The sequence below is a fragment of the Phaseolus vulgaris genome, chromosome 9 (genome assembly GCF_051622355.1).
Source record: "Phaseolus vulgaris cultivar YP4 chromosome 9, ASM5162235v1, whole genome shotgun sequence".
NCBI classification, from domain to species: Eukaryota; Viridiplantae; Streptophyta; class Magnoliopsida; order Fabales; family Fabaceae; genus Phaseolus; species Phaseolus vulgaris.
The window spans coordinates 9,376,156-9,448,244 of NC_143506.1; the positions used below are offsets into that span (position 1 = coordinate 9,376,156).

The 72,089-nt window shown below is 29.4% G+C and overlaps 6 protein-coding genes across 12 annotated transcripts in view; 4 read left to right on the forward strand and 2 right to left on the reverse strand.

Moving 5' to 3' along the window:
• LOC137821701 (phospho-2-dehydro-3-deoxyheptonate aldolase 1, chloroplastic) overlaps positions 1-1,952 on the forward strand; it is a 4,280-nt gene extending 2,328 nt beyond the window's left edge. Inside the window, exons 3-5 of the mRNA XM_068626416.2 lie at positions 1-73; positions 242-487; positions 1,482-1,952. The exon at positions 1-73 is cut by the window's left edge and continues 204 nt beyond it. Of these exons, the coding sequence (XP_068482517.2) occupies positions 1-73; positions 242-487; positions 1,482-1,745 (583 nt within the window). The 3' untranslated portion in view covers positions 1,746-1,952. The remainder of the gene's footprint in view (positions 74-241; positions 488-1,481) is intronic.
• A 5,016-nt stretch (positions 1,953-6,968) lies between these two features.
• LOC137820468 (putative glycosyltransferase) lies at positions 6,969-17,379 on the forward strand. Of its 2 annotated transcripts, XR_016515795.1 has the most exons (17): positions 6,971-7,225; positions 7,529-7,639; positions 7,761-7,816; positions 7,942-8,084; positions 8,730-8,927; positions 9,061-9,260; positions 11,031-11,130; positions 11,520-12,095; positions 12,185-12,307; positions 13,252-13,530; positions 13,792-13,872; positions 13,949-14,280; positions 14,383-14,640; positions 14,943-15,009; positions 15,112-15,319; positions 15,986-16,154; positions 16,929-17,379. XR_016515795.1 is itself a non-coding variant. In XM_068624580.2 (16 exons), exons 1-16 carry the CDS (start codon positions 7,098-7,100, stop codon positions 17,065-17,067), a joined length of 2,889 nt encoding a protein of 962 aa, XP_068480681.1. In that variant the 5' UTR covers positions 6,969-7,097; the 3' UTR covers positions 17,068-17,379. The 2 variants fall into 2 exon arrangements, 1 of the variants encoding a protein (XP_068480681.1); XM_068624580.2 differs by lacking the exon at positions 13,252-13,530 and having other exon boundaries at positions 6,969-7,225.
• Positions 17,380-21,482: 4,103 nt separating this feature from the next.
• On the forward strand, positions 21,483-23,930 carry LOC137820469 (14-3-3-like protein). The gene is made up of 4 exons (XM_068624581.1): positions 21,483-22,467; positions 22,779-22,901; positions 23,435-23,551; positions 23,645-23,930. Exons 1-4 carry the CDS (start codon positions 21,982-21,984, stop codon positions 23,696-23,698), a joined length of 780 nt encoding a protein of 259 aa, XP_068480682.1. The 5' UTR covers positions 21,483-21,981; the 3' UTR covers positions 23,699-23,930.
• Positions 23,931-36,079: 12,149 nt separating this feature from the next.
• Positions 36,080-37,788, reverse strand: LOC137820471 (VQ motif-containing protein). Its single transcript, XM_068624583.2, has one exon. The coding sequence runs from the start codon at positions 37,340-37,342 to the stop codon at positions 36,410-36,412; it is 933 nt and encodes a 310-aa protein (XP_068480684.1). The 5' UTR covers positions 37,343-37,788; the 3' UTR covers positions 36,080-36,409.
• A 20,172-nt stretch (positions 37,789-57,960) lies between these two features.
• On the forward strand, positions 57,961-62,739 carry SRS (Seryl-tRNA synthetase). Of its 3 annotated transcripts, none has more exons than XM_068624584.2 (10): positions 57,961-58,336; positions 58,409-58,557; positions 59,522-59,615; positions 59,690-59,838; positions 59,964-60,056; positions 60,514-60,693; positions 61,073-61,239; positions 61,496-61,630; positions 61,731-61,824; positions 62,207-62,739. In XM_068624584.2, the coding sequence occupies exons 1-10, from the start codon at positions 58,138-58,140 to the stop codon at positions 62,483-62,485; spliced, it is 1,539 nt and encodes a 512-aa protein (XP_068480685.2). In that variant the 5' UTR covers positions 57,961-58,137; the 3' UTR covers positions 62,486-62,739. The 3 variants fall into 3 exon arrangements, with proteins under 3 accessions (XP_068480685.2, XP_068480686.1, XP_090151506.1); XM_068624585.2 differs by having other exon boundaries at positions 58,053-58,336; positions 59,515-59,615; XM_090295380.1 differs by lacking the exons at positions 57,961-58,336; positions 58,409-58,557; positions 59,522-59,615; positions 59,690-59,838; positions 59,964-60,056 and adding an exon at positions 60,244-60,302.
• Positions 62,740-63,495: 756 nt separating this feature from the next.
• LOC137820474 (O-fucosyltransferase 7) lies at positions 63,496-68,544 on the reverse strand. 4 transcript variants are annotated; one of them, XM_068624587.2, is made up of 13 exons: positions 68,410-68,544; positions 68,125-68,291; positions 67,676-67,750; positions 67,102-67,201; positions 66,952-67,019; positions 66,563-66,651; positions 66,284-66,464; positions 66,044-66,172; positions 65,808-65,941; positions 65,499-65,712; positions 64,732-64,916; positions 64,565-64,660; positions 63,496-64,020 (listed from the first exon to the last, which is right to left on the reverse strand). In XM_068624587.2, the coding sequence occupies exons 1-13, from the start codon at positions 68,438-68,440 to the stop codon at positions 63,861-63,863; spliced, it is 1,629 nt and encodes a 542-aa protein (XP_068480688.2). In that variant the 5' UTR covers positions 68,441-68,544; the 3' UTR covers positions 63,496-63,860. The 4 variants fall into 4 exon arrangements, with proteins under 4 accessions (XP_068480688.2, XP_090152040.1, XP_068480689.2 ...); XM_090295914.1 differs by having other exon boundaries at positions 66,284-66,483; positions 68,410-68,532; XM_090295913.1 differs by lacking the exon at positions 63,496-64,020 and adding an exon at positions 64,131-64,273.
• Between the last annotated feature and the right edge of the window lie 3,545 nt (positions 68,545-72,089).

The following is a 72,089-nucleotide window of genomic DNA, read 5'->3' on the forward strand; positions in this document are numbered from 1 at the left end:
GGAACGGACCAGGCAGCTGGATGGTGCTCATGTCGAGTTTCTAAGAGGAGTTGCCAATCCTCTTGGAATCAAGGTTTGGACACGTTTCTTCTAAAACCAAGTACCCTTTCATCTTATGAACTTGTACATGCATGCAAACCTATTTCATTCTATTGGTATTTTGAAGTATATTTAGTCTTAATTTGCTTCGTTGAAGTTGGATAATTGATGATTGATGAAATAAAATGGCATCGTATGGCAGGTAAGTGATAAGATGGATCCAAATGAGCTTGTTAGACTGATCAACATCTTGAACCCCCAAAACAAACCAGGGAGAATATCTGTGATCACGAGGATGGGAGCTGAAAATATGAGGGTCAAGCTTCCACATCTGATCAGGGCAGTACGCAGAGCTGGACATACTGTAACTTGGGTCAGTGATCCTATGCATGGAAACACCATAAAGGCTCCGTGTGGACTCAAAACTCGTCCATTTGATGCCATCAGGGTAATCTTCTTGCCACTATAATTTGATTGGTTATCTTGCACAAGAAAGCTTTCGGGTGCTATTAGAAACGTAGATATGCTTGGTTTAGAAATCATGTTAGTTATTGCCGTTTTAGTTAGCATAAAATTATCACTTTGTAAAGTCATCATGTTTTTCTTTAAACTTAAATCTGATCATCTGAAAGGCTTTATAAAGAAGATTGGGAAACAATTAACATCAGTGTCTGTAATTGATGAAGTAGGCGTATTTTCAGTGGCTTTAATGCATGGTAGTGGCAATAGTAGAAGATTTGATGTCTGAACTAGTTCAGAGGTTGGCTACCAAACCTGAAGGTTACATAATATTTCGAAGCTGGATTGATAGGTCTGAAAAGATTTGCTAGTAGCGGTCCCGAAGTAAAGTATAATGAAAGCTGATATTTGGTTATTTGATCAACTAAAGTAATCATATTGCAGAGTTGGGTTGCATTTCTTAATCAATCTCTAGAATCCATGTGGAGAGAGGCCTCCATACAAAATATATAGTTAGCTATTTTTTAAATGTCTTTATAATCTCCAATTAAATTTCTATAACTTAAATTAATTTAGTATTCAATCAAGTCATTTGAGATACAATTATACTTTTAATCTATATAATTTCAAGTTTAAACACACTATTGTCTATATTTTTTTTGGAGGGAGGAGTGGGGGAGTATAAAAAGCACAAGAGAGTAAAAGAGATGAAAACTCTCATAGTAGTACAGCGAATTCCTATAGCTGGTTACAGAAATTACAAGTAAGGTTTTGTTTTTTCAATAGGTAATTGAACCAACCTTGACTGGTTTTGAATTTGAAGTCTTACCAACTTCAGAGAAAGCAACATAAGACTGCCAACCTTGATGTCTGATTATGGATGCCTCTATTTTGGTCTCTAACCATTCAAAACCAAGTTAGAGAAAGCAACAACCTTGATAGTTGGTACCTGATTATGTGTATATTTTCACCTAATTGAACAGGCGGAGGTGAAAGCATTCTTCGACGTGCATGAACAGGAAGGAAGCCACCCAGGTGGGGTTCATCTAGAGATGACGGGCCAGAATGTGACTGAGTGCATTGGTGGATCAAGAACTGTCACCTTTGATGATCTGGGTTCACGTTACCACACACACTGTGATCCCAGGCTTAATGCTTCACAATCTCTTGAGCTTGCTTTCATCATTTCTGAACGCCTCCGGAAGCGTAGGATCGGATCGGATGGCGCCAGTATCTTTTCTCTCTAGGATTATTCCATGCCTACAAACTGGTTTTGCTCCCTTTTCCTTAAATTCTATTATATGGACCAACAAAACTTGTCAGAACAGAATATATTTAGGAGAGTAAAGGAGATATATAATAGCCACTCTCTCAAGGACTGAGAAATAAGAAATATCAGTAAGTGTATATCAAGTAAGTATCCTTGAATAATGCTATTAAACTTCGACGTGCAACATTTAGATTATTCTGCACTTTCTTTTTTCAGTTATGATATGTTAATTATTCTGAACCAGATTAGAATTGAAGAGAAAAATAACTTTTAATTGAAATGAAACAACTCTAAAATTGCATTGGCCAAACTAAAATTATAAACCAATGTCTTTGTTAAAGTAATATTTTACTTTATTTATTATGTGAGTATTCATAGATATGTGTCTTTTAATATTCATTTTCGAATTAAGTTTATTTAAACTTCAGTAATAATATTTACGTAAATTTATTTATTTATCAATTTATTCCTTATTATTATTATCATTTTAATATTACAACACATATAATACACTTTTAATATTTTACTAGTAAATATATACTAATATTAAAAAAACATATAGAATTATTGATCACGTGAATTTAATTGGTAGAATTCTTTTGAAGATTGAGCATGTGGAGGGTGAAAGGTTAAAGCCATGCTATATTGATCTTTTTGTGTGTGTGTGTGGTGAAAGATCAACAAAAGTCTATTCGGAGACGTTATGAGGTATTGACGTAGGACACGTGAGAAGTGATTTTTTCTTGGTGAAATTAATTTGGCTTGGCTAAGAAAAAAAATAGTGGATAGTCAAGGATGATGACTATATTCGTTTATGAATCTCTTATATTATTTAATCTAATGTTAGATTGTATAAATTTTGATTTTTGATTCATTTTTAAGTATATGGAATAAAAATGTCCTTTTAATATTCTTCTCGATAATTTGGAAAACTAATCAATGTGGATATGTCTGACATATATGGAAGGAAATACCTGACAAATTAGTTAACTTTAGATTTGGATAGACACTTCATCGGATTGTAATCATAGAAAGTTTTAACAGAAACAAAATTGGTTTGCCTAATTTTGGTTTACTAACTATAAAATGATTTTTATAATTTTTTTATTTTATTTTCCAGGGTAGAACATGTTTAGCATGTCACTATTTTTTTTTATAAAAAAATATAGCGTGAGTGAAAATCACCTTGATTAGTTCAGAACAGAAATATTATGGTTCAGTGATCACTACTTTAATGTGGAATTTAAAAGTTTGCGTGTGCTATAAAAGATATATGGCTATTATGTTCATGTGATGAAGTTTTATGAAAGTAAGAAGGAGCTGATACAATTGATGAAATTGCTGGACTTAACCAATGATAAAAGAAGACACTCGGAAAATAAATCAACCATGCGGACCTTAATGCAAAATTAGTAACAATGTGATTAATGGAGTTTGATTCCAACAAATAGGTGGTCGTACCTAAAGAAAAACAATAAATCTAACAAAGAAAAATAATAATGGAGGTAATAAAAGAAGAAAGACATGTAATTTTCATGGTATGAGAAACTATGATACAACATAATCATTAATTGTGGTTGGACCAACCTTACAAAAATAATGATATCATTGTAGGAAATTTGGAATTTAATGGAGGCTATTCATACAACCACCAGTCATGAATATATTTAAGAAGGGTTTCACTGTTGATTAAGTTTGTAGAGTTTTTTTTTTTTAATTTCAGGTAAATTTGTAATGTTTGAGCCAAATCCTAGAAAATAGATGGGATAAGAATATTTTTTATTTTGTTTTGTACAAGTAATTTTAAAATGAATTTATTTTATCATTCATTTCATGTTTATTCATCGTATTAATTACATCTTACATCCTACTTTCTCTTTGTTTTCAGTTCATACTTTGTAGCCGATTGTTCACTATTTCTTGTTTACAAAACATTATCAGAGGTTTTTTTTATAGCTTTAGGGTTTAGGGTTTAGGGCTTATGAGAGGTTTTTTTTTATAGCTGATTGTTCACTATTTCTGGTTTACAAAGCATTATCAAAGGTTTTCTAATCATTACCTTTTGAAAACTACCTTGAGTTACTCTTCCATTCCAAAAGAGGTGTTTTCCCTAACCATTTCCTCTCCCTTTTATTCATCTTTAACTTATCTAATTTATGTATTTTTTTTATCAAGACCTATATTCATATGTTCTTGTATAGGTTAGAAAGATATTGTCTTGATAATGGTCAATACTCCTCAATGTCTGTGTCTAATAGGTCCCACTCTGCGACTTCGATCAAGGAGAGGAGAGTATTTTGGAAAGGTTATCCAATGCTTAAGTTAGATCTCAATTCCGTTAATTGAAAATAATAAATGTATACATTTGCATTGTCTTGGAGTGTATATTTATAGCTTCAACGTGGGTATGTTATTGGACTTAGTTTAGTATGAGTTAATATTGATATTAGACAGTTATTCCATACAGTAATTACGTTAATAATTACATAATTACTTAGGAGAGTGCTTCTCGATTATGTATATATATAGTTTTAATTATATTGTGAGAGTATTCGGTAATGAAAACGAATGGTACATCTACTTATTTATATTCTTTTTGTTTATGAACCTTATCGATTTTCGTTGTTGACTCTCATCTTTCTTTTATTTTACTTAAATGAGTTTTGTGCTTTCATTATAATTAAGATTTAAGGTTACAAATAGAAAATGCTTTGTTCAACTAAAATTGCATTAGTTTATTTTATGATTTATCTTATACTATTCATGTTTTGCCTTGAAAGAAAGAAAAAAGGTATTGTCTACCTAGTTTTTACTTTTTAAATTGTTTGGTATTTGCCTCAATAAGAATAGATGATCAAAAGTTTCTTTTATTAAAAGTATTATTTTCTCAGTTTTACTTAAATCTTATCATATTGTTAACCCACTGTGTCTTTGTTAAATCTTAGATTACCATTCATATAATAATAATATTAAATAATTTTGGAAGAAAAAGGTAGATGACAATTATGATCTTCTTCAATGAATTTGCAACGATAATTCTTAACAACTCAATAGATCCAAGTGCTTTGTTACTAGAAAGACAGTTCAAGGTATGCAATTTTTTTTCACTTGGACTTTTCTTCGTAATTGAAATTTTAAAGTAGATAAACCTTGTGATCGTGTGTGTATACATGGAAGGTTTTAATTATTTATGGAGATAAAACTGTCACAGAATAAATTTATCATCAAAGGTTTTCCTTACATGACTATATATACGGTGCATTAATGTACTATGCGTGTATGTAAACAAAAGTAATTATAAGTGACAACATTAAATTAATAACTAAATTTAGAAGTGCAAGTTCCACTGTGTATAGACATATATAAAAAGAAAAACGATTATAAGTGACAAAATTAAATTAATAAATAATTTTGGAATTGCAAGATATTGAGGTGATGAAAAGGAGGATTGAAGAAGAATTTAAGAAAAAATTAAACATTGTATACAAAATAAATATGAAAAGAATATAGAGATATAAATACTGTGAAGGCTTTTGACTAGGGCATCCCTTCATCTTTTGAGATATCAATAACAAGAACAATTGGTTCAAGTTAGCTATGTTTCATTCTTTCCCCAGTAATATTGAAAATTTTAACGAACTACTTTTATATTTCATAATATAATTTTCACATTTCTAATATAGTATATTCACATTGTAGGTTTTTAACAATGAAATGTATAAAAACTAATTGAACAAATTCATAACATATGAAAAATAAACATCAACCCGTTCAAGAGGGATTTTAATTACTCCAAAAATGTAAAAAATAACATCAACCACAGGTAATAGTTTAAGAGAGATTTTAACCGAAGAGAATAAAAAATAACTAATGAATACACTAATGCTTTGTTTGGATCAGAGAGTGGAAAAGAGAAAGTGAATTTGAGATGATATCAGAGGAAAGTGTAAAGAAAGTTAGGGTGTTTGGATTAAGGTAAATAAAGTGAAAAGTGTGAGAAAAATTTATAAAAATTTGTGAATGATGTAATGGATGTGACAGAAATCATATATTTTTTAATTGATAAAAATATAAGTTTACATATTTATCCTTATATTTAAAAATGGTTAAAAATTAATGTGAAATATTTATTTATAAATTATAATTATTTTAATTAAAATATCATTTAAATATTTATAATTATAAATATTTAATAAAAATTTATTTTTATATTAAATAATGTTATTATTTTTATCTTTCCTTTTCTTAATTAATATAATTATTATATAAATTTATTTTTTAATTATTAAAAAATTATTTATTTTTATTATTATTATTTATATTTATAATTTATTATATATAATATGATTAATTATGTTTTTATAATAATTATTTTTTATATTTAAATTTGAATTATATATTAAATAAAATAATAATAATTTAAATTTAAAATTAAAAGGGTAAAAAAGTAAATTAAGGTTAATTAATTAAAATATATATAAATATAAACTTTCTTCGCACATTTGCAAAGAAAGTTTTGGTAGGAATTTTTTTTTTCAATTTGTGTGTATCTTTTGTTTTTATTACGTGGATTCATTATTTTACTTTAAACAGTGTTTTTGCGCCTTTCTGTCCTTTCTGCATAACGAATGCACCTTAAAAAAAATATAAACCGTCTAGGCATAATAAATAAATAAAATAATAATCAACAATGTAATTAATTATAGAAATAATTTGTTAGCCATGCAAATCCTAGTACAAAACTAGTGGTCAACAAATATTGATTTATATAAAGATTAGTTGTTGCTAAAGGAAACTAACAGATCAATAATAATAATAATATATTTTGATATTATGAATCTAAGTGTATTATGCAAGTAAAATTTTGGACCAGTATAATTCATTAATTGCACATTCAATTTATTTTTTAATTTTGTTTCTTGAGATTCTTTAAATTTTCTTACTTTCATATACTAATTTACGGTAACAAAATCACTTTTTTTGCCCTTTTTTTTTTCCGACCCAGTGGCTTAGAAACAACGGAAAGTGCACAAATAGCACCCAAGTTTCTTAAAAGTTAAGTTCTAATATATTCTCATTAAATGAAATTTTATTAAAACGTGTTGTGTATATAAATAAAAAATGGTTAAAAATTAAGGTATGAATTTTAAAATTAATTTTTTTTAATTATAATACTTAAATCAATCTTATAACCCGCTTTAGCCTCTTTCTCGTCTTCTTCCTACCGTGTATTTGTTTGTTTTAGAAGACGCGGTTCAGCGCAGGAATGAATCAATTGTGAAGAGAAAAGATAGTCATCGGTTTGTTGTGAAGTTGAATTTGACATTGGATGGAGTCTCAGAGAGATCGCAGGACAGAAGCTCTTGGAGACCTTCGAGTCCTTTCCGATGAAATCCTCTGCGCTATTCTGGAACGTTTCACTCCGCGAGATGTTGCTCGCGTTGCTTGTGTTAGCAGGTAATGCTATCTACCACTACTCCCTTTCTCTGTTTTCTAGTTCTATATTTTTCTCGTTTCATTTTCCCACAACTTTTGATTCTTATTTATTTGAAGTTTCAACGATAAGTCTCCTTTATCATTCGCTTTTTATATGAATCTGGATGGAAATGGATTGTGCTTCGTCATTCATTTGTACTTTTGATGTTTTGTTTTTCGTGTGACAGTGATTCATTGACCAACACTATTATTGTAAATAAACCGTATAGTTCATGAGTCATGTGGTATAATGTTTTCTAAGCGTGGTAAATTAAATTTTGGCAGTGTGATGTACACACTGTGCAACGAAGAACCTCTGTGGATGAGTCTATGCCTAAAAGGAACGTCTGGTTCGCTTCAATACAAAGGCTCTTGGAAGAAAACTGTTCTGCATAAGTATGCCTCTCCTCATATGCAATTGCTCGTTCTGAAATCGAATTACTATTCTTTTCGGGCACTTAATTTTAGTTTCTGTTTAGCGTTTTTAACTTGTTTCGAATTGGGCATTTTAATGCAGTTTGAATCTGCCCGACAAATACAAAGAATACCATCGAGGACCTTTATATTTTGATGGTGAGAGTTCTAACACTACTAGTCTCTTATGTATCTTCTATTTTCTGGTGAAATTTAGGATATATGCTCTTAGAAAATCATATGGAAGACTTTTCTATAGACCACTAATACTCACCTTTCTGCAGGGTTCAACTCTTTATTTTTGTACAGGAGATTATACCGCTGTCATACCACATTGGGTGCATTTCATGCAGATACTGGAAATGTGCAAAGAATAAAAGACATCTCATTGAAGGAATTCTATAATGAGTATGATGCAAAGAAACCGGTACTGGGATAAAATAATTTTAATAGTGAACCCTATTATTTTTTATTCTTTGAGAATTAAGATGGTTCTATTTTAATTTACAACTTCTTATCTTTGGACTCACTTGCAGTCTTACCAATGAAAAGGCTATCTTGGAGCTCTATCACTCCGGTCTTTCCTTATTTTTTTTTTTATATTTTTTGGAAGAATAGGAATGAGCTTCTTTTTCTGACATCATATGTACATATGTATTTGATTGGTCTTGGGTTTTAATATTAACAGACTCTTTGCATATGCAAGCGTGAGTTTTGTGTACAATAACCTTCTCCCATACCTTTGCATAGGAGCCTTCTAGCACCGCTGTACATTAGTTAGTTAGTTAGTTAGTTTATATCTATCTATGCATGTATTCACATTTGCTATTAATATCTGAACTATTTGAGTAGTGATGTTGTTTTACTCCTGTTTTTTTGTTCTTGTAAGATGGAAAGTGAGAGATGAGAACCCGTTATCTTTTTAAATAAGGGTCCTTTGCAGATAATAGTATTTTGGCTGTAGGTCATGCTATGTGTTCTAGATATATTGAAATTCATCAATCTTGAATTTCCAATTATTTTTAGTTTTTTTTTTTTACTAAAGTTTAATTTTAATGAATTACGCGTCCAGGTTATGCTCAGTGGATTGGCTGATACATGGCCCGCCAGGCATAAATGGACAACTGATCAGCTGTTGCTAAACTATGGAGATGTAGCATTTAAAATTTCTCAACGGGGTGCCCGAAAGGTCTCCATGAAGTTCAAGGATTATGTCTCTTACATGAAAGTTCAGCATGATGAAGATCCCTTGTATATTTTTGATGAAAAGGTACTTCTTTTGAGATATTTATGTTTCATTATGCGCCGTTCCACCTCCCTGCACTATTTCCTTTCCTATTTCTTGTTCTGCAGTATTTGAGAGTTTGCAAGTTCTTTTAACATTTTTTTTACCTCTCATTCAGTTTGGTGAAACTGCACCTAGCTTATTGAAGGATTATTGTGTGCCTCATCTTTTTGAAGAAGACTTCTTTGATATCTTAGATACAGATAAAAGACCATCCTATAGGTGGTTCATAATTGGACCAGAGAGATCTGGTGCCTCTTGGCATGTTGATCCAGCTCTTACCAGCGCATGGAATACTCTTCTTTGTGGGCGTAAAAGGTAAAGATCTAAGCCTCTAGACATGTAAATTTTGCCTCCATTTTGGCTGTGTAGCTTGTAGCATAGTCTGTGACTGTTTACATGGCGTTTGAGGAAGCTATATATGCATGGTCCGTTTCTGAGTTTAATCCGGAAAATAATAAATTGGTCCTCCAGCTTATTAGAATTCTTTCTTTTTTGTTTTTTGAAGTTACATAGGAGGCTAGGAATGAGGAAAAATGGATTAAATGAGAGTGGTCAGACTTGTTAGGGGTTAAACTTGGCATCTGTTTTTTTCTTCAGGAAACTAGGTGCTATTAAGCTGATGAGCCATTGTTCTAGCTTATTAATATTACTTTTTTATTAGCTACTAATGCATCCCTACCCAATGGTTGTGAGCGAAGATATTGTTTAGTTTACAAGTTCCACATTTGGTTTTCAATCATAGTAGTCAACAGCATGCTATAGTGGAGGGGAGGGTTCCCTAGCTGATATGGGAATGAAATAGCAAAGTGGTTTTCAATAGCCGCCTGTTGAGCTGCAACAGCAGAGATTTTTTCATGCTACAGCTAGCACTTCATACCTGCTTTAAACACTACATCACGGAAAAATGTTGTTTAGAGGTTGTTTGGGTAAAATTATTACTTCTCTCCCTTTTTTAAGTTTTTTTTTTTATATTTATTTCGGAAATATAATTGGATATAGTTCTTCTCTGACCATTCCACAAAAAGTTACTCCCATTTTGATCTTGTTTCTACACACTTTACAGGACATCTTTTCCCTCGTGTCTCCAATTCACGTTCTACTAATTTTTATTTAATTTGTCAGGTTCTTTTTGTATTAATTTCACCATCATTTTTATTTTTTTGGACTTTGTTACTTTGTTCTTACTGCTCTTAAATTGATAGTGATTGTGTGTGTAAACTAACCTATTATTGGTCATGAACTTATTTATATTTTTTAGTATTATGTGGTGTATAAATTATTTAGTTTGTATTATAATATTTAAAATAATAGTTACTCCATTTCCTGCATTATAAATTATAGTTCAATGTTTTTTAACTAAGGCTACATGGCAGAATTTTCTGGCTAGAATTTACAAGATAGTGTACTGAGATAGCATGTAAGAATCAAGATTGGTCATTTTTAGATGTAGAGTACTATTCCTGTTATGTAATCTAATATTTTACTAGTACTAGGTTCTTAAAATTTTATATAGACCAAGGTTGAACAAGAATCCTAGAAACGGGAAACCTACATCCTCTAAACACACTTCAGTTTTATCAATCTCCTGGGTCTTAGATGTAGTAGATAGATGTTGTATAAACCAAAATTAAGCTTTGCGTCTTTTCTCTCTCTCTAATTCTCTCTGCCTATCTCCCCCTCTCCACCCATATGTGCGTGTGTTTGTTGGGAAAAGGGGCTGTTGGTAGATATCCTTCTTACATGGGAGTCAGTGGATTACTATTAGCATGTTTGGTACAACTTAAATCTAGAAAAATAATTTCTTATTTTTCAAAACTTTTTGTGCAAGCTGGCAAAATTAAGCAGTTGTTTTTCTAAATAAACTGAACCAAGCATGCAGCAAGTAAATGTCATCGCAATGCATAAGCAAAATGTCGATTTGGTATGGGCTTGATTATTTAACTTAAATTAGAATTCTTGTTCTTTATTGATTCATTAACTGATAACACAAATTTTATGTGAGGTACTTAGATTTTCTGTGTTACTTCTTGATTATGTTCTAGATAAATAATGCTAAAGTGGTAATGTTTCCCGTACATTTGATAGGTGGGCATTATATCCTCCAGGAAAAGTGCCTTTGGGTGTGACAGTTCATGTTAATGAAGAAGACGGTGATGTCAATGTTGAGACTCCATCATCACTGCAGGTACTACAATGTTGTAATTGTAGTGATATATACCCTCTTTTTGGTGGTGAACCATAGTAACTTTTATTCTTATCTATTGATGTGTGTTTTAATTATTCAAGTGAAAAGAAAATCAGAGTATTCTCAAGAGAACAAAACGTATATTTATGAAGACTGAACTCAATTTTTTTATTCTAGAAGGGTTACAATTTATAAAAGCTTAAAGAATAGCTACCCACTAAAACATGGTCTTACGAATAAACCATGAACTCACACGGGAATAACAAAACACATTAAAATGAAAACAGCAATAAATAGAAGCAACATAAGCTGAATGTGGACATGTTTCAATGAAGCATTTTCCTAACAACGTGGTTATTATTGTTAGTGACGTATGTGTTTGTTTGCAGTGGTGGCTAGATTTTTATCCTCTTCTTGCTGAAGAAGACAAGCCAATTGAGTGTACACAGCTACCTGGAGAAACAATTTATGTTCCGAGTGGATGGTGGCACTGCGTACTAAATTTGGAAACAACTATTGCTGTCACGCAGAATTTTGTGAATTCCAACAATTTTGAATTTGTATGCTTGGATATGGCACCTGGTTATCATCATAAAGGAGTTTGCCGTGTTGGGTTGCTTGCTCTTGATGAAGATGGTTATGAAAATGTCAGACAGAACATGCCATGTAATGAAAAGAACTCAAGTTACAATGATTTGTTAAGGAAAGAAAAAAGAGCCAAAATTCAGAAAGATGCAGATGGTCTAAATGATGAAAGAGCCATAAATGGTGTATCTAGAAGTTACAATTTATGGAAAGATGGATTTTCGTATGATATAAACTTCTTATCCATGTTTTTGGATAAAGACAGAGACCACTACAGTGCCCTGTGGAGCTCAGGGAACAGCATTGGTCAACGAGAACTAAGAGAATGGCTATCCAAGCTCTGGATTCAAAAACCAAAATTAAGAGAGCTAATATGGAAGGTTATTTTCTTCCTACACTTGTGCATTCTTTAAGCTCACATTGTTACATTATCAGATTTTATGACCTTTTTCTATTTATACATGTCTAGGGAGCATGTATTGCACTAAACGCCAACAAGTGGTTAGAATGCCTATCAAAAATTTGTGTCTTCCATAATTTGCCCCCTCCCACTGACGATGAAAGGCTTCCAGTTGGTACGGGTAGCAATCCTGTGAGTTTTTTTGTTTTCTGTTAATGATTTTAACTTGTATTTTCTTGAAGATTGAAATACAATGACTTTTCTTGGGTTTCAATAAAAACATTTACTCCGTAGTGTAACAATAAAATTGATAAATTGAAAATAACCCACCATGGCCTTGGAACTATTGTAGATTTTAGTGGAGTCATTAAAGGTTTTATTGGTTCTATCGAAATGTTTGGGCTTTGTTGAAATATTAACCATATCATTTCATTTCTTTGTTACCCTTGTCCAAATCTTTGAAGTTAATACTCATTTGAAACATATGGAACAAAATCACATTTCAATATGCCTCTTCCACTATTGACTTGTCTTTCACTGCCTATGAACCAGAAAAATCTTTGATGAACTACTGCATTGATCTCATGTTCTGCTCTAGGCGTTTTGGGTTCTTTTATTTATTCTGCCTTAAAGTACTTAGTTTGGGTCCTTTTTCTCTCCCATGATTGCTATCTGAGGAAAAAACACAAAAACAGATTTTTAATCATCTTTTGGCACCTCCTGAAGTGCTCCGCTAGGCACTGGAGAAGGTATCTTCAATAGGCAAGGACCAGCACCTAGCCTCAGCAATTTGTGAATAGCTTGTCACTTTGACTGCAGTAAGAAAACCAGTAAACAACCAGATCAAGTGATATTTTAGTGGCTGATCTTTTCACGATGTTTTTAAGTTTGTGTCATAGTTTTCCCTCTTGTAATCATGAATATCGTCCTATGGTTGTTGAACTGCTATAAATTACAATATATTATTTAGCGTGTTATTAAGGCTCTATTTGGTATGGTTGTCATTGAATTTTGAAAATTTTAAATTTTTTAAAACACTCATGTTTTTTGTGTTTAGTTTCTAACTTTTGTGTTTTGTTTTCAAATTTTAATAGAAAATCATTCTCTAATTCCTAATTCAGGTTCTTTGGGTTTAGGGTTTAGGTGTGGGGTCAGTAGTGGGGTGGTGTTGTAGCAGTGGACTTTTGGTGATGAACTGGTGGTGGTTAGCAACCACAACAAGATAATGGTGGTGGTGACAATACAATGATTTTGCTGGCTAGTAGTGACAATGATCATGATGGCCACAACAAGTGAAGGTAGTAGTGGCAGTGGCTGTGATGGTCATTGTCTGGTGTTGTGGTGGATGGTGGTAGTGATGTATATTGGTTCTTTTGGGAGAAATGGAAGAGTTAAATTTATTTTAATGGCTAAAGGTACCTTTATTGTTTTAAAAATTGATATCAAAGTGTTCCGAAATTGAATTAAAAACCAATTCAACTTCGTTTTAGCCAAGCACATTTTGTTTTGTTTAAAAACTAAAAAACGAAAACTCACGAGCATCCTAAATAGGTCCTAAGTTTCTGTACTTGAGTTATGGCATGAGAATGATTTCTGGTGTGATCATTAATTTTGTAACATTAATTTTGGACTATACAATAGCTCTCTGACTGGGAATATTTCCGCTATCTAACCAGGTTTATTTAGTGGGAAACTCTGTTGTTAAGATTTTTGTTGAAGGAGGACTGGAAGCTTCACTTTATGGTTTAGGCACAGAGGTACTTTATTGGCATTCTGTTTCCATTGCTTCTGTCGTACATATCTAATTTTAATAATTTTTTGTATATTTTACAGCTAGAGTTTCAGAGTCGGTTGCGTGAAGCCAACTCCCCACTTAGTAAACATATACCTGATGTTTTGGCCAGTGGAATTATTTATCTTGAAAATGGATCTTGTACCAATTTAAGTTGGGATGGAAAAGGAGTACCTGATGTCATTGTGAAAAGCAATATCATCAGTAGGAAATGCAGTGTTGATGATTTCTCATTTGGGGTGTGGGGCAGGAAACAATTAGAGTATAGGAATGCTGGGATACCTGTGGATGGATCAGGTAGCTTAGCTGGTAACTCAAACATATGGCCGTATGTGATAACAAAACGATGTGAAGGGAATATATTTGCAGAATTGTAAGTCATATCATTGGTGTTTAGTATTAACTAGTAGCAATTCAAGTTTCTTATTTCTATAAGTAACATAATTACCGTATATTATGGATTTTGTTTTTGCAGAAGAGATAAACTGACATGGGAAGATACGACAAACTTGGCCTCATTCTTGGGCGAGCAACTGAATTATCTTCATCTTTTGTCATATCCACCTCCAAATATCTCATCTTTCTCTGATATTGATCATGAATTAAGCTTGGTTGGGGCTAATGGTTGCATTGCAACTGTTAACAGTAAATCAAATGTTACAGCAGAATGGTGGCTCTTCACCAGAACCTTAACAAAGATGAGGAAAGACCTGTCAAGCCGTTTGACCAAGTGGTACAATTTGTCCCTATGACTTCCTGTTAAACAGTATAGTTGGAATTAGTTTATATATAAGAAAGGCACCGAGGGGATTTTTTATGCATAGGAATGAAAATTTAATAACCTTCCAAACACTTTGAAGTTCAAAAGGAGTTCTTATAGATAGGAAAACTGCCAATTTCAGTAGCGGTGTTTAACAACTATCTAAAGATTTCTTTTGACTCAATCCTTCTTACTTTGAACTTTATTCATGATTATGTTTTTTTTTTTTTTGCCTACCTATGTTCTCCTGTAACATACTAGTCTCTATTTTGTAGGGGAGATCCAATTCCTTGCAAACTGATAGAGAAGATTGATGAATATATCCCACCTGATTTTGCGGAGGTTTTTTCTAAACTAAAATTCACATTTTGATATCAACTTTTTTGTGTGGATATGCTAGACTGATTTGTTTCTATAGTCTAAATAACTTTTATTTGACTTCAGAATTTTGGAAACTATGCTTGTAAACACTGCTCCTGGATACACACGGACGTTATGGATGATAATATTTGCATGAAACCATCAATGGTTTGCTCTACCACTGCTGGGAATAATGAAGATATCACCATTGTGGACAATGGTTTGTTGAGTAATTATGAAGTAAAATCATGGTGTCCTAGTCACATTCTTGACTTTAGTGATCTTTCCATAGGTCAGTACTTCTGCTTTCCTACTTCCAAGAAATTTGTATCCTACTTATATTGGAATGTTGTGATCGTATGGCATCATAATTGTTCATGTACTTTCATAATCTACAAGAAACTCTTTTTTACTCTGTACAGTTGAACTGATGTGATTTCTATGATACATGAACAAGGACATGTTATTAACACCCCCTTAGAATTTATTTTTCATTTATTTATGACTTCATTTATACATGCACTATTTTTACGGTTTTCAGGTTAATGCATGTTCTTCTGCAAGAAGTAATCATTATGATTTTAGCTTTGTCCATAAGAATTATTGTTCTAATGTTGTTATTGTTGTAGCAATTTCCCGAAATAATTTTTTGTGTTTTCATACTTCATTCTTCATTAAACTTTCAGTGGAATGCCTCTTCCTTTTTGTCTGTTTTCACAATTTTCTGCCATTACCCACCCAGTTAGGATGATGGTGTTTAGTTCTTATTTTACCTTCCTCTGATTTGTCTGTCTAGTATATTTATAATTAAGTCTAAAATTATTTATGATTGACTCATCATTTTCTACATCAACTCTTTAACTCCAGGAAGATGTGTTTGTTCAAAAGTAACACTGTGGTAGATATATTCTGATGTTATTTCTATTGGTAATTATTTCAGTTTTTTTTTCATTTGCAGGTGATCCTCTTGTTGACTTGATACCAATTTATTTAGATGTGTTTAGAGGTGATTCACGTCTCCTCAAGAAATTTTTAGAAAGTTATAAACTTCCCTTTGTTAGTGAGGTATCAAGGTGGGAGTCAACAGAGGGTGATCAAAAGTTTGGCCGACTTTCATACCTTGCCATGTAAGTAACGGTCTCCATAATTCTCTTACATAATTAATTTCTTATCAACTTGTATTTCAATTTGAATGTACAAATTTATCTAGAAATATGAAATAGTCTACCTATAGTCAATGAAATCAGCCACGCTCCCTTACGGATAGCCTTACTCAGTCAAGATGGATTTTTTTAGTACTTATTATACTGTTACTAATTTTTGACATTGCATAATTTCATAAGAATATTTATATATTTAATTCTTTTGAAAGGCGTAACAGCGGTTTAAAACAAAAACACTTGTTGATAAATTGGTAATTGTAAATTTGACAGTCGAAAATAGAGTTGTGGAAGCAATAGATTAATGGAATGGAAATGAAATGACTTTAGTTTTCGGTTTGGATTGTTTAATAGTGTAAACTGAAACATATCATGGCAGAATCTCTTCTGTCCCATTCAATCCCATGTCTATAGGGGATGGAACTACACTAGTAAAGCTATTACTCATAGTTTCGTTTTCTTTGAAACAATGACGTAGAAACTTTACTCTGCGTCTTAAAATTCAAACAATGATACGATTGTTTTAAGGAATTTTGTTAACAATTAATCTAGGGGCATTGAATTTTCTTAATTTTATTGAATTGTTATCCCGTATTTTATCTTTTAACCATTTTATTCTACCTATTGATTAAGGATTATGTTTTTGACAAATAAAGATGTTTTGCTTTGTGTGTGGATTTAATACATTTAGCAATTGTTGAAGTAGGTGGTTGGGATTTATTGATTTCCTTGGAATTGCAGGTGTTATTGTATCTTGCATCATGACAATGTATTGGGAGCTCTTTTTAGCTTATGGGAAGAACTGAGGTCAGCAAAGTCATGGGAAGAAGTGGAACTGGCAGTGTGGGGGGAACTGAACAATTACAAAGGCTTTCCGTGATCATTGGCTGCTTTAGATATTTTTGGAACCGGAATGTACGTCGGAGCGTCGGTGATAATAAATATTCAACTTCTCCTGTACTATAGTCTGTAGCCGTAAATGAGCAAGAGACTTCAGCACATCAATTACCTGTCATTAGCTTTTTTATTGATTCCAATTTGTTTTATAATTTATAGTAAAGTTCCCCTTCATTCTTACTCTTTTGTATTCTGAAAAGCATATTAATATTGTATCCTTTGATTGATATTGATGCCCATATAAAAGTCATTTATCCTTGGGCTAAGTGACTAAAAAATTTATTGATATCTAAAATTGTTTTTATTATTAATGAAAGTTACAAAAGTTTTAGTTGATCACTATTTTAGATTCTAAAATTAGTAGTTAAAACATTGATAACTAATTAGATACCAATTAATTAATTAGATAACAATTTAGAAACTAATTTATATACCAATAATATTTTAATTTATAAAATAGTATTTATTTTAATTAATATAGTAATTAATTATTTTGTCTTTAAAATTAATTTGGTTTAATTACCTTTTTCTTCTCTATATTTATAGCCAATAGTCTATTTGGTACAGTGGTTTTTAAAAAATTCAATTTGGTCCCTAAATTTTTTAAAATGTATTTAAAATGATCATTCCTGTTAAATATCAACAAACGACGTTAAGTGGTGCTTATGTGGCAGACATGTGTTTACATTACTTTGGTGAATATTGAATTATGGTTTAGGTTATTCAAATTAGGGATTTTGAATTTCTGATTTAGGGTTTCTGATACGAGGATTGCTCCCCTGGTTGGATTCTGTGGTGCACTTCCATGTTTCGATTCCATTCGGAGGTGTGCTCCTCTCATTCGATTTTGTGGTGCGATCGTGAGTTACGATGGTGAGCTGCGTTCCCATGGTCGATTTGGAGGAGCGATTATGTGATGCGGTCCAGATGTGGTGAAGGGGCAGCGATTGCGAATGAGGGGAGCACACCTCCGAATGGAATCGAAGCAGGGAAGCGCATGATAAATGTCTAATTTCAGTAATATTTCATATTAAAATATAAGCACTTAATTTACATATAAAATAATCCCTAATTTATGAATAAGAGTATTTTATTCCCAAATTTGGTGTTAACTGCAGATTTCTAAGGAAGATTGGAGATTTGGATTAAAGATAAATGATTTGAACTAAAAAAATAAAGATAGAAGGTCTCATAATGGAAAAAGATGCAAAGAAAGATTGGGCCTTTTTTTTATGTTTTATCATTTAGCCCATTAGCGTGACACAATAAACAACCTAACCCTAGAAAACTAGGATAAATATAGGGCTAGAGGCTCAACCTTAGTGTGCCAGATTGAGAGGAAAACACCATAGAGTGAATTGTAACCCAATTGGGAATGGAAGGTGCTAGAAGTATGCATGGCTAATTCTACCCTTTGGGATTAGTTGTTTTTATAATTATGCGAGGGATGGATAGTTAGGGGACATTCTTAGGGATTTTATATGTGAGGAATCGATATAAATGCTTTTTAAACGGGCATCAATTTTAATCAAAGAACTTAATATTGACATACTAATAAAAATACTTGAGAGTGAAAAAGATCAAACTAATCCTTATTTTTCCAATTGAAACAACTAATTCTTTGTTTGTTTTCTTATTGATTAGTGCCAACACAATTAATTCAAAACACTCTTTTAATTGTTCTGTTTTTTATATTTAGCGATTATTGTACTAGATAATTTACTGTTCCTTAGGGACAATTATTACTTCTGACAAACACGGTGCACTTGCTGTAACACAGAATCCAACCAGGGGAGCAATCCTCGTATTAGAAACCCTAAATCAGAAATTCGAAATCCCCAATTTGAATAACCTAAACCCTAATTCAGTATTCACTAAAGTAATGTAAGTACCATTCACGTAACTTACACGTGTCTGTCACATAAGCACCACTTAACGCTGTTTGGTGATATTTAACATAAATGACTATTTAGAATACATTTTAAAAAACTTAGGGACCAAATTGAAAAAACCACCGTACCAAATTGACTATTGACTATAAATATAGGGACGAAAAGATAATTAAACCAATTAATTTTTATTTAATGATTTCTAAGAGAGATGTTTAAATAAATCTTATTAAACTATTTATGAATTCAAAATATCAAATTGCCGGCATCATCTCTTAACAAAACATCCAAAGAGAAAAAAAATAAATCAAGTTGAATCTTTAATAGGAAAAAAATACTTAACCGAATAAATTTTTTGATCAACTTAACCTAACCATTCTATTACTACCTTCTTAGGATTACATTTCAGCACAACAATACTTTAATTATCTTCAAACCTTAAAGAAAATTAAGAGAAAAATAGAATTTAGAAATATAAAATTTCTAATAAATATAAAGAATAACATTTATAACTTTTCTATAAATTATCTATTACTTTCTATTTAAACTTTTTATCTCTACTAAAATTTTAACTCTTATCTAGGTTTTTGCTATAAAAAATCAAGATTATCTCTGAATTATATTATACCATAAAAATACTATTTGTATTATTACATCTCTCAGCTGATAACAAAAATTACATCTCTCAAAATATATAATTTTATATATTTATATTTAAAAAAATCCTAATCAAACGTTTAAAACTAATATTATTATAATGTTAAGTTATAAAAAAAAAACTAGTAAGTTCTACCAGGTGAAGGATAATTTATAAAAGAAAAAAAATGTTTTGTTGCCTCATTAGCTTTAAGTCGTAACTTGTTCTCAGACCATAATTTTTTTAGGGAAGTTTATCTAATACTTGTTAGAATAATTCTTGAAAGCGACCAACAGTTTTCAAAGGATAACATGCTTGTGGTTTCTAAATATTTTGTAAAGTTCATTATAGTTATAGTGACATTTTCTAAAAAAAAAATTATTATAAAAATTGAGTTGCAAAACGGATAATTGATAGTCATATAACTTAACAACACTATCTCAATGGAAAGTGATTGAAACAAAACATATATATATATAATATATATATATATATATATAACAACATTAATAATAGTAGTAAAAATAAATAATGGATGGTTTCTTTTCCTCTTTCTTAGAATAGAAATCACGTCTTTTTTTTTTATGTAAACTTATATTATGTTATTGAAATAGATTTTTTACAATATAATTTCGCTCTTGGTATCGATACATGTTTTAGTCTATTGTAAATATTGTGCCCCAAAAAAACATGTTTATTTGTTTTATAATAATATAAGATTTACCGATTATTTTGAAAAATATCTATAATTTTTAAAAAATTTCAAGCATTATTATAAATTAAATATAATATATTTTGTATTGTGGAGTGACAAATGAGTTTTCGATATATTGATTATTCGGTAAAAAAAGACAACTGACAAGTAACTAATCACTCCCTACACAGAATTAGGGATGATTGGACTTTTATGGATTTGACACAAACTTGTAAGAAAATTATAAATAGAAGACGATAGAAAAAAAGGTATTAATTCTATAATTATTGGACATACTCATTGTTGACTTCAGCGTCTAGTATTTTTATAGGTGTTATTACATATTTATAATTTAAAAATAATTTGTAAAGTTTTTAAATTTTATTTTTCATGTTACTCGTTATACTGTCTTAAATTTATTTTACCAATATCGAAATATTACTCGAACAAAATATTAAAGTTCTAAAATATATATAACTATATTATAACTTTAATAATTATTAAAAATAAGGATATTGCAAGTTATTTTGAAGTGAGCGTTGTCCGTGAATTGGGCACTTGATTGAGTTTTTAAGGTGGAGTGATCTACAATAATTGGCTTACTCAAGAAACATGTTTTATTTATGTATCAGAAGTTTTACTGATTGGGCTTTGACATCAAGCTTAAAATATAAGGATCCTTTCTTACTGAACCTCCCTTCAAAAGGTTTATTGGTCAACATCTGTTGGGTGGAAAAGTATAAATAAATAGTTTTAGCAGTTGACTTTTCTGACGGTACTTATGGATTAACTTCTCATTGGGTCCAACAGTTCAAAATCCCTAATAAAGTAAGAAAATCCTATAATATAATTTATTTAATTATTTTTATGATTGATTTGAAAGAGGTTAGTGTAGTGTTTAAAGTAAAGTTATTATATTAACTTCAAAGTAGGGTGACATAATGTTTGATATGGAAAATGTGTTGGAGGTTGGGCAGAGTAGAGCGTAGTGGCTATTGTGACCTACTACTACTTTGTTGATTCTTAATTAAGGAGGACCGAGGAAATAAAAAGAAGAAGAAAAGTTACAGTGAAAAGCACTTTTAAGGGCCTAGTCGAATCCAATATTGAAATGGGCCCATTACCAACTAACCCAGCCCATTCCTTTTCCTTTCCCTATTAGCCATAATTGAATTTTTGAATGGGAAACCTTTTTTGGTTCAATTCATTCAAAGTTGAAACTTTTGAAACCAACGAAAAGGAATATTATTCCCGGTCATAAATTAAATTAAAAGAAGAGAGATTCGTAAATGCCAGAGTGTGAGAGAGAGGGACTCACCAACCTTTCCGCCACACAACAACAGCACAGAGTATCAAAACCCCGTGTCAATGACAGCTGTCTCTTTTTCTTAGTTTGAAATTTAAATTTTAAATTAAAATAACAACAACTTCCAATTTTCAGATATTAAAATTATTTCCAAATAAAAGTTCCTCATCCAACGGTTCATATTCGATCGCCAAAACAACCCACCCACGCTTCTCAAAACGCAATTATCGGACGCCATACCCTCAAAACCACCCTTTCCCTTTCGTCGATCTCCGTCTCCCTCATCGCTTCCTCCCTCTCTCTGTCTCTCTCAGTCTCTCTCTCGCTCTCTAATCCCTAACCAGATCTCGCTCTCTCTCCAGGATTCAACAATGGCGGCCGCTCCCACGCCTCGCGAAGAGAACGTGTACATGGCGAAGCTCGCCGAGCAGGCCGAGCGCTACGAAGAGATGGTGGAGTTCATGGAGAAAGTGTCCGCTGCCGCTGATAACGAGGAACTCACCGTCGAGGAGAGGAACCTCCTCTCCGTAGCCTACAAGAACGTGATCGGAGCGCGTCGCGCCTCGTGGCGTATAATCTCCTCGATCGAGCAGAAGGAGGAGAGCCGCGGCAACGAGGATCACGTCGCCGTCATCCGCGACTACCGATCCAAGATAGAGTCCGAGCTCTCCAACATCTGCGACGGTATTCTTAAGCTCCTTGACTCTCGCCTCATTCCCTCGGCTTCCTCCGGCGATTCCAAGGTCTTCTACCTCAAGATGAAGGGCGATTACCACAGGTACCTTGCCGAGTTCAAGACCGGCGCAGAGCGCAAGGAGGCTGCCGAGAGCACTCTCGCTGCATACAAATCCGCTCAGGTTCGCCTTTTTTTTCCCTACTTTCCATTTCTTATTTTTACGATTTCGTGATTCAGATCTGTTCGACTTATTATCCAGAATTGCGATAGTGAGTTGTAATTTTACTATTTTTTTATCCTGTCTGTGAAATCTGTATGATTGTGGAGCGGTTAGCTAATGTGAATTTGAACTGCTAATTGTCCAACTGCACACGAAATATCCGTGCGTTTATATTCTGTAAAATTGGAATTGAACGATTTTCGTTGTAGTGTTTTTTATTCTATCTTTTCATTTATTGTTTGGAAGTATTAAAGTGTTTCGTTGTTTTGCAGGACATTGCCAATGCCGAACTGCCTCCAACTCATCCAATTAGGCTTGGCCTTGCTCTTAACTTCTCTGTATTTTACTATGAAATCCTTAACTCTCCCGATCGTGCCTGCAACCTTGCAAAACAGGTTAGATTTAGAGAGAGTGAATATTATGGCCTTTGTTTTCATATGTATATCTGTGGTTACTATATTTTGAGCAGACTTTTTTATGTTTTCCGGGGAAAAGGATGGAATTGGGCCCTCTGCAGTTATTATTGTCCATTAATAACTTTATGTCAACTCCAAATTGCATCTCGTTAATGTTGATGCAACAATGATGTTACTTGTTGGATTCTAGCGTCTAAATATGGAACGTTACAGTTGTTGATACCTGTAGCTAGAATGAGTTGTCAAATGTTTATTGGATTTCACAATGAATTTTGGAAGTCTGATAATTGTAGCTAGCATACAACAATCTATCAACATTTGACGACTTAATCTGGGTATTGTATAGAAGGGGCACCTCACCTGAGTATTACCGTGGACTATATTATTTTTAGTCTCTGACTTGAAAGTTTTCTGATACAAGTTGCAAGAGCATAATTTTTAGTATCGAATGCTCTGTTTTGATGGCTTATTTCGTACTCATCAAGAATCTTTTTCCTTTTCATACGCACTAGGCTTTTGATGAAGCGATTGCTGAATTGGATACACTGGGAGAGGAGTCATACAAGGATAGCACTTTGATCATGCAACTGCTTCGTGATAACCTCACCCTTTGGACCTCTGACATGCAGGTATTGATTTTAGTTTGCCACAGCTTGTCCAACACGATCTTTTCGTTTTCTTATCATTAACTTATTGATGATATTGGTTTACTGTGGCTTCAGGACGATGGTGCAGATGAAATTAAAGAAGCAGCACCGAAACAGGATGATCAGTAAAGATGTTTTACTGCTAATTAGAATTGAACTTCTCCTCTATATCTTTTTGAAGGGAGGTGTTTGTCGCTAATATCTTTGGTGCTGGGATTTTAGGCATTCATGTCTGTTATGAATTGTGGATGTACTGGGCCGTTTTAGTTTGTCCTTCCATTTTCAAGTGTTTTTCCAAATTGCCTATTTTATTAAGGACACTTTTAAGTTTTTATTTTATGGAATTGGAATTTTAAGATTCTCTTCTATCTAGTCAACTTGATGTCACCATCTTTTTTATTGTGAGGATTAGCAAGATCTGTGTTCACTTTGAAACCTCTAAATTGGAATTGGTTTTGGTTTTGGTTTTGGTATTGTACGTTTTAAATATTCTGAGGGTTGTACATTTCATTCTGATAAAGCGTGAAGAACTTCTGCTCCTATTTTCTAGGCGTAACACCTTCGGCGTTGAAATCCTGATTGTTGATTTATTTATTTTTAACAATTCTAGCAATGTATTCTATACTATTTAAATATATCTTTTTAAAAGTTTATGAAATATTACAAAAGACGGGTATGAGTATATACGAGTTGTAAATAAATGTAAAGTATTAAATAAATAAGAGTAGTAAATAAGCTTAGTATTAAGTAAATGAGAGTAGTAAATAAACAAGTATTAAGTAAATGAGAAAGGCTCCAAGAGATTATATTTATAGACGTAAGGGTCTATAACGTCTACCAGTTTTAGTCATAAGGAGTGATGTTGATCTTTACGATTCAGTTATAAGAAGTGATGTTGATTTTTACATGATGATTATTTTCTAAATAAGGAGTGATCTCGATCTTTACAGTTATAGAGGATGATTATTTTCTAAATAAGAAATGATGTTAATCTTTACACTTATAGAGGATGATTATTTTCTAGAGAGATACACGGATAACTGCTCCATGTTTATGTTTATAGGACTAGTACACTACTTCTCCAAGTTTGAAAATCTGACTTTAAAGAGGTCGAGCTTGAGCTTTTAGTTATTATATAAATAGTCTTATAGACCAACCATTTATAACTCAATCAATGATAGGAGCAAAGTGTGATAAATACCATAATTGTTGTTAATTTATGATAAATAATAGTTATAATAAAACAAATCTTACATGTATTAATCAAAAGATTTTAAACTTAATGATTAGATATACATTTTCGAGGAGTTGTGTCAATGTAACGGTTGACGTTTCATTTAAAGTTGTGATCAAATAGTACATTGTGTAATTGAATAATTCGTTTATTTTTTTGGATGAAAGGACACGTTGTCTAAAATGTGTACATTGAACTTCGAAAAACTTTTTTGAACTTCTTTTCGCACTTATAGTGGTTTTTTGGAAACAATTTGTTTATTTATGTAAATATTTTTTTCCCTTTTTATTTGACCTTTCACTTTGCTTCTCTGAAATTTATGACGCTTGTGGTGTTGTCCTTTCGTTTGTGTATTATGTTCCACTTTGTCTTCGTGTAGTTCTTTTTTCTCAAGGTACGTCTCAATGTCTTCCTCCTCTTCATCTTTTGATTTTTTTTTTCTTTTAGTAGAGATAGCCCTCTAGTGAATAGGGATGTTGATCCTATAGGTTGAGGCTCTTCGTCGACTCGTTCTCTGTTCAAGGTGATTCCTTGGAAGTTGAGTCTTCTCTAGTGACTTTGGTTGAAATTGCGCCGCCTGCTAGTGTTGTCGTAGCCTTTGTTGTTACTCCACTTGGGTTACCCAAGCATAAAGCTTATACCTTAAACACTATTAAAATCCATGAAACCATTATAGTAAAAAGGAATAGCAAAGGCAAGTTTTCCACAATCTCTAATCCTGAGTACTCTTGGGTACTCGACGAAGTAAACAACTATGTTTCAATTTTTACTTCTAAAGTGAAGGTTGGAGAGTTTATCTCCTCCTTCGATATTTGTTCATATTCTTTGTTCGACTTCGTTTCGGCCAAACATTGTTCTTCATTTGACCGAGTCTTCATGAAACCTCTCCTTAATGAGATGATTTCACTTTTGTATATGAATACTTATTCAAATAACTTGATATTTCTTTCCCCTTATCTGCTCTTGAGTGTTGTATGCTCACAACGATGAATGTGGCTCCTAGCCAACTTCATTTGACATTAGGGCTTTTCTAAAGGCCTTTCAAGTTTTGTGCCATCATCTCCACATCAAACCAGCCACAAACACTTTCATGTGTTTCAACCGGCTAAAGCATGGTGAAGAAGTTTTTCGGATATCTCTCAACAGGGCTCAAATTGGGTCTTTGTTTACCATCTATGACATTGACAAGGCTTGTAAATGGCAAAGGTCTCCTTACTGTTCCTCGGGCAGAGGATCCAATGACCATTTTCATATGTAATGTTTTTGTAAAGTGTTATTTTAATATTTTATTGATTATTCTTGTTTCTTTTTGCAGAGATTATGGGGAAAGAATTTCATTTGAAGAAAATGTTGGCTATGGAGCGGGAGCTTCAAAGGATTCTAAGGTGGACGACTTCACAAAAGATGGTTTGCAAAACCCAAGCAAGAGTCTAAGGGTTGATGTTGCTAAAGTTGATTTTTCGACTTCTAAGAAAACGGAAGTAACGCCCAAGGACGTGTTGGTGCGAGTAACAAATATTGCTGGGAATATTAATCAGGCTCGAGTGGCCACTCAACAAAGTACTCCTTAATCACATCGATAAATATACCTATTTCCTCTTAGTCACATTCTTCAATGTATTAGGGTAATTTTCTACGGAAAGAGGGGTCAAGTGTCTTGGCTTAAACACATCTCGACAACTGCTTCTAGCTCCAAATCATTGTGGCATGTGGGAATGTAAGCAAATGAAGTGTGATTCAGCGAAGGGTTCTTAATCCCTATGATGTTAGGTTGATTAATTTTGTTGCCCTATGAATAACTTGGATGGAGTTGAGGTGATGTTGGTGAGGTGTATGACTGTGGTGCATCATTACAAAGAGATGATTGGAAAAAGCCTAGAGGGGGAAGCTCGGCTGCGAGCGCTCGAGGAAAAAAACAAAAAGTTGTTAAAAAATAAGGTTGAATTGAATTTTGCTTCCAAAACTCAAATGTTAGAGGTTGTACAGAGCGCACTCAAATCAAATCTTTGGAAAAGGAGATCTAGCTTATATAGGCTACTTTAGAAAGCGTAAAGGAGATTTCCAAGAAATCATAAGAGTTGTTTAAAGATAAATTAAAGGAAGCTCAAGTCTGAATAAGCCAATATGAGGTGAGAAGGAAGAGGCCGAAACTTGAATTGTTATTTTATTTTATTCATAAGAAATACAAATTATTTTCTTCTACACCAAATGAAGTCTACATTTTCCTGCCACACTGTCATCTATTCACGTGAACTTTTTTTAGTGGTACTAGTTTACAAATAAAAGTGTTATCACCACTCGTGAATCAAATTAAAGATGGATAGGGACGTGTGTTGTGTTTGGATGTGTTGTATAATATTCATGTTTAGAACAACTAATTAATGAAGAATTACATACTAAGAAAGGTGAGGATGGAAAGAAGGTGCACATGAGAAGAAATGAGAGCAATTGGAATGTGAAGTTAGGGAGCTTACACTTTGCCTTTACATAGAAGGTTAATCACGTTGTGCATAAATATGTATGTGTAGAATAAGTCTCATAACCGATTATGGTTCCTTGCATAATCAGTTATGGAAGTGAGACATTGTGTGACAAAAAATTCAAATATGCATTTTCTTTATTTAGACATGATAATTACATTTTTTTAATTGTAGTGAATATTTTTTACAAAAATACACACATTTATTTATCAAACAAAACTTAATAATATATTAATCTTAACAATTTCAAGATAAGAATATTTGTAAATAAATAAATTATACAATTAAATTTAATTTATTTTTCAGTCACATCAGTCAAATTTGTTGAATTAAGGGGAAGCTAAGTTCAAGAGGGAATGAATTGTACTCAGTAAGATTTTTGCAATAAATGGTTTATAATAATTATGACAGAATTATTTCAATAGATTGTTGACAACAGATTGATCTTATAGAGAAGTACACTAATTAAGAAAATTAATTTGTTTTATTAAAAAATGATTAAATTCTTTAACACACAAATGTTAAAACAAAATCTTGTAAATCATAAACACAGTTCGAAAAGATTTAAATTTGTTTTAAGAAATAAATTTCTGAATAGATTTGACTCCAAGAACACTAAAAGAATCTTTATCTTGGTCCCAAACAAATATAGAATTATAAAACAATAGGTAAGAGAACAAAAACACCTTGACTATGAACCAAGAAATACAACAGACCTCCCAAATCACAGCAGAAATCTTTGACCTCTATCTAGATGATGAGGATTTGACTCCAAGAATACTTAAAGATCTTTCAAAGACTAATTCTTCCAAAAACTTTCTCACTAAGGTTCTCACATATGTAAAAGTGTAAGTTGTATGAGTAACTTACTTTTTTTCTGAAGTAATGCAGTCCCTTTTATAGAGAAATAACATAAACGATTTTTAAACAAAATGGTGCAGTTAAGTAAAATCAACCTCTTAAAAAATCGAAACAATTTGTTGATTTCACTTAAAAACTATAATGCATGTAAAGTGATTTTTCTCAATGAGAATATACTCAAATTGAAAATTTTCTTATTTTACATATTAAAATGTGGTTTTCAGTATATAAAACATATTGCAAAAAACTCTAAAAACATTTCAGTATTTTCAATAAATTGATTTACAAGATAACAGATTAAAAAATTATAACTTTTCAATAAACAAAATTAATCAGTTGAAAAACAATCTAACAAGTTGAAAAACATTCTATTCTTGGATCAATCATCATTCATAAAGGTAGACACATAAGGCAACAAGTCTTTAAACAAGATTTCATCAAACACTGAAGTTGAGATCCTTGAGATGTCTAACAAAATTAACTATAAATTTTTCATATATATATATATTCAAATAACCTCATTTTTTTTTCTTTTTTCATACATATTTTTAGATGAATATATTTAAATATTTTATAATTATTTATAATCAAATTTTATTTAATTTTATAAAAAAGTAACAATTTTGTATCTACCATATTGTCTGATAATTTATATGTTTTCAACGGTTTTTGAAATAATATTTTAATTCGTACATTTTCCTGCACAAATAAATAATTTAATTTAATTTTTAATTAATTTCAATGACAAAAATATATTTGTAATCTTATTTTTTTATTTAAAAAATATTTTATTATCAAAACTAATTATATTATTCACAAATTTTTATTATTTTTTTATTTTTTTAAATTCAAATCATCTTTCTTTTCCGTCCCTTCTCTTTAGAATCCAACTTTTTTCTCTCTTCTAAATCTATTCTTCAATCCAAAGAAAGAACTAAATTACAACAAATATTGGCTAAAATCCTTAGGAATTCACTTCTTCCTCTTTTTCCTTTTCACAATTTCCCTCTCCACTTTTCTCTTTTTATAATTTTCCTCTCCAATTCAAACACCTGTTATATTTTTATTCTTCTAATTAAAACACAATACCTCCGATCTGCATTCTGATTTTAGAGTTAAAAATTAACAAATCAATAGAGAAAATTGTTTGAAAGAAATATTTTGTTAATTAGAAAAGTAAAACGGAAAACGTTAGAAAAGGTAAGAAAAAAAGATAACGAAAGGGTAAGATAGTATATTACTTTGCTCCAGGCTATGCCATATTTCATGTGAACAAGAAACATGACTGAAATTGCATTCCTATATTTTTAAAATATTTTTCATTGTTGTTTTCATAACACTTATACTGTTACATTTAAAGATACTTAACATTCCATTATATAAATCATACAATAATAATATTTTAACAAAGTTATCATTTATAAAGTTGGTTTTTCAACAGTTTCGTTCCTATCATTTATACTATTATTATTAATTTGTATTTTCATTGTTTTATGGTTGAAAAAAGGAGAGTGTATAATGGAACTCTATTGATTTCTTGGAAGTTATAAAAGCTACAAATATGAATTATTCAAAATGGTTTGAAAATTTTGAAGCAGTTATTGATGTATTGTTAATTATAAAACATTTAAAAGAAATGTTTTGAAATCAAATATGTGTAAAAAATATATTAACATTGATGACATCTTTTCAGTTCATTTTTAATTAAATGTGTGATGTAAATTTTTAAATATTTGATTTACCCTTTAAATCATTAAATGTTAAACCATTTATTAATTACTTAATTTAAAAATATTTATTTGAATTTGACAATAAGACATACTTATTTTTATTTACAATGAAAAATCAATGTTATACCTAGTTATTTGTAAAATAGTTTTGTTATAATTTTTTTTATTTGGATTGAATGAGAATTAACTTTACTCTTACCTATCTCCATTCTTAATGGAAAATCAGAATTGTGTAATTTTTTTTTTGTATAAATTTCTTTCTTTTATCAAATATTTCTTATTTTTAATTAATTTCTTTATAGTTTACATGTCATAAAAATAAGATATACATTATATCTTTAGCATGTAGATTATTACAGGGATTTTATTATATCTTAATTACTTCTAAATAATCAAATACAAGATTACTTGTGTGGTTATTCATATGTAATTTTTTAAATAGTTAAATATTAAATATAAGATAACACGGTTGTACATGTATTTAAACAATTAATATTTTTTATGTATTTTTATCCAAATAACTTTAAATGATGAAATACTAAACATAAAATAATGAGTATATATATATATATATATAACACAACGTTTTCATATATAAAGATAATGTAAAATAAAATAGTATAAACTATTTAATATAGTTTTTTAAAAATGTTATTTCTAAAATTATGAATTAAATAATAAAATTGTGGTTTATAAAATATGATCTAAAATTGTGGTTTATAACTATTGTAATTGGAACTTTTGAATCACTCTATAGCACACTCCTGATTGTTGTGTTTAAGCTAATTTTGTGACATAGACTTTAAAAAAAATAAAAAACATTAAAATTTATAGTTTAAAATAATAAAAAACAAGACATTTAATTATGAGTATTTTAAATTATATTTAATTAAAGTTATTTTTAATATAGGTAACGATTATTAAAATATGATTTCTTTATCCACATTTATAAATAAAAATTCAAATCAAACCTTCTTTCTAAAATTAAGATACAAATTATTTTTATTATTGTTATTGATAATATTATTAATTGATCTTATCAATCTTATTTTTTTCTTTTGAATTTGTCGATTTCTCAGTTTTTTATCTCGAGTTTAAACTTTTGACTTTATTATTCATTAATTTGGACTTGAGCTTGGATATAAGTCATGAATTCTCACTCAATGGGCTGGATCAACTGGAACTCTCGGTCTATGGTCTCGATATATGCTCTCGGGTAGGTATGTGTACCTATAAGGGGCTCCGATGATAAAGTCATAATTGATTTTAATTAATTATCAGATAAAATTTACTATACTTAACTCTTGAGTTGATCACCTATTTATAATACTTTCTTATTGGATCTTAAACCCAATTATGTTTTTACTCTTTCTACCTAATATTCATTAAACATACTACTCGGATTTAGACCTATTTAATCGCTTTGCTACAATATTTTACTATTTAATTATTTATTCATTTCTGTTTAATTTTTAGTCTTATTGTCGGCTTTTTAACCTTTCAACCTTTCGGTCATTCGACCTACACAGTATATTATTATTATTATTTATTAATAGTATTAACAATAATAATATTAATAATCAAAATATAATAATAATAATAATAAAATTATCATAATAATAATAATTATAATCATAATAATATTATTATTATTATTAATAACCATCCTGATATGATAATAAAAGTTATCTATTCTCTACAACAACATATTACTAATAATAAAAATATAATACAACTACATTCGAGAATACCACAAAAAAAATAACAAACACAACAAGACAACCAAATTGAGCACAATCCAACCCTTATATTTCATATTTAGAATGCATAAATGAAAATCATTACATAGTAAAAACATTACTTTAGTATCATATATCACAAGGTGAAAACAAATGAGATGGTGATTAAGAGAACAAATATATTTTAGCTTAAACTAGGTAGCAAGAGATAAATATTTCCATTATTTTACATAAAAAATAAAAAGACATGGTCACATATCATTTTCAAAAATATTTATTCCAAAAGCAAAATTTGATACTTATTACACATATGATGCTAATTTTTTTTGCCGGTATCATCTTTTAAAGTTTTCAATTTAGCAAAACTTTAATTAATTTTTTTAAAGACTTGTATCACTATTGTTCTTACAAGGCTTGTTTTAATATAACATTTTTCTTGTATTCGTTAACCAAAACTCTTCAGTTACTCGACTTTTCAGTATTTTGGCATATTTCAATTGTGATAACGAATTCATGATCTCACGGGTGAAAGAACTTGCAAAAAGCTCTATGATGATTAAGTTAGTTTCAATTTTAAATATATCATACTCTTGGATATTAGGTTTTATTAGTTTTATTGGACCAGTTTATAGTATTTATATTACTAGGTCCAAGTTTTGTCATTATTAATTTATCATTAATTAACAAGTAATCTAGGTCAACATTATGAAGGATGTCTTTATCAACATTCGAAAGGTGGTCAAGACAAGATGTTACGTGTTTTTTTTAATCAGCAAAGACAAAATGTTATGTTAAAGTGAATTAATGACCAGAAGACCGAGAATCAATTTAAACATTGAAAACTGGTTGATTCAACTATATGATCATGTCATAGAACTTACACAATAGATGAATATTTCAAAGGTGTGTATTGATTCATTAAAATCAATCATCATTTATATTTATTTATTCTATCAACTAATTTGTTAAAAGAATGTTCTCTTATATCTATTCTTAAGTCCTTCGAGTAACCAAAAAAGCTTTAACCACTACAACACACAAATCTTTTGTCATATTATAATTTTTATTATACTTATTATTATTATTAATATTATTAATAATATAAATATTATTACTATAATTTATATTATTAATATTATTCATAATATAACTATTATTAATATTATTATATTAGTCATAATATAACTATTATTAATATTATAAATATTATTAATTTTCACTTTTTATTATTTTTTAATTAAATTTGAAATAAAGTTTTTTTTAATTAAAATTTTAATACATTACATACAGATATAATCTTTATGTAACACTTTTTATTATTTTTTAATTAAACTTAAAATAATGTAACAATTTTTTTTAATTAAATTTTTAAATATCTTGCATACTGATGATATCTATATATAATAACTTTTGTTCTTTGAATTAAATTTTAAATATCTTACATATGAATTATATCATGTTATTATCCATGCTTCATGAAAAGTTGCATACGAAAAAATTTGTATGTAATGTTTATTTACATACTTAATAGAGTCTGTATGTAAATATTCATATGTAACGTTTACTTTTCATACCGAATCGATGTGTAATTCCAGATTGTTTTTCTAGTGATAAGTAAGTTTTTCATAATAATCTTCTCTTTTTCAGATATCTGCATCTCGAACTAATCCTGACAGTAGTATGTTACAAAATTTCTCCTTAGAAATTTGAGACAACTTATGCATACTTACAAAATGATGGTTCCTACTTGTAAGAATATAAAATCACTGGAGTTATGACTCACTTTACATTATTTCCCACAACAGGTAGGTGTTAGCAAAGGTGTGAGAATACCAATGAAAATAACACACTCCAATTATCGCTCTCACAATAATACTTAAGGAGATTATAGATGTATAAAGTATATTGGTGCAAGAGTAAATTGTAGCAGATTGAATTGTACAGTACCACGAGTTTATTATAAGCTGTATGGTACTCTATAAATACACTTATCTAACCATATTTTAAATTCATAATACAAATAATTTTCCTTTAATACAATATTTCATCTGAAAGAGACTCACCTGATGTATAAAATGGTTGAGTAAAGTATGAACATAACCCTTGTATTCCCAGCACACATACTTTGAAGTAATTAGAATATCAGCTTTTATTAATTTTATATTTATTCTTTTTTGCTATTGTGATTTGTGTTCTTAGTTTTATTAATGGTTTTGTTCTACTGGATTTTAAAAGCTTTTAGCGAAATAAAAATAACTTGATTTAAACTAAAAATATACAAAAGCACTAATTTTTTACTTCTAAAGATTTGGAAGGAAATTGACTGATAGTTTTTGAGCAATCTATTCATTTACTTAAAGAATTTTATATTTTTATTAGCTTTTTCTTTCTTTTAACTTCTCCTTTATCCTTATATTTATCCCAAAAGAATGTAAATATTCTAGTATTATTTTTGTATGAAGAGGGACAACAAAATTGACTTCATTTTAGTATTATTTTGAAAAAAATGTTTTGAGTTCAAGCATATCATGACCCTTGCATGATGCGTTTTACAACTATGAATGCTTACAACTTAGCTATTTATGGCTACACAAGGCTGAAATGCTACACAAGGCTGAAATAGCACAAAGAATTGTCCTCCTTTATAATACGAAGGAAACAAGACCGGTTTGTGGTTTGAACTTTATGTTCCAAAGTATAAATCAATTTATTAAATGAAAAAGATACTATCACTCTTTATTGCTGTAATACTATGATTTGCAAATATTCATTCCCCTGCAAAAAAGGATTCGTCCATCTCCAGCACAGAAGACCCACCATGTGTTTTTATCAGTAAAAGAATCAATCTCTACACAGAAAAAGCTGTGTAAACAAATGTGATGTGTCCCTTGACAAATTGCAAAACAAATAACAACCTTCAGGTACTTGCCGGACTGGAAAAAGAAAATTAGAATTGACTTACTGAGTCCACACTGATTGCATACCATTATTTTCTCTAGTTGTCAACCTCTGTCACCAAAATTCAGTCATTAATCCAACCATGAATGCAGGAATCACACTCTAACACTAACCGAATAGAGATTCCTTGTGCCAAAAGTCATAGTTCAACATTGCGAATCTGAACACAACTGAGAGAAACACTTTCAAAACTAAGGGAATCAATACTTGCCATCAATCACTTCAGAAAACTACCAGATAATTAGTGAATTTTGCCAGATTCAGGAAAGCAATGCACTCTAGCTTCTTCTGTCACAGCTGGAAGAACAAAATTCTGGGACCATGTATATAAGCCTAGTGAAAAAGAAAACAGATCAATTTACTCTCTCTTTCGTTTAAATTAAAAACCCCTTCTTTCTAAGACTTTAGCTATAACTTGTTTCTCAGTTCTTTATCTATTTTCCCGTCTGTGCGAAAGATTTGAGAAGGGGAGGATGGATATGAAACATGACTTCCTCTACAAGAAATATTCATGATATAAACTAGATAGTTAATTCCTGATCTTTCAACTTGTTACAAGATAATACCATTTTACTTGCTACCCAAATATAAAACCACTTATTCCATAGAAATTACAGTAGTGTGAATAATCAAATTCCTTATACTTTTACATAATCTAGTTAAGAATGCTTCAACATGTAACCAAAAAGACTACTTCTTTTAAAGTTTAAAGAACCACGACAATCTTCAATCGAGAAACTTCAATCTAGAATATAAATGATGAGAAAGAATCGCAATCAATCTCGTATGAGGTCTCAAAATGCAAATCAAGAGCACAAAATTGACAAACTTCAATCTAAAATATAAATGATGAAAGAATTAATCTCCTAATCGTATGAGCACAAAATTGTGAAGCATTAGCCAATAATAAAAATACACAGCAGAATGCATTTGAAAACATATTCAAAAGCCTAAGCTAGATTTTATGACATTAAAAAGCAAAAAAGCAAATGTATTTGAAAACATATTCAAAAGCCTAAGCTAGATTTCAAAAGCTTAAACTAGATTTTATTACATTAAAAAATCGAATGTGATCATTCTAAAGAAGATGAACTAATATAAAGTTGCAGAGTAAAAAAGAAAAATAATCAGATGTAAATGCAGGCAAAATTACTAGCCCGTTTTATAAAAGGTTGAGTAGAATGATTTCAACCTTTGTCTAACTGAATGGAATGTTGCCATTAGCAGAAACATGAACCCTGTGTTACAGAACCAAATTCGTCCACCTAAACCTCAGGAAATGCCTCAAAAGCACTCACTTATAATTCCTTCAAGCTGTCAAATAATTCTTTTAATTCCCCTGATAAGGCCTTGGAAGGCCTCAAAATGGACGTGGTCAACCACAAATTCTCAGGAAAGATAGGGAAGATGGCGATAAAAAGATTTTTGCTACAATCAGAAGAGAAATAAATGACAAAATCTACATGGTAAGGACATATACAATAATTAACCAAAGATAAAAACAATAGTGAAAGCAATAAAGATTTTAATTATATTAAAAAAACAGCATGATAATAATCCCAATAATCCAACTATAATTGTATAACATCTAATTTGCTTTTGCATCCCCCAAAACACCAATGCAAAATTGTCCCTTTTTGATGTCTTTGATATCCCATTTACAGAATAAACTATGCAGCAGCGGACCAGTTAAAGTCCAACAACCACAAATTGAATAAATCCCCATTCCCACCATCTAGCACCAGCACCATGTACAGCTAACACAACAACCACCCACAAAAAAAATCCTAAAAGCTGAGCTAACTCAACATGGCTGTGAACAATCATACCTCACCCTCTCAAGTCCCTTTCCATCGAGGGCTCGGAACAGGCACAGTGGGTGAAAGAGGAAGCGGCGGAAACGCTAACTGTCCCGAAGTTGGGGAAAACAGTAGCCCCGGCGAGAGCAGAGGGTATGACGCCAGCTGCGAATTCAAGCACCCAAACGGCACGGGAGAAGACGGCATCTGAAAGGAAGCTTGCAAAGGAACCATTGCTTGGTGCTGCGATTGTTGCTGTTGTTGCTGTTGCTGCTCTTGCTGAGGGTGAAACTGGGGCGGCAAGGGGGAGAAGCCAGAGAAGTGTTTGGGGTTTGAACCGACGAGATTCTGCAGATCGCGCATGTAGGCGGAGATGGGGGACTCGGCGGCCGCGTGGACGGTGGGGAACGGTGGGAGAGGGGATAACGGTGCGGGGTGTCTAGCGAAGACGGGAAAGTTGTTGAAGGAGACGGCGTTAGAGCTAACGTTGGGGAGTTGAGGGCGGGGGAGGGTGGTGGGATTGAGGAGCGGGGGTGGGCGGTTGGTAATTTGCGGCAAGGGAGGAGGGCGAATCCGCTGGAGGCGCGAGCTTGGAGGCTTGGGCTGTTGAATTGGAGGGGGTGTTGAGATGCGGTCGTGCGCAGGTGAGCCCGTCAGTCTCTGAACCACATCCCTGAATTCGTTCTTGTTGATGTTGTATACCGGTGGCTGATGCTGCAAGTTCTGCTGGGGTTGCGCCTGCGGGTTTTGGTTTTGGTTTTGGTTTGGGTTTTGAGGTTGGGCCTGAGACTGAGGCTGAGGCTGGGGATGATCAAAGGTGGGTTTTTTAATGATGGGTTTGGAGATCTTTTGGGAAAGCTTGTTGAGGTGCCTCAGGTATTGATCCCTGCTGTTGCTGTTGCTGTTGCTACCAGAAGTTGTGTTTATACTAGTATTAGTAGAGTCTGCAGAAGGATGACAGCTTTTATCCATTACAGAACTCTCTCTCTCTCTCTCACACACACACTCTCTCACTCACTCTCACTGTGTTTTGTTTTTGTGTTTTGAGCAGAGCTGTGTTGGTGAGTTTATTTGTGTGGTGGTAGACTTCCTCTTATCGCAGAAGCCGAGTAGGGACAGAGGAGACTATATACTATACACCACTACACACAACACACAACTTTTTTTTTTCTAGGGCTTCAAACATGTGCTCACTGCTCACAATTCTCCCAACCTCCGCCAAAATAAATAGTCTCTATCTATTTTTTTCACTTCCAATCACTAACCAATGACCAAGACACTTTCAAGCCTCACAAACAAAAAAACAAATATTCAGACAAATTTTAAGAAAATAAAAAACTGTCTCTTTTTTGTGTGTAGGTTCTTTTGTGCCCTCTTTCCCCTTTCCCTGCTTTTTATATGTTTTATAGGGCTTAAAAGAAGAGAACAGACAACAGTAGCAAAAGAAGGGAAGTCATTTTATTAGCAAATGTGTTTTGTTTTTTCTTCTCTTCTTTACTAATTATATTATATTAACTGAATAAATATGATTTTATATTTTAATTTTTTAATCCGCAATCGTCAGGTCAGGTCCTAATGCTCACGCAAGATGTAAGGGAGATACTGGAAACCTCTTACAACAAATTAAAAATAAAATTGAAACTCATGTTTTTGGACTCACGTGTTTTTAAAAACTAAATTTTGTGCTGGTAACGACTAAAATTATGGTTAGTTAATGAATTTTAATGGCATATGATTTGGGTGGGACTATTTTTTTTTGGAGAATCTAACTGGATATTTATTCAAAATGGTTCATTAATTCAAACCCGTAAATGAAATTTAAGAAAATATTTAAAATAATCTGTTTCATTATGGACATGATTCATCATAAAAAATATAATTAGAATTACTTTTATAATTGTTTTTAACTATCTGAATTTAATTATTCTAAGTTTAAATTAAAAAATAGAGGGGCATTCACGTGATAAGTTTGAAATGAGTCATCTCACTTAGGGTGGTCAAACCTGTTGTTACCAAATTGGCCATGACACAGAATCTTAAGTCATGTATGTCCAAGGTGAATGATGATGAAGCCATAAATAGAAAAACCACAAAAAAAGTGGTACACAGAACAAAACAAGAGTACATGAATTTGAAATGTTCTCTTTCAAGACAAGTATTTCAGTCACCAAGGTACTGTACAGCCAATTGTGTGCTCAATCTTTACCTTCAAATACTTTGCATGTAATATAATCAATAAAAACTTATAAAATTAAAATTATCAAAACATTAATTAGCTTCCATTTATACAAAATTAATTTACTGTCTCAATTTAGTATTATTGTTATTATTTTGGAAGAAAATTAATAATAAAATTATTATTTTGAAAAAAATTAATTTTATCATTATTATTATGAAAGAATTTTAACATTATTATTATTATTATGAAAGATAATAAATATTATTATCACCATTATAAAAACATTAAATTATTGTATAAAATTAATAATATTAATTCATTTATCATTTCAAATTATAAAAAAGTTATTAATCAATTAATCTAGTTGATAAAAAATATTTATGATTAAATTTGAATTTTCTTATTTGGTAATATTGTAACTAAGTTAGTCAATAATATTAATTTCAAAGAATATATTTAATTTTTAATATAGCCAAGAATTAAATGAATAAGTATCATTGTTTTACTTTTACATCAAATAATATTGAATTTAATGCCAAATTTATTCTTTACTTATTTAGAAGATAACTTTTTTGTTTCCTAATAAATTATTGTTAATTTTTGTTATAATTTAATTATATTTTAATTAATTATCATACTTTCATTATATTAATTTATGCAATGATTAAAAGATAGGGTAATATAGAAAATCATTATCTATTAATATTGATATTTTAAAGTTTAATCTTAAAAAAATAAAACAAATATTATAATGAACATAATAGTTTAAATTTTTATTAAATGTAAAATAATTAATTATTCTTTATTAATATCAACGTGTATGTAATAAAAAAAATATTCAAATTATATTTAAACTAATAAAATTCTACAAGTGAAATAATATATATAGTAAAAAAATATTATAAATAAAAATTATTACAAGAAAAATATAATAAACATTTTAAAAGTAAATAAATCTAAATATATAAGAAGTAAAAATCATCTCTTTATAAAATGTTCGGTTAGGTAATAGCTTAAGAGATCTTACTCATGAATGTGATAGAGACATGTTACATACTAATAAAAAAAATAGTAAAAACTTTGTTTAATAAGATTAAGACATAATTTGAAATAAAATGGAAAGAATTTGTTGAATATTCTCATTTGAAAACATGACATTAATTTACAAATAGAAATAAATAAATAGTTAAAATGTTAATTATTTTATACATTAATTTTATTTTTTTATGATATTTTATAAATATTATTTTATTTAATAGTCATAAAATTATTAGTTTTTGAAAATAATTAATATTTTGATTAGACTACTTTAGATGCATGAGTATTATTGTCTTAATACAATGTAAAAAAAGTAACACCATTATGGTTCAAAATAGTAACCAAGGGGCATATATAAGTGTTACATATTATATGAAGAATAATAATAAAAAATAAAAGGGGATAAAGAATAGTTGATTTGAAGTAATATGTAGTAGAAGTGCATATGGACCGTAGGATTGGTTATTTTTGATGTGGTGGTTGTGAGCATTAGCATTTGAAGCATTTGAAGCATGTAATTAATGGGTTTACTATTTCCAAAAGCTTCTTCAAAACTTCCTATTCTGGTCAAAAGTCCGTTACTGTGTACTGTGCTAGTCAGTGATTCTACGGAACCATTTTCCGAACTTCCAAAGCTCTTTTGACCATATCCCATCATAATTACCCCTAATTCTCTTTTCTCACCACCACTTAGAAGAGAACTCAACAGTTTTTTCTTTATTTTTAAAAATAATAATATAAATAAAGCTGCAAAAAGCTGATATTATCTGTAACATGCTATCATTCCTTCAATACAACTTTTAGGGGGAATCGATGTGTTTATCATCAGCCTAATTTTTTAACTTCATCAAATTCTTAAATTTTACAGTTCTATAGACTTCAATATTTAATTTATGTATATTCATTTTAATATTTATATGTATCATTTTTTACATTTATTAATAAAAAGAAACACATGTTTATTGTTATAGTTGTATCACTTTTATTTTATATTTTGGTAAAAAAAGAGTTAAAAAAATAAAATAGTAAACTATTTTCTTTTATAACTGAGGATATGCTTGATAGTGTACAAAATTGATGAAATTAAAGTAAATTAAAAAAAAGAGAACAGTGTAACAAAATAATCAATAATAGTTATATCTATAATCTTTATGTTCAAATAATGTGCATGCCCATATTTGAGAGATCAATTATATATACACAAGAATAAAAATATAATAATATGTTATGAACAACATAGTTAATAATGAAAAAACATAAAGACCATGTTCTAATGTCATAGAGTAATTATATATAAAAAAAATTATATTGTAGGTTATAGAAATATAATGCACTACTGCAAATATAATTGATTATTATTAACTATAGTGCTCTTCTATTGGTTTGTACACAAATTACAAAAATAAAAAAATATATATTTAACTAAACAAAACAATATTTGTGTTTCTCATATTTTTGGTCTTTCTTTTCATTTTTTTCTTCAATTGTATGCCATCAAAGAATGCCTACAAAGTGTACAAGAGAACTATATTATTAGTCCATCAAAATTAGTTTTTAAAATAAAATTTTAAAATTGAATCTCTTTGTATAAATTTCTAAATTTAATAGTTTAGTATTATCTTGTTTTCTAAATATATATTATCCTCGTGTATTTTTAAAATATGTTTATTTGCTAATAACTGTCATTTTGTTTAATATAAAATATTGAACTAATTTATTTTTTTAATTTGAATTTTTCATCTTTTTAATCATACTATTTTAGATGTTTTATAAACTTAGCAGACATATTAAATAAATGAAAAATAATAATATAACCCTAAACCAACATATTATAAAATTACAAAATACACAATATTCTGAAATAAACGAAGATATAAACAAAACAAAAAATATACCATTTTTAGTCAACAAAAGTTGCATAGGAGTCTATTTGTAGCATGACATTTCATTTGTTAACGCAAGTTACCGATGCTGCGGAAATATGACACTTTAATAACATTGTTTTTCAAAAAATAATTATTTTATAAAAATGTTTGAAAGAATTATGTAGAAAAATAAGAAATGTAATGGTCATTTTTAGTAAAAAAATATTATGCATAATTTTAGTAAAAAAGTTGTGCCACTACTCTTTTTTATTTTTATCAATAAAATTATTTGTTTTGTGAAAAATAAAATAATTTAGTTAAAAAAATTACAAGTTATAAAAGTATAGTCTTATAAATAATTTAAATTTAAATACTTGATAACATTTTGTCCTTTTAATCAAGTATATATAATTAAAAGAATAGTCAATTCAATAAAATTAAATCAATTTTTTTTTTTCAAATATAAATGTCATATCTTATAAAATTCATGAAATTTAATAAGTTTTCACTATTATCTTTTCATTTTTATTTTTTTATAAAAAATTTTCATGTTAAGCATGTCATTATGCATTTCCATTCTTTTCCTTTCCTTTCATTTTTTTTTACTTTTATTTTAATCCAAACAAAATATAAATTTCTTACTTCTAAACTAAGTATTTTATATCTTAAATTCATAAAATATTTTAATAGAAAATGACAATTTAAAAAGTTACAGTGAAATAAGTGGAATGAAGATCAAATTTATGTAATGAAAATAAGAGAGAAAATTAATTAATTAAAAAAAATAACAAACTCATATTTAAAATAAAGAATCAACAAATTACTCAATTTTGTATTTTTATTAAAATATCAACAAAACAGTGAATAATTTTATTCTTTTATAATATTCAATATTATGTCCTATATACTTAATTTTATAGTTAATAATAATTAAAATTTAAAGTACTTTTACATATTCTAAGAAGAAGAATAAATATAAATCACTTTGGAAACAGTTTTATTGAAATAGTCAAACTATATAGAAAAATATATTGATTTTATATATGAATAAGACGAATAATTAATTTTGAAAAAGTTTAAAAAAATTGTTTCATTTAAAATATCAGTTTATTTTTATTTTTTAAAAAAATACTATTATTATGGGATGAATTATAAAAATAAATTGGTATATTTCTGTTAGAAATATTAGAAATATTATAAGAATTTACATAAATGACTACAGTATAGGTAAATATAAAATATTTTTAAAATAATTTCATTGAAATTGTAAGTACTGAAATTAAAATTGTCTATGAAATAAAAGTGACTTAATGAGACAAAGTTTAAATATTTTATCAGATAAGTTAAAAAATAAAAAATAAAATAAATATTCAAATTTATTTTTTAAAAGATTTTTTTTTCTCTTTTACTATTTAAACTCTTTCTAGTGACATTGGTAAAAAGGAGAACATAACATATCAATTAAATTTGTATTTAAAATAATTTTTTTACTCATTTTTTTTTTTGTCACTCATATGTTACATTGTATAAAGATACGTGATACCATATGTAATTTGATGAGTAAAGATTAATTTAAGTTAACATAGGATTGTACTTTTTAATTTGAAGAGTTAATATGTTTAAGTTTCTTATATTAAATAAAGACTTGTTGGATCTAAACTTCATGATATCACTTGATCAATATAATGAATTTTTGTGGGAGAATAATGTAATAATGTTAATGTGTTAGATTGTTGAAGTGGAGTGAAGATATGCATTGGTTTGGTGGAAACAATTAGCAGTTTTAAAATAAATATAAAACTTAAAAATGAAAAACCTTACCTATGTTTGAATTTAGTTTTGTTATATGTTATGTATATTTTGAATAGGATGTAAAATGTAGTAAGTTTAAATCAATTTCATCCTTGTTAAGTTAAAAAAAATAAAATTATTAGGTCTCACTTATTATATAGGTTTCTAGTTTATGCATTTGTCAAGCAATATTTTGATCGCTTAAAGCAAAAATACATCAATGAAGGGGATTCAATTTGAGGTGATTTTCACTCAAACAAAAATATTCTAAATGAAAGATGTTTGGAACAACTCGTTTTTACTCAAGCGAGGTTTTAGGTTTACTTTGTTCAAGGGTAATTCTCGCTATAGCGAAGAAAATTATACTCAAACAAAAATCCTAACAAAATAAACAACTTTAAAAGAATGTGATGTTGTAATTAAATAAGTATGATTATTATATATATTTGTATAGAAAATATTGAATGATATGATTAATTGATTTGTTGGATTTTATTAGATGAATAATGTGTAGAAAATGTAGTTGTAAAACATTAATTAATATAATTTAAGGTTGATGATGGTGTTTTTCAATAAAGTAACATTATACGTTATGTAGTGAATGTATTGAATTTGAATATGTCGATAAAGGAATGATCATGACTCTAATGTTTATCAGGTTCACGTAGTAAAAAATAAGAGTTGAAAGAGGTTCATATACATGTGAGGTGAACAATAACTTTTAGTAAGTCATAGAAATTTACTCTATCACATGAGTAAATAGTATTCCTTAACTTTGATTTAGTGTCGAAAAGAAAAATAGTAGGACGAGAGACTCATTCTAAATTCAATTCACAAAGTAGCTAGTATGATAGGTGTCGAGAGGTCTTGTGAGATGTAACAAGTGATACTAATGAACTTTTGCATATAAAATAAATAAATATTTAAGTTGATTATATATTGATTAAAAAGTAATTGATGTTAATATTAAGAGTATGAAATGTGAATAGAATAATATAACTTGTTATTATTTTGTAACTTGAAAGTTATTAACTATTTTTTATGATAATTACACTAATAATGATGAAAGTGAGTAACTTATGCAAAGATAAACTTTTATTTTAAACAATATTTATTATTACATACTTTTATTATCTTATATCTAATATTACAAAATAGAACAGATATGAACAAAAGAGTAAAAATAAATGTTATTCATCTACTGATAATTAGAAAAGACACCCAATTATTCTTTTCTATAAACAGAAACTGATCATTAGAAAAAACACTCAATTAATATTAAGATCCTCTTCTATAACTCTGGTATCTGTATCCTTTAATATCTAAATTTCTACGAAGAAAAGACCAAATTATTTAAAGTTTGAATATACACATTAAATTAAAAAAACTTAATTCAAACAAATTCTAATTAGATAATCTACAAATGTTTATATGGATGTATATGAAAAATAAACTTTTGAATAATATTATTGTGAATCATCTTGCTAGTAATTGCATAAAGTTGTATTTTATTTGATGTGAAGTATATATCAGTTTTACGAATTAAACCTAAAAAGAATATGATATTCATAGTTGTTTATTTTGAGATAAAAATGTTAATATAAAGTTTTTTGTCTGAATAATCTTTGGTTGGCAGAGACAGAACAGACAGGAGTGTAGTGTTTAATCTTTATGGTATATGACCCACATCATGGATTGATTTCATTTGAGTAGGCAAATGATTAATAAACTTAGGTTGGGAAAATATCAGTGGGTAACTTTTTCCAGCCTTATGTCATGGTAGTGTTTTTTCATCTTTTATGAACTTGGCTTCTGGAGACTTTTGACTGAGAAGAAAAAAGCAAAACTTTTGTATATATTTCTTGTTTGTTTCTGCTTGCTTGTTAGAGGGGTGGAGCATTGGAATCTCAAACATGTCACTGATTAATTAGCTTCTCCTCTCTCTTCCTTTTTATATTCATTCTTATATGTCACTATTTCTTTTGAATGTTTTGACAATGACGTTGGTTTGCTCGTCGCTTTCAAATAAATGTTTGTTCAAAAACTTCATTTGTTATTCCGTTTCTATTGTTTAGTCTTTTATTATCATGTGAATGGGTTTAGATTTAAAAAGACATTACTAGTTAATTCACAAATATTCAGAGATAATTCCATGTATTGAATTCATAAATATTAGAGATTAGCTCATAATCATATTGGGACATTGATTAACAAAATCTAACCACCAATTTGTAAGAAAAGTTGTACGTTAGAGTAAATTGTCTTTTTTATTGAGTAATAAAATTTCTGGAAGTTTTATTTTTCACTCTATTAAAGAGTTAATAACATAAAAAAATAATATTACATATAGTAAAAAATGGATGAAGAAGTGAAAATAAAGAAAGTAAAACAGAAAGACATTATTATTGGTCTATCCAAATTTACAATAGTTTCAATTATCATAATTTTGTTAAAGTTTGAATATATTAAAAATTAATTCAAACTTTATATGCAGATGTAATCATTCAAGATAGACAAATTTTATGAAAACCTATTAAAAAAATACATAATTATTTAGATACTTACTATGCAAAACTTCTTAGGTTTACTAAAAACCAAATTCAAAAGATAATTATATATATTTATATCAAAATAAAATATTAAAATAAAAAGGTAAATTTTCATCTACTTCCTTATGAAGTTCTTCCACCAGCAACATCATATGCTCTCATGCAATACATAATCACCACAAATTTTAAAACAAAAACAAAAAAATAGGGTAAGTTAGAGATTTTTAGATTTTTAAAATTACAATCACAAACATATGAATCATCACACTTCATTAATCACAATGTACTAAATAATCAAGTATCTACAAATAACCTGTATTTTGTGTTACTCGTGTCAGAAATTCACTCACATACATACATAGACATTTGACTCTATTTTTAAAATATTTGTGTATTAATTTAGATTCAAAGATATGCATGTGTATCATATTATCCTCATTGTGACATCTCTCTACACATCTATGTATAAACATGATGAATTAAGTCACCCCATGTGAACTTCCTTCGACTCTCACAACATTATAATCTCCTTTTATATAATTTCAATATCCCAGTAGGGTGTACAATACCTCATTCTAGACAAATCCATAATTCATACACATCCTAACAATCTCAAAACGATATTTTCTTTTCTTAAAATATTATGTTTCGATTATATTTCTACATGGTTCATATTACCCATCAGTATATCATTCAATCGCGCAAATTTTTTAGATATTTTTAAAACAATTCAAAAATATTAAAAAAAATCACACAAACACATAAAATCAATTTTTCGAATACATATAATTAAAATTTACATATAATTTAATTAAAACGATAAGCAACCATCAAACAACCTTTTAAAAACAATTTTTTTAGTTTTAGAGAAAATAATTTTGCTTGAGAGTGAATAGAGCAAAATAATTCGATCAAATTCTCTATTAACACTACAAGAAAATTATGAAATAAAAACCAATTTTAGAGGTTAAAAATAATTATTTGTTATAGTGACTAAGTTAGAGACCATTTTAGAGACTAGAAAAATTTTGGTTTCTAAATTAGTTTGTATTATTGTTAAATGGTTTTTAAATTGATATCTAATTAGCAACCAATGTTTTTGTTACCAAATTTAGAATCTAAATAATTGGTAGTTAAAACTTTGGTAGCTAATTATATACCAATTTAGAAACTATTTAACAATAATAGAAACTAATTTATAAACCAATTATTTTTTAGTTTCTAAAATGATCTCTAATTTAGTCACTATAGCAACTAATTATTTTTTGTTTCTAAAATTAGTTTATATTTCATTATTTTCTTGTAATGTAAAGTAAGTTCAACCACTACAAGAAAATCACTAAATAGAAACTAATTTTAGAGACTAAAAATAGTTAGTTACTATTTAACTAAATTAAAAAAATTATTGGTATCTAAAATTATTTATATTATTAAAAAAATTTATAAAATAGTTTTTAAATTGGTATGTAATCATTAGATACCAATGTTTTAGCTACTTACTACTTTATAATTTAAATTAATCTCTATTAGTCTTTTATAGACTAATCTATAATCTATAATATTAGTAGTTAAAACCTTGATATATAATGAGAAATTAGTTCAAAAGAAACCAAATTCATGTCAAAAGAAACCAAATTAGTTTGTTTGTCACCCTTAATAGTGTCATCTTGAATTAAAAGTGTTTTATAAAATTATTTGTTAAAATAATTAATAAATATAAAAGAACGAAAATCAACCTCTTTAAATGGTTTTCATAATTAAAAATAATTTATTTTTATTAATAAAAATATGATTAAGATATTTATAAATTAGTTTTTTAATTAATTTTGAACTTTTATAATACTTCATTTCTATTATTTTAATCATATTATCTAGTTTAAATTATTATATTTTTTATATTATATATTTTACTATGAAATATTAAAATCTTTTTAATTAGGTTTAAGATAAAGGGTGCCTTTGTTTGTGCTTAGTTTTTTCTTATAAAAGTTCTAATTTAATAAAATAAGCAAATTTATTTTTTGATGTTTCTGATAATTTGATCATTTTAAAATAGATATCTTCTACTTATTTTAATAAGACAATTCTATTTATTTTTAAAAATAAGTGATTATTTTAAAAATTACTTAATTCAAAAACAAACCAGTCCAAAATAATACACTTAACTAAACATCGTATAAAAAGAAATTTCAATATATATGTGTGTGTGTGGTAAAAATTCTAATTAATAAAAAAACTGACTGAAATGTCTTAGAAACATAAAATATTTATAGATTCAAGTCTAAATTCCGCTTAAAATTCAAGAGGATTCATGACATATAACTAAACTACGATCTAAGAATAAATAGTTGTGGTTGTTTAAACTTGGAATATTAATATGCACAAAATTTTACCTTATTTGCAGCAGTTATATATTGCAGGTATTCTTTATTTCTGCCATTTAGTTCTGGTAATGATTGGGTTACTTCCATAAAAAAAATGATATGTTTTTTATTTTTTTGAATTAAATGATACATTGAGTTTAATTGAGTTTAGTTAAAGGGTTAGCAATTATAATATATAATTTAGGATGAGGACATAAACCACAATCTAAAAAGAAGAAAACTAGGGAGATAAGTGGAAAATAAAGTTAGGAGAGTACTGCTGATAGCACACTTCTAAGACGGAAAGAAACCTAAAAGTAAAATCCAAGGATAATTAGTCTTAGAGGTTTTCTATTTGCCAACATGGCACGTGTTAGAGGTTAATTAGTCTTCATAATGCAATAATTATGTATTGACAACGATCTTAGATACTAAATGCAAATTCTTTCTTTCCATCCTAATAAATCTAATATACCTAGTATATATTATAAATATAATCAACATAAGCATGCATAATATTATAAATATAATTAACATATACATTCTTAATAAATTAAAAATATAATTAATTACAAAATATTGAAACAATTTTTTTTACAAACTATATATATGTACATAAATATTTAAAAATTTCATAATATCTTAATTTGAAATAATCACCTAATATCTAATATTGTAGGTTATCTCACTAACTACAATTATCGCATTCATAATAAATCACAAGCACGGTAAGTTAATATAATCTAATTAAAAAAATTATTCATGTTTCAAATTCATATTTATTATATATCTTTTATACAACCACAATTTTGTCTATCATTCATATTAAATTTACAAAATAATTTACAAATGATAGGTGTTTCAAAAGAGAATTTGTTAGGAAATTCAATAACAATGAGACACAAGTCAAAGTCACATAATAATTGACATCATCTCTAACTCAAAACCTTAAGACAATAAGTTTGTGAATTTTATTTTTCTTATATATTACTCGATTTCGTCATTTATATCAAATCTAAAACTTAGACTCACAATTTAGGTCAATCACCACCTAGCCAATCATATTCAATAAAATCTAACACACAATTATAAATTAAATACCATAATATATTTTTTATCTATACATTTATATAAATCTAGCCACAAAAAGAAAGTATTAGAATATTTCTAAACATGTATTAACTACAAGGGAATTGTTGGCACTACTCATAATTATTATGATTACATTTTTATGATGATTGCATATTCAAGTGTCTTAAAGTGATTAAATGTAAAACACTAATCAATCTCTAAGATAATCTTGAACAAATTTACATTTAACACTATTTTTTTCTTTTCTTGAACATAATAATAATAGATTATGTTAAGTATATAATCAATTATTTAAAATAATAATTGAATTGTAAAAAATTATGTAAAAAAACTTAACGATTTTTAAATAATTGCGTAATATAGAAAACTATGAAAACAATAAATATAGAAAACTTTTTTTGCAAATATTATTTGATTGATAATACTCAACGATGATTGTAATGTGTTATGCTTGCTTGAAACCTTGCTTCTACACTATTTTGAATGTTTAAGTCATTGTCTCGTTGTTTATTGATGATCTTAAGAGTGAAAAAAATTGTTTGTTGGAGTGAAAATACAAGTTTCCTCTTTGGGAACATTTGGCATCAGACCTATTTTCGCTGAAGCAAAAAGATGGTAATGTTGAGATGCCCGAAATGATTCAATTTTTGCTCAAGTGAAAAATGTTTTGAAAAAATAGCTCAAACAAAAATAATCTAATAGAAAGATAATCAATTCGGGTAAATTTTCGCTCAAACGACCAAATTCTCGTTCAAGTGAAAATCAAGCATAATTATTGCACATTTTTTGTTCTATCAAGGTGAAACTGAAATATTATTGGATAGTTATGTGTTTGTACTTCGAGGTAAGTGATGTAAGATCGAGTAAAGACAGAATTTGGTGCCCATACACTTTGTTATTGCTTGTGTGTGAGAGACCGAATAGAGCTAAGGATTGATGTCCATAATCTATTAAAATTTGTTAATGAGATGTATGGTATCCGAGGAGGTATAATCTTGCGGTGATTCCAAGTTTCACTAGTGTCCTGATCATGTAGACTAAGGTACTAGATGGTAATGAGTCAATGGAGGGATACTGGAGGCATGCTCTGAGGCTACAATGACTAGGGTAGGCTCAACACTAGTCCTACCGTGTGGGTAGAATGGTAGGATAGTTGGGGTACTGACAAAGTGGTTCACTACAATGTGACTCATGGGTGCTAGTCTCTGAGTTCAAGCATAGTAGTTGTGTCTTTCAAAAGATGTTTTTATTGCATGTTATTTATTATATATGATGTGATGTATATGCATTAAAATGATGTGATTATGTGTACTTACATAATGTGAGTTGTTATTTTTAAATTGTTAGTTTATTCTATGTTTGTCAATTGTTTGGCCTGATTGTGTTATGTTACAATGAACAAATGTTTTGACAACTGAAAGGGATGCTTTATAATTCCAAGGATAAATTAGTAAAGGAAATAGTTTTATAGTACGTATAAATATAAACAGTGTATCTTGTAATACAATCTCATATTAATAAACATTTATTTTATAGTTTATATACTTTTTATATGTTATGCATACTCTTATCTTATCAATGAATATATATAGTGTATTTGTTAGGAAAATCAGAACTAATTCTCCCTCTTTGTTGTAGATATAAAATGGACACTTGCAGAAGCAATAAACAAACCAAAGAAAATAGAACAAAATAAAAATAACACCGATAATTTTTAACATAGAAAAACCTCCTCAGCTTGGAAAGTAAAACTCATGGGACTTAATCCAAAAAAAGTCTCCACTATGAAAGTGAGATTACAATATTTGTTTATTTCACTCTATGGAATACAAAGTCTCTCTAGCATCTCACTAACATTTCTAATCTCACACTATGGGGGATATTTATTCTCTCCTTTTCTCTCTATATTGCTTTTCTCAATTGCTTGCATTTCTCTTCACAAGTTCCCTTTTATATAGATAAGGAGATGAAGATTTTTTCATAAAGAGATAATGGATAATTAATGTTTATCACATTTTCAAGATACCTTGACAATATCATCTACAACTTTCTAGGTTGAACTTCATAGTTTCTAAGAGAGATATAATTTCAAAACTTTGGAATGATCATCATTGAAAGATTCATTAGTCATGATACTCATTAAATTAATGAGGGATTCCCAACACTATTATGTATGATAATAATTGTATTAATTTTGTATTGTGTAAGATAATAATTGCATTGTTTTTGTGTATGATAATTATCTAGAAATCTCGTTACATCTATTCTTTGAAAAATAAAGTTATATACTCATTTCACATTCATAATGAAATAGATTAAAAAACCATATACATTTTCTTGAAAACCTTTAAAAAAGTTATTATGTAAAAACCTATTACACTTTAACACGAAACCTACATATTACAGGATAATTTGAAAGAAAAACATTGGAATGATATCAATTCTAATGTGAAAAAATTCTAAAATATCAAGTACAAAGATTTTTTTTTAGATAAAACATATTAAGATTACCTTGAAGCTATTTAATAATATTTCTCTTCAAAATCTTGGAATAATCTTAAAACTCTTCTTTAAAGTAATAATGTAATTAATTATTTTAAAATTTATTATTAATGTATTTGATTGAAAAAAACTTTGCTTATGTACTTCCACAAATAAAGTTAATAAACTTTTTAAGTAATAACAAATTATATTATTCTCAAGTAAATATGAAAATCTATCATAAACCACTTAATTGATAGTTTCAAATAATAATAAATTATCTTTGCAAGTTAAATACTAAACAATCCTCAAACAACCATTTATATCTTATTATATAACTGAAAGTCAATTATAAAAAAAGATAACTAATTATCTCTAAAGTTATGCCAATTCTTAAAGTTGAGCATCTTAAAAAGTAATTAATATAGTCTTATTCAGTTTTAAACTATTTTTCAAAATATATTTAAAATTTTTGAAACAAAATATTAATAAGTTAGTCATGGTAGAGTAACTAGAAATACTTAAACTGTGGACATGATTCATAAACACCCGTGATAAAATCGTTAACACCCAATAATATATGTTATCTCAAAGTAATCCTATATTAAGTTTTCAAGATCAATAATTATTTTAAAAGGAAATTGTTAGTTAAGTTTATAGGAATATAAAGTTATTTTTTTATGCTTAGTCTGATAGAATTTTCGCGTTATTAATAAATACTTTTATGGCACATTTGTTTAAACGTCCATCACGTATACGTTAAAATTTTAAAGTAAAAAAATTGATAAGACGTAGAAGTTATATTTCTCAATTTTGATTTGACGTGAATTTTTCAGAAAAAGAAAATACTGAATCAAACATTCAATTAGTTGAATTATTAAAAATAATAATATAATATTCTGACAATATAAAGAAAATGTATTAAAAAATATGAAGCCTATGCAGTATCAATACCGAAAATTCGAGTATTCTATAAAATGTACTTTCTTAGTTATTTAATGTAATCGAGAAAAAAATCACTTATTATAGAAACTATTGATAACTTTAAATCGAAATAAATCTACTATTATATTAAAAATGACATTTTTTTCTATATGCCAGTAAAAAAATAAAATTATTCAATTAAAACTATATTCTTAAAAAAAAATGCAGAAGTTAAAGTTTTTAATTTAATCTTCAAATTAATAAAATAAAATCGACCTTACAACAGTTACACATAATATGAATAACCAATTACACGTTAACATTTTAAGTTTAATTATTGATAAGAGTAATACTTATTATGAACCACAGATATGAAGTGCAGTACAACATCGTCTTCATCATTAATTTAACTGCAAAGAGTTATTTAAAAAAATCAAATTAAAAACATTCAAAAGTCTATTTAATGGGTTTCACAAGGTTATTTTTTTCCCACCAAGTATTGCAAAACTCATAGCAGAAAACAAGAAGAATGCAACGTAGTGCATGGTTTTTTTTCAGAACTTTAGTTGACACTAATTTATCAAGAGACATGTATCTTTTCGTTTGAGTGCACTAGTACTAGTGAAACTTCTGAATCAAACAGAGTTTTAGTGTGTAGTCAAATTTTAGTTAAAAAATCAATTTGGATTGAACTTAATTAAAAAATGAATTTATAAACTTAGCTTTCATTTATAAACTTGATTATCCAAATAGGTGAGTTTGTATTGCGTGTTACGTTTTAGAATTGAGGTATGAAATGAAGACGATGGATGATCCGATTTCAGGTTTTGCCAACTTATTCAAGTTGTGATATCACCATCCATCCTATCCTATCCAAAACCTACCATTATCCTATCATAAACTAAATTCATCATGGTGGGCCAATTCCAATGGAAAAAAAATGACCCAGTAAATAAATAAATAAAGGAGTCTATTTTACATTTATTTGGCAGAAAAAATTAAAGTCAAAGATAAGCTTTGACCATGGGAGTAATGATGGCAAACAATTATGGCTTCTTCTTCCTGCACCCCTACAATTTTCTTCTTGCACCCCCACAATTTTCTAAATCCCGAAACTAGCCTTAATCTTTAATTTGAAAAAGGACACCGTGATTACCGGAAATAGGGATCTGGGAATGTGTTACGGATTCATCAATCCGGAATGAGTATTTTTTTTCCGGATGAGGGGGTGTTCCAGAAGCAATTTTTGCATAAATTATTGATTTTCAGATTGTTGAATCTGGAAGCCTAATTCTGTTACGGATTCATGGATCTAGAATACTTTTTTTTGAATTACGGATTTCTGAATCCGGAATGCATATTTCTGTTATGGATTGGTAGATCCGGAATGCTTTTTTTGAGTGATGGATTTTTGAATGTGAAATGCATATTTTGAATTACGGATTGGTGGATCCGAAATTTTAACAGAAGTGTCAATCCAAAAAAATTTCGGATTTCATAATCCATAATGCAAAAAAATAAATACAGTTTAAGTGCATTTTAGAGTTTTTATAAAATAATAGGGAAATTTTGGTATTTGCATAATATTGTAGGGGTGCAGGAAGAATAATGTAGGGGTGCAGGAAGAAACTGCCAACAATTATAGGAACCAACCCAAACACACTATCCTGTAGTTGGGGTGTTTCTTCTTGCACACCAACATTCTACTAAATATCCATATTACCTTTAATAGTTTTTGATAATTCCAAAATAAGGATGTTGTGTAAGCAAAAGATATTTCCAAAATAGGAAATCTTCAAGACAAAAAAATCATTCTGAAATATATTTTTTGGAATACATTTGTTTGACTTTCATAATGATAAATATGAAATTTATAAAATGTTATTCGGAAAGTATGTTCTTGAAACATTCTGAAAAAGTAATCTGGAAATCATTTTTAAAAGAGGTAAAATAGTATTTTCTGGAAATGATGGGGTGTAAAAGAGAAAAGTTTTGGGGTGCAGTAAGAAACACCTTGTAGTGGGCTTCTCCATCTATTTGTTGACGATTCATGGATTAACATTTCGGATTTTTTGCTTCCTGCACCTCCATGATTACTATCCACTCCTACATTAATAGCAAAAAGACAAAACACTCTCGCACCCTGCACACTTCGCTCCCACCACTATAGCGATTATCTCCTTTGTGTCTTCTTCTTCCCTGCACCTCCATGATTACTATACCTCCATTTTCTAGTGTTCTATTTGACAGAAAAAAAAGAGAGAGAATAAAATGTTGAATCTAATGAAAAATTTGTTCCAGAAAACTCATTTCAAACAATATTTCATATATATTTTAGAAAGTTTATTTCAAAATTCATATTCTAAAAATCATCTTATATATTTTAAAATATTTGTTATAAAAACTTATTTTGGAAGCTCGTTCCAAAAGAATTATTCTATTTAAGTTCTTTCCGGAAATCACTTCATATACTTCAGAAATTGAAAAGTATGTCATACTTTTTGGAATGGAAAGTTTGTTCCAATTTTTGTATGAAATAAATAATTCAAAAGTCACTATTATATATATATATATGATTCTTTTAAAAAGTATGGAGATATAGGAGGCAAAATCCAACATTTTGTATGCCAATAAAAGTTTATGTCGTGGAGTAATGAGGGTGAGAAATGATAATGAATAATGATAAATTGTGTTTGTTGTATGTTGCATTTATACATTTTTTATTCATTTGATATTATTTAGTATTTAATGTACTTTTTTATCACTTCTATTTTTTCATTTTTTAATATATTTGTTTTTTTACAATTTTAATTTTAAACTGCCCAATTAAAAATTATAAAATCAGATCCAAATTTAACAGTTAAATACAGATAAAAATAAACAAGTCAACTACGTCCAAATAATATATTTAAATTGCAGTAGAAGATAATAATATAGGTTGCTAACAGTCTTTGGGCTAATAGAAGTTATAATTTTAAACAATCCAATCGTACCTAACTCAAGGTCAACCTTTTACGTCCCGTACCTCTATAATTACTAACTACACTTCCACAACTCTAAAATGACCATTGTACCTTTCGTAATAGTGACTTTTACATTATCTGTTCTGAAAATCTCTAGAAACAAGTTTTTTAGAATTTCCAGAATAAATTTTATAGAACAAAATTTTCAAAACAAGAGTTCTCGAATAAGATTTTTAGAACATATGAAATTCTTTCCATGATAAGTTTTTTAAAATATATGAGATGGTTTCTAAAACAAGTTTTTCAGAGTCCTTTTATATTAGTATGGGATGCAGAAAGCAAAACAAAACCCTCAACATTAAAAAACTATTAAAAAATATAATTTTTTTGCTTGAATAAAGAAAAATATCAAAATACCCCTAATGAAATGAAAATTAGGATTTTTTAAAATGTGCACCCAATCCACACCCAACTCAGTAGCATTGCACCATTTTTTGTGTGATTACTGTGAGGAGGCAGCGCGCAGAGAAGACTGTGAGACAGCACGCGGAGAAGGATTGAAGCCGACGGAGAAGGATTTAGTCATGGGGGAAGGATTGAAGCTACCGGAGAAAGAGACGAATCGCAGAAAGTGAGTGCAGATACTTGACACGAATAGTATGTGAAAAAGGATAGGAACAACTAGAAGTTCTTTGACAGACTCCTTGTATTCATGCCACAACAAAATGTTTGATTAATGCATGAAAACATTTTTTCCACCATTTCCTTATCCTTAGTAACTAGGTGGAAACAAAACTTGGAGACTAAAATCCAGTAAAGTGATCACATAAAAAAGGGTGCAATGCTGGATTGGGTGAGTTGGATGTGGGTTGGATGTACATTTTGGAAAACCCTAATTTTCATTTCATTAAATATATTTTGGTACAGTACAAAATGAGACCAACTACAACCTATTAATGCAAAAATATGTTAGCCCATATTAGCAGTAGCAAAAATGGGGACATTTTAGAAATGTTGGTTGAGAGATGTGTTTATTTTCACTGAAGTAAACAATTTTCTTTATAATAAAATTAAATCCAGAAAGGTTTTGTGATAAAATCTTTTTTTTTTCGTTTTACTTCATTTTATGTTTTTTTTGGTTACTTCATAATCCCTCACCAAAAGAGAATGCTGCTTAGCCAATCTCACAACAACACTTTTGAGATGCAGAGAGTGTTTTTTTGGACTTATCGTATTCAACACAGTTTGGGCTTTAAGTTTTTCATTTAAGATCATTAAAATTTTATAATCCCGTTAGACATCTCATTAACCCCAATAAATTCAACAATATTTATTATATATACTGTAATTTGTTTATGCAAATTTCGGCTTAAATATGATTTAAATAATGTAGAATGGTTGTGTTCTGATTTTGGTTTTATAAGTTTTTGTTTTAATTTTAAATAAAAATACTTTTTAATTCTTATGAACAAATTCAAATTTAATTTGCCTGTAAATGTTTGGTTTAATAATTTTTCTTCTTATAATTATGATGATTATTTTAATTCCATTGAATTGTTTATAATGTTTTCAATTTGGTCTATTCTCTTAAAGAATTAGTTGATATACTTTTTTTTTATCAAATTGATGGTAACAACCTTATTATAATCCCATATAAACAAATGACATATCCATTAATTAAAGTTAATTTATTGACAAGGGTGACGGCATAACAGAACAATAAATATAATGGTGCCCTTATAATAACATTGCCCCAATTATACTAAGTTATTTTTTTAAAAAGTATGAAAAAACTGAAATTCTACAAAACAATTTATTTTAAAATAGGTAAATAATATTTATGGTAAATGTTGAAGGAAAAATTACATATTATATTTATATTGTTGATTGATCTGCAACCTGACTTTGGTGTGTATGATTCATCCTCTTCCTTTTCCCACACCCAAAAGCTTTATTTCTTTGAATTTCACCCCACACTCATTCCTAAGTACTTAGATGAAATATTTATTATGTGACAATTTAATATGTTCAAAAACATTCCCAATTCAGTGATTTTTACTATTAATAAATAGTTGGTTTGAATAATCCTCGTCCTAAACAAATAGATGCTTCTTAATTCTTAGTTTAAAAAGACATTTTTCAGATACATGTATGTATAATTAAAAATTAAATAAAGATATTCGTATCCAACATAATAATAGTAATGATATTTTTTTATACTCAAATGGCAAAATCATTTATTTTTCTTTTCACCTAAAAACCTTACAATTTACATATGATTTTTCATTTTCATGTTTTTTCAGGAAAAACTTAAATATAACATTTTTCTATGGTAATTTTTTTTTGCAATTAAACTTTTATTTCAGTAACTGTTGTGATGAGAAATTACATTAAGGAGTGGGAATTTAATTTGAACTCAAATACAAATTTAGATTTTGGTTTGTTTTGTTTAGATGAATAGATGAATTGAGGATAAATGGAAAGTTAGGCTCTGCCACAGACTCTGGAAAGCAGAGAAGAAGATGATGACGGGTTTACACGGTTGTTCTTGTTCGAACCATACAACTCTGAAACTCGCTTCAATTCCCACTTTCTCTTCCCCACTTTTCCCTTTTAAAAATCCAACCTTTTCTTTCCACAAATCTCCATTGCCACGCCCCATCAACGCTCTCTCTTCTGCAATCGTTCAAACAGCTACCACTAAGGCCCCTCAAGACCAGGGTCAGTGTCAGAGTTTCTTCTCTTTCACTTTACCAGTGGAACTGAATAATAAAAACCAATTTGGTCTTGCAGGTGTGAAGCCTCAATGGAAGGCCACGATAGACTTCAAGTGGATAAAGGACAACAAGGAAGCTGTTGCTGCCAACTTAAGGAACCGTAACTCTGACGCTGATTTGGATCTTGTTCTCCACCTTTATGACAAAATGTTTACTCTTCAGAAGGTTATGTCATGTTACGTTTCTCTTCGATCTTTTTCCTCTTCTTTTAACAACCAATTCTGAATAGATTGAAATATAGTAATATGCAGTCCATACAATGTCTTGTTCTTCATTGATGAATACCTGCTGTTTCTCAGTCACGTAGAGCAAGGATAACGGGTGAATTTGTTGAGCTTATTTCGTGGCTTGTATTTGTATAAAGTTCTCTTATTATGCTTACACGAGGAATAAACCATGAATTTTGTCCTCCAAACATTACTCTCTTTCTTGAGTGGTTCATAAAGGAATAAATTCGTTTAAGTAATCCCTTGAAATATTGAATATTTGTCCCTTTAGTTCGTCGTACGTTAAGGGACTAACTTAAGGATTTTTTACTACTTACTTAAAGCCTCTTTGGACAAGTTTGTTCATAAGTACTTTTAGGAGAAAAAACTAATGTATGAGCTAAATTTAGGTTATGGAGAAGTTTGTTTTTTTCCCATCTACTATGAGTGTTTTATAGAAAAGTTTGTCCATAAAGGCCCTTAATACGATTTCAAACACTTCCCAAAGTTAGATAGTTTGTTCTACTTTAGACTATATAGACGAGAGTAATAATAGTCTAGGGGTGAAATTGATGGTTCACTCTTAAAAAAACAAGAAGGAAAAATAAATTGAGTTTCTTTTATAAACTAATATCAATTTATGCTCTTAACTTTTATAGCTCTTTCGTCCAACTTCACCAAAAATTGAGGTACATAAGATGGTTTTAGCTCATGAGAGAAATTCAACTCATTTCACCTTCAGAGTTTTTTTTCTCTTACAAATGTTTATAGAGAAGTTTATTCATTTGAAACAAAAAAATTTAAGATTATGTTAAATATAAGCAACCAACCGTAGATTAAATGCTTGAAAGATGGGTATTGGTGTAATGTCTTCAGCTCTTTGTTCTCAATGGCTTGGCTAATTTGTTTCTTACAGATAGCAGGAAGTTGAGAGGGTTCGTGGAGAAAGAAATGCAGTTGCTAACAGAATGAAAGGAAAATTAGATCCCTCTGAGCGTCAAAGGTTGATCGAGGAAGGTACTTTTGGTGCTATTTTTCACTCAACTGGCATTTTGGGTAAACTTCTTAAAACTGACGCTTTTTGTATGCAGGGAAGAATTTGAAGGAGGGACTTGCTGCTTTGGAAGACGACCTAGTGGAGCTTAATGATGAGCTTCAGCAGGAAGCACAGTGTATACCAAACATGACACATCCTGATGTTCCTATAGGAGGGGAGGATTGTTCCACCATAAGGAAAATGGTATTTCAGTTATTACAAATTTCTTCCTTTTTTCTTCTGGAAGAAATAAGTTGGTTGTTGATGATGTTCAGGCATTAATTTATTTTCCTCAAAATATTAATTATTGTGAATGTGTAACATTTTAGGTTGGCAGTTCTCCAAATTTCAGCTTTCCGGTCAAGGATCATCTCCAACTGGGGAAGGAGCTTGATCTATTTGATTTTGATGCAGCTGCAGAGGTATACTTAGATTAATTTAAGGCATTAAAGCATCATTTATTTGGCGCTTGGCAAAGTCCGGTGTCATTTTGAGTTGTATGGTTATATGTGAAATGCTGCACTATGAACATGAAATGGTATTGGAATATATTAAATTAGTAGCACCTCTTATTATTTTCCAGGAAATGAATGCATGCGTTGAGGTAGCAGATTCTCTTATGTGAATGTAGCCAAGAATGGTTTTGTATATGACCTGAAATTGACGAGGTCTTGAACTTTTCTAAAGTTAAATGCTTCATCTCTATCACTGTTCTTGTATACAATATTAAGACCTCATTTTAAGTTCTAACTTTGATGGTAATTTATTCCTTTTTATTTTAATCTTGATGAAGTTTAGATCATCAGAAGAAGAACTAGGATATAAGTTGCAGTTGACTTCAGTTTGTCTTGGATGTATATCTAACATGATGCTTCACAGGTCAGTGGGTCAAAGTTCTACTACCTGAAAAATGAAGCAGTTTTGTTAGAGATGGCTCTTCTAAATTGGACACTCTCTGAAGTGATGAAGAGAGGCTTTACTCCATTAACAACCCCTGAAATTGTGCGATCCTCTGTTGTTGAAAAATGCGGATTCCAACCGCGTGCAAATAATACCCAGGTTTGTGAGTGTGTATCTCTTAGCAATGCTCTCTTTCTCAACATCTGCTATTAAACTGTTCTTGAGCTTCATGATCATGGATATAAGAGTCAGCTCCTGACAAGCATTTTTTCCAACCATCTTGACAGACTATTGTACCTCTGTTAAAAGAATGTGTTCATTTAGTCCTTCCGTCTCCATCTTGTTTTATATTTTACTAGAGTTAAGGACTGCAAAGGTCGTACAATGATAATCACAACACGGCTTCCAACCTAGTCTCATGATGCAAGATATTGGCATAATCATTTAATTTTTCCTAAAATTTCCTTCTGTTTCCTGTTTTTAATTAGATGATTGAAGTTCATAGCGTCTGTTGACGTTCTTGCCAATCATTGAACAGATTTATTCCATCGATAACAGTGACCAATGCCTCATCGGCACTGCAGAGATTCCTGTTGGTGGCCTTCATATGGATTCTATACTCTCTGACTCATTCTTACCTTTAAAATATGTGGCATTTTCTCATTGCTTCCGTACCGAGGCTGGTGCTGCTGGCACTGCAACAAGGTTCGAACATTTTCGTTTCCTAGCTATTGATTTGAGCATGAATTTGAACCCCCTTAATAATTATCAATATTTTTTAAAATATAAGGGAATATAAACCATTGAATACTTTCTTTTGTTGCATGTATTAGATTGAACTTTACTAAGTTTATTTAACCAGTTGAAATTCCTATTCTGAATGTCTTATAGTGCACACTAATGTCAATGTCTTTAAATATTTGGTTTTCTACCTTTTCTGATCATAATTGCTACTGAGCAGGGGTCTTTATCGAGTTCACCAGTTCAGCAAGGTTGAGATGTTTATTTTCTGCCGCCCCGAAGAGAGTGAACATTACCACCAAGAGCTGATTAAAATCGAAGAAGACCTCTTCTCATCCCTAGGATTGCACTTTAAGTGAGTGCAACTACTTTTCACTTTTCATTATTACACTCTTTCTCATTGTTTAACATGATTCCATTATTGTATTTATTCTAATAACTAAGCTTCTATGCAGAACTTTGGATATGGCCTCTGCAGATTTAGGTGCACCTGCTTATCGGAAATTTGATGTGGAGGCATGGATGCCTGGTTTAGAACGATTTGGTGAGGTACTGTAACAGCTCTTTCCTTTTCGATCTTGCAATACACATCTCTACACTTTTTATGGCCCTTGGGCTGAGATTCTTGCTTGAATTGAGTGCAGTGCCTGGAAGCATGGCTAATCAAATTAAAAAGTTCAAGAAAATATTAAAATAATTTCAGCACAGACCTTATTATAAATATAATATATATCTGGAGTTTTTAATTTGTTTTAACTGTTGATATGATCTCTGTCACCTGTAGATACTGTTATTGTTGCTTGCAGTAAGAGAATACTGCATTTTGTTTTCTTACATATTTGTTAGCAATGATTAGCGACTTCATCATATTCCCTAATACAAAAATCATGTGGTTTTCAATATAACTTGTTAAGCCTTCTTATTGTGATAGATCTCAAGCGCCTCAAATTGCACAGATTATCAGAGTCGTCGTTTGGGAATAAGGTATCGTCCTGTATCAGAAGCACAGGTGACAAGTGCCAAAAAATCTAAAGGCAATCTTGCTCCACCACAGTTTGTTCACACATTAAATGCAACAGCTTGTGCAGTACCACGGATGATTATATGTTTGCTTGAGAATTACCAACAAGAAGATGGATCTGTCCTTATCCCTGAGCCCTTGAGGCCTTTCATGGGTGGACTTAGTGTCATCGCCAGAAAATCATTATAATTGATCACAGTATTTGTTTCCATTTGGAGGATGTTGTTGCGGCAGAGTATTCTATGGTGGTAGATGAGTTGAAGCAATTTTCACGAGGATGATATTTTTACAAATGATCTATTTTTTATCCTTACAAACTAGAGATTTTGTACTTATTTCCCTTTTTCTTTTGGAATGTAGCCATACAAATTTGATAATCAAACGTCTATCTATAATATTTTTAGTAAGAATGATAATGGGAGGGACATTATTGTTTGGTGATATTTTGCTATGGCCTGCACTTAAAAATAGTGAGTTGCCATGGTAAAGAAAGAACGCAGCGATGGCATGCCAAAAGAATCCAAAGTAGAAAAAAAATCACTACTCAATTTGTAAAAGAAAAAAGAGGATTGAGAGTAAGTTTGGAGATACAAATATCTTCCGTTGTTAAAATTATATAATTGAATATAAATGAGCTAAGATAATTGACGGACCATATCGATAACCCATTGTCAACAAAACAATAATGTATTGAGAACTTTTAAATATAATAAAACAATTTAAATCAGTTAAAAGTTAACTAGATTAAAAAATTTACGTCTGCGAATCCATTTTTTATTTGACATCTAAAACTATGAAGGACGGTGTATAGGCATTTTCACGATAAGAATATTTCCAAGTTGAGGCATGTCAAACACAAATGAAAATATAGAAAGTTAAAAGAAATATATTTTTTTTTTTATGGGTTAAAAGAAATTCCGCAAACTTATAGAGCAAACTCATTTATTTTCCACATGTTAAACGGGCCAATTGTATAGGTCCATATTCATGAGTTGACCAAATATATAGGACCTAACTTTCTGTATTCAATAAATCTTTCATCAATCAATTAATTTCGTAATGCAGATTTTAATATATAATTTTTACAGCTCTAAATTTAAAAGGAGATAATTTAAAATTTTCATAAAAAATAGAAAAAAAAATCCAAATATATATATCGCGTTTCCAAGCAAGGAATGGTCTGAGCATCGAACATAAGATGGAAAAAAAATTGCTTCAATTCAGGAACAATACGGAAGTATCAATTATGTTGGATTAATTAAAAATTTGAATTCCAATAATGAATTTCACAAAAAAGAAATATTTGCAGTGCGTGATTTGAGTCCCTGGCCAAATCTAAAATGCTTTACATAATCAAGTAATGCTCACTGAATGAATCAAAGAATCATGGCTTCCAAAAGACCCAATCACACTCAAGAATCTAACGTTCTCTTCTTCACCTTTGTATATCAAATCCTCCATCTTTCTTCTTTTTTCCCCCTCCCCACTTCCTTTTCTTTTCTACTCTATTTTTTTGTTAACAATATATACACTATGCCATCCATTAACGGAAAAATATTTTGCTTTATCTGGCCAACCTATACTGAGAAGCGTTTACAGAGAGTGATTCTGTCCGACATAAACAACCAGGTAAAGGGTTTGCATAAAATGTTTCTTCTGAGCGAAACCTGTCCAAGCCCTTTGTTCCAGAAATGGGTCCTTTCCTCTTTTTGAAGAAGCCAAGCCTGCTCAACTCATGATAAACACCAAGTCATAACCAAATGTCCTTTTTTATCACCATTTTATCAAAATTCATAACACCTCATATTTTGATCAAATGCAATGAAGTGAAGGCAACAAACAACAAATCGACACTATATTCTGTCAAGCTAATGACCACAACTATCCTTGGTACAAACCTGCTGCTGGCATTGGTGTCTGGCCAATATTAGTTGACCAATACAGCTTGAGGTAGATACAAATTACAGTTAACCTAGGCTGTGAAGCTAGTAAGGAATCAGTTCATTCAACAAAAATGAAAAACCATGATCACTAAGAGCATAAATAAGCAGATACTGAATAATACTTATAGTAAATGTATGTTAAAAAATAATAGTGCTGCCTATCATAGTGTAAAAATGATGGGAGATGTAGAAATGTCAATTTCAAGATCATTCAAGGAATTTCAAACTATCTAACTGGAAGAAGAAAAGCAGAAGCATAAATTAATACCTATCTAACAATCATGAACTTGCTTAAGAATACATTAATGCATCTCCTATCACTTACCGTCTTTTGTGGAGATCGATAATTTTATTAGAGAATGTTTTCCCCTCGGTCATTGATCCATTTTCCAGTTTATCAAACAAACGAACAAGCGCTTTCCTGATAACATAAGTTGGGTCATGCAAAACACCTTTGTAATGATGTACAACTTTTGAGAGAGAGTCTCTCACCTGTCAGGACATATTGTTCTTCCTCTCATGAGAACACGGCGATGGCCTTCAACAGCCTTTGCCATGTTTCCAGGGAAAGAGTGAACAAACACATTACTTTCAACTGATACAATATAGTCCAGAGCAGCCATTTGAGACCCATGACTAGAAAAGGGTTGAAGCTCCTCAATGGATGCCAGCTTTTCCTGAAATTAGTTATAGGTAGGGTATCAAAATGATATAAATGCATTACCATTACTACTATTACTCATAATTTAGACATCCTGCCTTAAACTCAGTACTTGTCATAGGTAGAAAAATATGGCTGCACCTAAATGATTTAACAAAATAAAACTTTGATAGAAAATATGGTTGCACTTAAATGATTTAACTAAAACAAGAGCTGGACCAAAGCAAAATGTGATTAATTAATAGAGAATCTGGCGTGTGATGTAAAGCTCATCATGCATTAAAATAATAGAGGCAACTTGTCTCTGGTTTCGCATAGGTTTTTTGTTATCAATCACATAACCCTTTGGACATAGCTTTGTTTTCATTTTAGTGGGATGAGATAATGTAGACCTTTCCTATCAAAACCTCATTTTATTGTTTATTTGTTACTCGATGAGAAAATATATTAACTATTTACTAAATGAAAATGTTACGCCAATCTTGAAGAGAGTTTGAAAATACTAAGACTTTATCAAACTTCATTAACTAAAATCTGTTCATAAAATGCTTTGTCAAACTTTGCCAACATAAAGCAACAATATATTGTAATTTCCTACCTTGCTCATTAACAGTGGATAGCGGGATCGCAGGTCAGTCATATGGAACTCAGCCCCATATATCTCCCCAGCAGCAATATATATTGGAGTCTTTGATGGGTATCCAAGAGCAGTAAGAAATATTCCAACCTCCTTTGGAGTTAAGGGACAAAACCCTTTGGACCTCTCTTCTATGGGATTTATGTATTTTCTTTTCCAATAAGTAGTGTTCTCTCTACAAATTTGGAGCACGACGATAAATTATCGAAACATCAGATGTCAGGTAAAGACAAAAAATTTTAACTAATAATTTTGAAGCATCATCAATACCTGATAAGCCGTAGCTCTTCAGACTCAACTGCAGATAATTCATGTGTGCACCCACTAAATGCAAGCATGTCCTTCTCATAACGTAAATGCAATGCAATATAGGGGCCAAATGATCTCATCCTCTCCACCAATATCTAAAAGGATCCAAAAGGAATTTGAAAATGAAAAAGAAAATTCTAAAATAGAGGACAGAGAATGAGAAAGCAATAATAAGATTTAAATATCAAATTATATACTTTTCCCATTTTTTCAATACGTGGAGAGAAACGAAGAGCTTCATAACAAGCACGACAACGAAGCTTCTGAATATCTGGAGGTAGATTGTTATTTGCTAACCGAGAATCAGATTTGGAAGCTCGAATTATCTTTAGAGGATTTTAAAAATAAGATGGGCATACAGTGTTAGAAATTAAAGTAAATATATGGATAAAAACATAGCTGAGAACACACCAATAGATTTCAATCAGATTACATACTTTGAATTTTTTCCACAAGGCAGCAATCTCATTCTCATAGTAATCCATACCAGACCAGCTTTTGAATTGCATGACGATTTTAGTTGCATTAACCAGTTCCTTGGGAAGCTTCTTAATGATCTTTATATCATTAGCTAGAGAACTAATAAACCACTCATCATCAAAGATATCAGAGAAATTGCTGCAGATCAAATAAAAGACTATAAAATAAATTATGTAAAATCCAAAATAGAGAACTATAATAGAAAGATAAAAACACAAACGGAGTTCAAAACTTACCTATTATCATGCCAAAATGACTTTTTATCAAGTTCTGGAATCACTAGAGTAGCATTTATGATACGAGCTATAGCTACCATATCACATATCTGTAGTAGAGGAAACAAACTTTCAGATTCTAGCAATACAATGATAAAGAACACCCAAAAGAGACAAATGTACTAGTTTATGTTCTCTAAATTCAAGCTTTTGCAGTCAATTATCCACTTTAGCAAATTACTGTCTTGAAGTGAAGTGGAAGTAAAACTTCTCAGCAACAAAACTCGTAGAGAACTTTCAAACATCCAACAGCAATCAAATAAGATGAAAATTCAACGTGGAATAAGCTGAGTGGCTGACACTAAAACTAAGTTTCATAAGAGATTTATTTAGAGAGAGAGAACTCATACCCCAGTACGCATTTGGTTTAGCCCCCCATTTGTATGAACTGAAAGGTAACCACGTGACCTTGTAGGAGCTGGATAAACAGTCAACACTTGAATTAGGGACAGAAAAACAAATCACACTCGCAAATTGCTACAAATGTGAAAGTTGCTTACTTGTGTAATTAGGAGTAGGCTTCGTGCAGGGTATAATCCCGTGATATGGTGGAGGCTTCCACAAATTCTCGTAGTCTGATTCCTTTCTTGAATCCTTCAACTACAAAACCAAAGGAGTGAAAACAAAGAAAAAGTGCATGCATAATTGATTTGCAGAATTTAAAATATATCTGACACCCCCAACATAGCTGACAAGCACTAAAGCTAAACAGGGCAAGTCATTTCACCGTACAACTTGATGAGATCAATAAATATTAGCGCTTAGCAGTGAATGAACCAAAAGAACTGCAATTAACAGAGAAGAAAGTCCCCTACTGGCATGAAAATAATTTATTTTTATAAAATTCTGCATTAGGATGGTTTTCCAACAATTAGCACCTTAATCAATAATAAGCAAATGAAAATAGTACATTTATGATTGATCTCTCCCTTATAATACATAACTTTTTGAAAAAAAAAATATACAGTATTACTACCCAGTGGATTTCATTTCATAGTCACATTCAGAGCATCCACAAAACAGAGAGACCAGCAAATAAATTCTTAAAGAATATAATGATTGAAAATACAAAACCTTGGGAACAGAGAGTGGAGTCTTGAATAGATAGGGCGGAACGAGTTCACGAGTCCAGCTTTGCGGGTCATAAAACTGTCAAATTTATAATTCGACAAAAAAAAAAGATAGAAACAAGAAAAATGGAACTTTAATCAGTAAACCATATAGAGTGAGAACAGAAACACCAAAATCTTCAAAAAATGAAAAACCCGAAAGCCAAACTCCCACACTTTCCGCATTTGTAGGCGCTAATGGCAATCTAGTTAAGTCAACAATTACTGAAAACCGATTCTTTTCAAAGAGAGCCGCGTAAAATATATTCATTGTGATTGAATTAATAGAAAACAGAATCTGTTAGAGGCGAAAAACAGTTAGAGAAGATGAAAGAATTATGCAGAGCCCTAAAAAGGTTTTTTTTTTTTTTTCTGGGAAAAAAAAGAACAGAAAAACAGGGAGAAGAGGCAGACCGAGGGGATCTTGTCACTGAAGTTGTGATGAGTGGGAGAAGGAGAAACGTGAACGTGAACAAAGAAGAAAGAAGTGACAACTATGGAGAATATTGACGCGGCGAGAAACCTTCTGAGCATGCCCAGTGGAACCGTTCGACGCTTCTGCTGCATTGGTCCTCTACATTCTACACTCTCCCAGGAAAAGCGGAAACACGTTATTAGTATTGAATCAGTGAATGAATATAATAAAAGGTAGAAGAAACACAAGGTTGTGACAGTTATGTTAAGAAGAATAAGATGAACCTCGGAGTGTGGTGTTCTTCGTCTTCTTCATGGTTTGGTTTGCACTGAGAAATAAAAAAGCGGTGCTCTGTTGCTGTTCCGTTTTAGCTTTTTTTCTCAACGTCTTGCCACCTCGCACTCCTCGCTTTTCCCTATTTCTCCTTCTTTATATCATCTAATTATTATTATTATTAAAATATTTTTTGTTTTAAAAATATTAGATAGTCTGTGAAAATTAAAATTGTTCGTGCTTCATGGTGGTTTCAGTTACAGATATCCTTCGCCACCCACGGTATGAAAACACTCAAATCTAAAGTCGTGGGAAATCAATTTTGTATTTCTGAGAATGTTTCAGTCATTCTATGATATAATATGTATTTCTTTATATTGGTATTTTTTATATGCTTACTTTTATTTTATAATTATTTTTTAAAATTAATTAATGAAAACAATAAGTAAAGAATATTAACTACAAGAGAAGAAAGGCTTTTTATTACTGCCAAAAACATACCACCTAAGTTTTCTATATTAATAGTATTCTAGTTCATATATTCATTTTGTTACAATATTTTAGTTTTTTTTTTTGTTTTTTTACATCCCCATGATAAATATTTGTCTTTATGACATGAAATTTATGATAAATAAATATTTATAATTAAAATAAAATTCATAATAAATAAATCACTTCAAATATTAAAAACTATTTAAATTATTTATCCCAAGTTTTAAATATAATTTAAATATTAAAAATATCTATTTATCATGAATTTTAATTATTATATCATTTATAGATTACAAAATATACATCTATCGTGAATTTTATTTTAAAGAATAAATAGTTATTCTATGCAATATGCAAATTAAAATAATACTAATACATAAATAAATTTTATGAGCTACATAAATTTCTAAAAATAAAATAAAAAATATATTGATTAAGAATGACCAATGAAAGGTAGATTATTTAATTTTTAATTATTCCAAGATTTCAAATTGATAATTTCCAAAACTTGAACCAATTACATGTTTACCAAAAACATATATAAAAAGGTTGAAGTTTTTCTTAAATAAATTTTAGATTTAATTTGTGTATGTGGAATGAATAGTATGGTTGTAGCCGTTAGTTAAGTTATAGAGAAAAATGAATGTAACGAATAGGCGTTATTAGTTTTAATATATTTTGGTAGGTTACTAGTTTAAATCTAAAAACGAGGTTTAAACTTTAAATATTACAACTCACTAATCAGTAGGTATGATACATATTTGCTTATTCTTTAAATATCTTAAGCACTTTTTGTCGTACAATCCATCCTATTCGTTTGGAACTCACCATAATTACTCACTCACTTTGTCAGTAAAAATTTCTATATTCACTCCAAGAGAAACAAAATAAAAGTAAAATACTATTTAACACAAATGTATATTTACTGTGTGAAATTAAAATGCTTCATTAAGTAAAAATGACTGACTTGTTATAACTAACTATTAATAATAATTTGTTTAACGTATAAGTTATATTAGAATTTAAATTTATAATAAATAAATATTTTAAACATATATTAGTGCAGTATTTATATTTATGTATACTAGGGAAAACACATATTTCTGTCTATGCATTTAATTTTTTATTTTTACTATTATTATATGTATATTTATATTATTTAAATAAAATATAAATTTATGTGTATTTATATGCATATAGACTCATAAAACATGAGAGAGAATCATGTTAAAATGGTAATCCATATATAGATATATGTGTAAAAATAAACAGTTTTTTTTCTTTGAATAGTATTAAATTTAACAAAAAGAATAAAATTAAGCAAATATTTGTCTTCTTTCTTGACTGCATCAAAATACTATTATATTAACTGAAGTCAATTCAAAACTTAAGAGCTTAATATAGAATAAATTAATTTTGAGATGAAAAAATAATAAATATAATTGAGATTAAACTATTTTTTTAAATAATATATATATATATATATGTGTGTGTGTGTGTGTGGGAGAGAAGAAAATTTAAAATATATTATTGTAATTTTTTTAAAAATTATACCGATATCTTTTAACTAGATTATATTTTCTTTCAAAATTTACTCTTAGGTAAAAAATTCCTTTCACATAGATCATATTTACAAAAAAATAGGTTAATGTAAAATTATTTTATATGTCATTCAAAATTGATACAATATATATATATATATATATATATATATATATAAATAGAGAGAGAACTAATATTCAATTATTTGATATCTCATCTATCATCAAAATTAATCTAATATTTTTTAAAATATACTAAAATATAATTATTTGTTCTTTTATTATTGTTACTAATTTTAATAAAAGTTAACATGAATAATTATGGTAATACGAACATATAATTTAATAGTTAAAGTTATTGATTATGTAATATTCAACATAATTTAGTTTCTCCTATATTTTATATTATATTATATATATATGTGTGTGATTATAAAGGAAAAATACAGATAATATATATATATATATATATATATATTTGGTTTTTCAATGTTTAGAGATTTTTATTTTTAATCTCTAAAAAGATGTTTGATTAATCTTAATTTCTAAACTTTCATTTATTGATATCTTGCTGCTGTAGTTAAGTGATGATGTAAAAGTTATGTGGATTGTATTGTATTAATTTTCACACAACTTGTCAGGTGAAATATTAGTTTCAAACTACATGTAGTTTTGTTTTTTCTATTTTTGTCTTTTTTTTAAACAAATAATTTAGTCCCTCAGTATTTTGTTGACTGGTTTTAGTCCTTCATCAATATTTTTATCAATCAACGTCTATGTAAAAAATACAAAAACACAAAATATTAAATTGTTTTTTAAACACATTTATAAAAAAATTATAAATATCGTCTGATGAGAAATATTTTAATGATAATATTATTAGGTTATAGTTCTTGCGTCTAATATATCACAACATATGTAATTTGAAAACTCAACTGACTTGAATAAGATGTTTTTAATACATATCTTCAGAATAACTCTCATCCTCAAGTTAGTATTGGCAATAATAAAATGTAATGTAAAGGAGACTGAAAAGACAAAAATACATACAACATTTTATATTGATTCATCTATTGCAACATATTACATCAAATTCTCAATCATCTATTGCAAAGTACACTTTGAGTATTTTTTGGCCTTGAAGCTATTTTTGGCTAATCCATTGAGTATTGTTTGGTTTATAGTCACTCATGACTAATCTTTTGAATATTCTTTTCACAAGTCACTTTGGTTTAACGAGTATTCTTTTCCAAGCCACTCTTGCCTCATCCAAGTATTATTTCTCAAGCTACTTCTTGTTCAACAAAGTATTATTTTTTAAGTAACTTTTAACTGACTAGTATTATTTCTCAAACCACTCCTAGATTAACGAGTATTCTTTCCCAACAACCACTTATGACTGAGATGTGAACTTTATGTGAATGTGTGATTGTCAAATCACGTCTTTCAACAAATAAAAGATAAAGTACTTTATCCAAAAAATATATTCATTGAGAAATCATTTATGGGTGTTAGGTAGTTTCCACTCTTTTGAAAGCCCTTCATGCGTCTAACAAGCTTCATATGGATGTTTCATTAAATACACTGTATGCAACTTTAATTAACCTTCTTATGTACGCGACATGCTTGATCACTCACAATACTCATCTCCCTAGGTA

What these genes read in the sequence shown, in the direction of transcription:
- LOC137820468 (XM_068624580.2), top strand. Translation starts at nt 7,098, where the DNA reads ATGGAGTCTCAGAGAGATCGCAGGACAGAAGCTCTTGGAGACCTTCGA. An exon ending in AGGACCTTTATATTTTGATG is followed by an intron (nt 7,817 to 7,941) that starts GTGAGAGTTCTA and finishes ACCTTTCTGCAG; the next exon opens with GGTTCAACTCTTTATTTTTG. An exon ending in TCCCACCTGATTTTGCGGAG is followed by an intron (nt 15,010 to 15,111) that starts GTTTTTTCTAAA and finishes ATTTGACTTCAG; the next exon opens with AATTTTGGAAACTATGCTTG.
- LOC137820469 (XM_068624581.1), top strand. Translation starts at nt 21,982, where the DNA reads ATGGCGGCCGCTCCCACGCCTCGCGAAGAGAACGTGTACATGGCGAAG. An exon ending in CTGCATACAAATCCGCTCAG is followed by an intron (nt 22,468 to 22,778) that starts GTTCGCCTTTTT and finishes GTTGTTTTGCAG; the next exon opens with GACATTGCCAATGCCGAACT. An exon ending in CCTGCAACCTTGCAAAACAG is followed by an intron (nt 22,902 to 23,434) that starts GTTAGATTTAGA and finishes CATACGCACTAG; the next exon opens with GCTTTTGATGAAGCGATTGC.
- LOC137820471 (XM_068624583.2), bottom strand. Translation starts at nt 37,342, where the DNA reads ATGGATAAAAGCTGTCATCCTTCTGCAGACTCTACTAATACTAGTATA.
- SRS (XM_068624584.2), top strand. Translation starts at nt 58,138, where the DNA reads ATGATGACGGGTTTACACGGTTGTTCTTGTTCGAACCATACAACTCTG. An exon ending in TAAGGCCCCTCAAGACCAGG is followed by an intron (nt 58,337 to 58,408) that starts GTCAGTGTCAGA and finishes TTGGTCTTGCAG; the next exon opens with GTGTGAAGCCTCAATGGAAG. An exon ending in TCAAAGGTTGATCGAGGAAG is followed by an intron (nt 59,616 to 59,689) that starts GTACTTTTGGTG and finishes TTTTGTATGCAG; the next exon opens with GGAAGAATTTGAAGGAGGGA.
- LOC137820474 (XM_068624587.2), bottom strand. Translation starts at nt 68,440, where the DNA reads ATGAAGAAGACGAAGAACACCACACTCCGAG. An exon ending in TAAACCAAATGCGTACTGGG is followed by an intron (nt 66,652 to 66,951) that starts GTATGAGTTCTC and finishes CCTCTACTACAG; the next exon opens with ATATGTGATATGGTAGCTAT. An exon ending in ATCGATCTCCACAAAAGACG is followed by an intron (nt 64,021 to 64,564) that starts GTAAGTGATAGG and finishes TGAGTTGAGCAG; the next exon opens with GCTTGGCTTCTTCAAAAAGA.